General features: G+C 42.1%; 1 protein-coding gene across 1 annotated transcript; it reads right to left on the reverse strand.

The window, feature by feature from the left end:
• Nucleotides 1-15,077: 15,077 nt before the first annotated feature.
• On the reverse strand, nucleotides 15,078-47,122 carry E2F7 (E2F transcription factor 7). Its single transcript, XM_082636343.1, has 13 exons — nucleotides 46,889-47,122; nucleotides 46,128-46,211; nucleotides 38,095-38,370; nucleotides 36,603-36,771; nucleotides 31,480-31,770; nucleotides 30,080-30,238; nucleotides 28,488-28,622; nucleotides 25,616-25,801; nucleotides 25,047-25,119; nucleotides 22,195-22,696; nucleotides 20,829-21,084; nucleotides 18,804-19,225; nucleotides 15,078-16,682 (listed from the first exon to the last, which is right to left on the reverse strand). Exons 2-13 carry the CDS (start codon nucleotides 46,209-46,211, stop codon nucleotides 16,512-16,514), a joined length of 2,724 nt encoding a protein of 907 aa, XP_082492469.1. The 5' UTR covers nucleotides 46,889-47,122; the 3' UTR covers nucleotides 15,078-16,511.
• Between the last annotated feature and the right edge of the window lie 24,967 nt (nucleotides 47,123-72,089).

Below are 72,089 nucleotides of genomic sequence, written 5' to 3' on the forward strand. Positions count from 1 at the left end.
AAAGTTTAAACTTGGGTTAGTTTAACTCTGCTCACACAGGGACTGAGAACATTCCATTTGTGTATAGAGAAGAGCCTGCTAGAGCTTTACTACTGAAATTCTCATCATACTTTTACATGTTGGAAAAAGAGCACCATTTGATGAATTAATGAGCTAAGATAGTAATTCCTGTCACATTCTGAACCTAATATGAGCAAGAGGCAGTGTACCATAATAGTGTAAAAGTCAGAATCTAAATCTGCCATTTGTTGGCTCTGTGACTTAGGCAAGTCATTTAACTGCTATGGGTCTCAGCTTTCCGATCTGAAAAATAAAAATAAAAATTAAAAAAAACAGATTTGCCTAAGAATGACTGGTGAATGGTTTCCTGTCAAAGTTTCCTATTCCTTCCTCCCTTTTGGCAATAGTCCTTTCTAAAAAAAAACAAGTTACCTTGCACTCAACCGAATCTTATAAAGTTACTCTGTCCAGTGTTGTAAAAACCTTCAAAAAATAGAGTTGAGTATTAAAAGAAATAATATTTTGAAGATTAAAAGAAATAATAAATGTGAAGCACTTAGCACAGTACCTGGCATATAATAGATGCTTAATAATATCATGATTTTTAAAAATAAGGCAAACTGAACCCTTATTAGCACAGTGTTTGGGTATTGTGTTCAGAGTTGCTCAAACATTCTGGGTTTCCTTTTCCTGCACTTATCTATTGAGATGTGATTTGCTTTACTATTAGCATAAGTCATAAGCATCCTGCTCTGTTTTTCAGGAAAAGGAGGTAATTTTTGGACTGCAGCCATGTTCTCATTAGAGAAAATGAGGGCAGTTAATGGTTAGTGTTCAAAAACAAGGAAGCTCTCTTAGTTGCTTAGCAACTGAAGCTGGGGGATGGCCAGAGACTGTGTAAGCAGCGGGGAAGAGAAAAGCAGAGAGGAGTGTAAAAAATGAATTTAATGTCCAGGTCATTCCCAGGTGGGTGAAAAGAGATTTACATAGCTCTGGTAGTTATAACTACAGGTTATTTGTTACATGACTGGAAACTTTAATGAAATATTTTAAAATTTAGCAGCAGTAAGTCGCAGTGGACATTTTATTGTTCTAATGCTATATGTACACTGTTTATTTAACATGTTGATTGAAAATGAAATATGGGAATGATTTAGAAGTCATTTAGATTTGGAAATCCGTCCTTCTGCACAGACACTACTGCCACCATGTGGACAATGCTGGGAGCCTACTGGGAGATGAAGGGTGAAGGATGGGCATGAGAGAGGGTCCATCTCTGGGAATATGGTAATGGTCTGTACCCCTTAGAATAATTTTGAAAAATTCAAGTACACTTTTAAGTTTGTATGTAAAATTTTAAACTATAAGTTTGAATGGTTGTAAGGAATAGATTTTCCTGTGGTTGTGGAAATCGACATTTTAAAATAAAACTGCTGTAACACTCCTTTAAATGTATACAATGGAAGCTAAATGCCAAAGGGATTTGATGTACACCATCAGCCATTGTAATATTACATGAGCAAGAAATTTTAAATGAATAATTTTCACACAATTGTTTTTCTCCTTAAACTTGTATTTGAATTTTACTTCTCTAAAAGACTTATATTGTAATGTTTTATGCATATATATCTTATATATAAGATACAATGTTATATATATAAAATGCTATATATATAAAGTTTTATATATGTTTCTCTGTAAAAAGAAAAGTATGTAAATTAGAATTTAAATTACAAAATATTTCTGTGACTGTAGGTTTTAGTTATCTATATTTTTTACATGTACAATTGATTAAAAACAAATATAAATGTTGATCAACAATTATAAAAAATTAAAAAGTAGTGTTTTATTTGGAAATTTACATCTTAGTGAGGAATATAGGGATTTAAAAAAATTAGTTCAATTATCTATGATGAATATTCCTTATTGCTAGCATGAGAGATGGGTCAGCATCCATATTCTCTGTTTTTATCATTTTTTCTAGTTTTAAGCCTCAAGAAACTTTCATTCACAGCAGTAAGTAATGGGACTGGAAGAATTTTTATTAGGCAATGTAACTCAATTTTTTGAAAGATTTCTAAGTTACTTGCTAAATATAACCTAGTACTCTTTCAAGATATATTTTTTAATGATCAGTGGGCAACTGTCTAAGTTTGGTTCAATGCTATTAAGAGCAAAAGAATTGGAAGCTACCTGACCCACAAAAGGATTAGAAACCCAGTCATTAGAATCATTTACTTTCTCAGCACAGATACCAGTATTTAAAATTGTCCCTGTGATGGATGTCCCATAGATACCTGTATCCCAAACAGTGCACCATTATAACCTTTCGTTGTGTGGGAATTAAGCTCTTTTTTTTTTTTTTTTTGGCCACACCATTGAGTTCTAACCACTGGACCTCCAGGGAACTCCCCAAGCTCTTCCCCTTTTAAAAAAAATTTTATTTATTTTTATTTATTTATTATTTTTGGCTGTGTTGCTGCCCGCAGGCTTCTTTGCTGTCCGCGGGCTTTCTCTAGTTGTGGCAAGCAGGGGCTACTCTTCGTTGCGGTGCACGGGCTTCTCATTGCGGTGGCTTCTCGTTGCGGAGCATGGGCTCTAGAGCACGTGTGGGTTCAATGGTTGTGGCTCGTGGGCTCTAGAGCACAGGATCAGTAGTTTTGGCGCATGGGCTTAGTTGTTCCGTGGCATGTGGGATCTTCCCGGACCAGGGCTCAAACCCATGTCCCCTGCATTGGTAGGCAGATTCTTAACCACTGCGCCACCAGGGGAGCCCCCCCAAGCTCTTCTTTTGTAATGGGAAAAAGGGGAGACGGGAACAGAGTACTATAACAATACAACACAAAACAACACGACACAGCATCACAGTTATACCAGCATAACAGCTGGCCAGAGATTACCAGGGCTATCAAGTTTATCAGTTTTAGAAATTACCAAGATTATCAAATTTGGAAACAAATAAAAACGGAATTTGAAGATACAAGGGAAATGTATTCCCTTTAAATTATTTATACATGTCCCTTGCAAAGTCTTTGCACATCCCAGGTTGAAATCACTGGTTTATCCCAAAAGCCAGTCTATGATGAAGCTTTCCATAAGTCTGATGCCAAATAGGGCCATGGTGGTAGGGGCAGAGGGGGGCATTGTTAAGTTGTCAAAGTGTTAAATTTGCTGACTTTAAATAACTCTTCCTTATTTTGCTGTAATGTCTTCTGCATTGAAAAAAAAAAATATGGTGCTAAGAGATGTCAGTATTGATTTTGAAAGCCCGTGCCATGTTGGTCTCTCACTTATACTGCTTTGTAATGTGTGCCAGTTAGAATAGCCTGAATAGGCTGAGGTAGTAAACAAGCCCAAATCTCAGTGATTTGAGAACAAGTTTTATTTCTGCTCACGCTCTGTGTTCATTGCAGGTCGGCTGTGTCTCTGATCCTTGCTTAAGACCATGACAGAGCAGCCCCTCTCTCGGACAGCTGGATCGTGGCACAGAAAATCATGAGCATTCTCTTAAAACTCCTGCTCCCAGGGATACGCATCACTTCCATCTACATTTCTTTGGAAAAAGTAAGTTCATGGGCTTCCCTGGTGGCGCAGTGGTTGGGAGTCCGCCTGCCGATGCAAGGGACACGGGTTCGTGTCCTGGTCTGGGAGGATCCCGCATGCCGTGGAGCGGCTGGGCCCGTGAGCCATGGCCACTGAGCCTGCGCATCTGGAGCCTGTGCTCCGCAACGGGAGAGGCCACAACAGTGAGAGGCCCGCGTACCGCAAAAAAAAAAAAAAAAGTAAGTTCATGGCCTCTGCTGAGTTCAACACGGTGAGGAAGTACAGACGTGGTCCAGGAAGAGGCAGCAGATGTTCTGACAGATAGTACAAGCCCCCCACAGCCATAAAAACCCCAACTCTAGGAACCATTGATTTACCGTCAACAGATGGTAATCATTTTCTAAAATTATTACATTAACATAGTTATTTTAATTCTAGAATTATAAAATATTTCCAACTTACAGAAAAGTATATAGATTAATATCACAAAGACGTGAGTACTTATATCCCCAAATTACCAGCTGTTAACGTTTGCCATATTCCCTCAGATCCCTTTGTCACAAAGAGAAATAAAACATTTTAGGTGCAGATGAAGCACCTCCAGTAATCCCACCTCATTCCCCTTCTAAACCCCTAACTTTTTAGAATTAACCCTATTCTGATGTTAGTATATTTTCTTTGTGCCTATTCTTTTATATATTTGTTACAAAGTGCTTTAAAAATACACATGATGTAAAATGTATATATCTTTCTACAACTTTTTCCACTCAATATTATATGTTTTAGTTGTATCCGTGTTGATGCATATAGATCTGGTTGTTCATTTAAAGTATTCAGTAGTAGCATGAGATAATGTATAGATCACACTTTATCCATGTTGTTGGAACTTTAGTTCATTTATAGCTTTGTGCTGTTACAAACAATGGAATGATAAACACCTATATAGGTATCTCTGTGTATAAGACAAGAGTTTCTCTAAGATTTATGCCCTCTAATTGATTGAAACACTTCACCAGAATGGCCTTGCAGGGTCGAAAAGCTAATTGCTTTTGCATACCAAGTTGAAGCTTTATAAATGGTGGCTCCAAAGGGGCAGACTCAACAAAAAATGACACTGTGGCCCAGTCTTCCTGAAACTATCTTGGCAGAGAGAATCAGAGACAGCTTCACAAGACTCTCCTGGGCCTCTGAGTTGTGCTCAAAGCAGATGAAAGATCATCATCCTAGAAAACTAGGTTTTCCTAGGGGCTGTGAGTGGTGTGGTGAACATGGGATTGAGAACCAGCAGATTTGGAGATGCCTCGGGGTTGGATGAAAATGGCCCAGCAGGGAATGCCGGGGGTGGGAGTGGACTTAGTATCAAAAAGGTAATAAGGACCAAAGATTGGAAGGAAACATGTACAGCTGAGCTGATGTCAATTTGAACAGATAAGGACTGAGAACCCATATATCCTTCCTGATGCCATGGGCTGTAGTGAGATTGCAATTGCTGTTTCCTGCTCTTCCCATTCTACTAGAACCCAGTTTTGTTCAGGTGTCAACCCTTCCCCTACAGAGCCCATATGTTTCAGTTCCAAATATAGGAGTAAATGGAGTAAAGGTAATCCTACATCCCTTGCCAGTAATAGGTCTAAAAATGGACTTGTAATACAATTTGAGCCAATAAGAACTGAGGAGAGATTTTTCTGGGGGAACTCTGAGAAAGTCTTTTCTTACTCCTTTGGAAGAACTTCCAACACGTTGTTTTTCTCTTCCTTTGAACTTGGCTTGAGTGGAAATGTAATTGCTGGAGCCTGTGGATAACACTGGCATGTGGAGTAAGGCAGAACCAAAGGAACTGAAGTGAAACTGAGCTTGAATCATGGTCCTACCTCTGTGCTTTTACTGATGTAAGCAAACCAGGCCCTTTATTGTTTAAGCCTGTTTGAATTATGTTTTTAAATACTTGTCTCTACAAGTACTGCTTCTAGAGAGTGGCAGGAAGTGTATGTTGAGGAATGGGGAGTGTGCTGAATTGAGTGATATTATTCCAAATTGACTGAGATTAATTTCTGCCATAAGGTAGAATGAGAGATTAAAATAGAAATTAATTTTTTATTGGAGTATAGTTGATTTACAACATTGTGTTAATTTTTGCTGTACAACAAAGTGATTCAGTTATATGTGTATACACATTCTTTTCCATTGTGGTTTATCTCAGGATATTGAATATATTTCCTTGTGCTATACAGTAGGATCTTGTTGTTTATCCATCCCATATATAATAGTTTGCATCTGCTAACCCCAAACTCCCAGTCCATCCCTCTCACACTCCCCCACCCTTGGCAACCACAAGTCTACTCTGTGTCTGTGAGTCTGTTTCTATTTTGTAGATAAGTTCATTTGTATCGTATTTTAGATTCCACATATAAGTGATATCATATGGTATTTGTCTTTTCTTTTTGACTTACTTCACTTAGTGTGATAATCTCTAGTTCCATCCATGTTGCTGCAAATGGCATTATTTCATTTTTTTTAATGGCTGAGTTGCATTCCATTGTATATATATATCACATCTTTATGCATTCATCTGTTGATGGACATTTAGGTTGTTTCCAGGTCTTGGCTATTGTGAATAGTGCTGCTATGAACATAGGGATGCATGTATCTTTTTGAATTATAGTTTTGTCTAGATATATGCCCAGGAGTGGGATTGCTGGATCATATGGTAATTCTATTTTTAGTTTTTCGAGGAACCGCCATACTGTTTTCCATAGTGGCTGCACCAACTTACATTCCCACCAACAGTGTAGGAGAGTTCCCTTTTCTCCACACCCTCTCCAGCATTTGCTATTTGTAGACTTTTTAATGATGGCCACTCTGACCATTGTGAAGTGATACGTCGTTGTTTTGACTTGCGTTTCTCTAATAATTAGTGATGTTGAGCATCTTTTCATATGCCTGTTTGGCCATCTGTATGTCTACTTTGGAGAAATGTCTGTTTAGGTCTTCTGCCCATTTTTTGACTGGGTTGTTTGTTTTTTGCTGTTGCATTGTATGAGCTGTTTGTGTATTTTGGAAATTAAGCCTTTGTCAGTTGCATCATTTGCAAATATTTTCTCCCATTCCATAGATTGTCTCTGTTTTGTTTATGGTTTCCTTTGCTGTGCAAAATATTTTAAGTTTCATTAGGTCCCATTTGTTTATTTTTGTTTTTATTTCTATTGCCTTGGGAGACTGACCTAAGAAAACGTTGGTACAATTTATGTCAGGGAATGTTTTGCCTATGATCTCTTCTAGGAGTTTTATGGTGTGATGTCTTATGTTTAAGTCTTTAAGCCTTCAAATAGATATTAATTTTAATCACAGAATATATACAAGCAGTCTTGCTTTGCACAATTCTGATATGCACGCATGTCAGTTACCATGGTTTAGTTACATAAACATGGTTCAAATTCCAGTTACTCTGATGTGATATATTAACTGTGTGTAACTGGATAAAAGTATCAACTTCGCTGTTTCAGTCCACAAATCACTACATAAATAACAGATCCCGTTGTGGCCAATGACCAATCATGTCAGTTCTTTCAAAGTCTGTTGTTCATGCACAAAGTCTGTTCATGCAGACAGAAAGGCATGTAGTCATGTTGCCTCTGGGTTTCCCAGTGATGCAAACACATGATATTTTAATAAAATCAATACTGGAAAGAAAGAATTGGCCAAAAAAGATGAAAGTGAAGCAAAGAAAGAAAAAAAAGATAATGCTGGAGGTTAAATTTGAACTGAATATAAATGTAGTTAGAAAGAAAAAATTGACAGTGAGGATGTAGACCCTGCCACCATTTGAGAGACTATAGATATACAGTTAGAAGAACTTAATGAAGGTGCATTTATCAATGTAAGCGAGGAAAGCGATTGGGATGAAAAGTATATAGATGCCCCCAGAGAGAGTGATGCCTGCAAAAACGCCACATTAAATGACCTCATAGAGATATTTCATGAAATTGAAAGTGCAAAGGATAAAATTTGGAAGCTGACTCAAACTTAGGAAGGAGTATAATAATCCGTCAAGACATAGAAAAGATGATCAGTACTCACTGTAATTTATAGGATAAGTTAGGCACTGTTCAAGCTATTCTTTTTTTTAAAATATAAATTTATTTATTTATTTTTGGCTGTGTTGGGTCTTCATTGCTGTGAGTGGGCTTTCTCTAGTTGCGGCCAGTGGGCACTACTCTTTGTTGCGGCGTGCAGGCTTCTCATTGCGGTGCCTTCTCTTGTTGTGGAACACGGACTTGAGACACACGGGCTCAGTAGTTGTGGCACACAGACTTAGTTGCTCCGTGGCATGTGGGATCTTCCCGGACCAGGGCTCGAACCCATGTCCCCTGATTCTTAACCACTGTGCCACCAGGGAAATCCCCAAGCTATTCTTGATAAGTTTTTTTTAATACAGAAATAAAACACTTTAATTCTCAATGTTTCTAATGTTTTAAATTACATACTAAATCAATATTAGTTTTACTACTTTTTCCTTTCCCTAAATATTTATAGTCACAGTAAGAAAGTTTTTAACGTTTTGATTACAATGTTTAAAGATCACAGAACAGTTGTAATCATGCTCCATGCCTTTGCACCAGCCATTCCTTCTGCCTCTCCTCCCACCTCTATTTCTCTACCTGGCAATCTCATATGCATTTCTCAAAACCCAGGTCAGGTGTTAAGATTGCTTTGCACAGTTTCAGCTTGCTGTGTAAAGAGAGGACTGCCTGGGAAATAAAGTCACAACTTTCTGCATACCCAAGTTTGTGAGTCTATAAAATTCATACATCCTGAAAATTGGATAGATTTGTATGGATGTCTCCTTCAACATCGTGTTAGAAGATTTTGCCTTCACTTGATAACTGGCACGGCATAGGACAAGGGTGCTAGACTAGGTTATTGGGAGGCTTGTGTTCTGGTCCAGCTTTGTGGTTAAGTAGCAGTGTAATCCAGGCCAAGTCGCTTAAGCCCCTTCCATTTCCCCTCTGTAAAATACAGTGAATATGAATTTTCAAGGTACTTTTGAACTCTACATTTCTATAATTCTCTACCATTATCAAAGAGAGATAAACGAAGGGAGAGAAAAATGCACCCCCCCAAGACTATTGCCATTTTCATAGTAACAATAAATGTTTATGGAGTGAATAAATGATTAGCATGATTTTGGTGGGGTAGGTAGAGCTATGCAAATACTGATGCTGGTAAGAAGCTGCTGTTTACTGTACTCGCTGTTTTCATGTTAACCTTGCATATTAAGCTATAGCTACCTTGATAACTTAGGGTACCCTATTATGTATTCTTCAGCTTGGTTGACTATTTATTCACATACTCATTGGGCACAGTGCTAGGCACTAGATGAGAAAAACTCAAGTCCTGCTTTGGAGGATCTCCCACCGTGGTGGGGAAAACAATTCATTCTTCCCAAGGTGGGGGCATTTAAACTGGATTTTGGAAAATGCATATGAGATAGCCCAATAGAGAAAGAGAAATGGGGTTGGAAGGAGGGCATTTTAGGAAGAGAGGATGGCTGATGCAAAGGCATGGATGCAGAAAAGAATATGAAGAGCACGGAGAGTGGAGAGATCGACAGAGGATGGGTGGTGGGAGGATTTAGAAAACACTCTAGGTATTTCTAGTAGGAAGGTTTTAACGGAGAGAATTAGGTGCTTACAAAATTGTTGGAAGGGAGGGAAACGAAGTAGGGGGTTGTTGTGCAGTGTTTACATCATGTCACCACGGCTGCTACGCAGAGGTTGGGGGATGCTCTTTCCTCACAATGGTTGGGAACAGTGTGAAACCACTGCCAATATCACAGCTGGTACATAGTCTTTGACTGGACAGTAGAATAAAGTATGGCTGGTACAAAACTCAGCCTGATGCCATCTGTTACTATAGTGTAAGAGGAAGAACAACTTCAGCTTCCTTTCTCTCTACCAAATCCTGCGTGAGTGTATTTAACTGACAGGATCACATCTAGAACCTGGTAGCAAGGGGATCTGGGAAATGTAGTTCCCAGCCTCCCAGACCCTGTGATAAAGAACTCAGAAAGGGATTGGGAATGAATGCTGAGGGTCAATGGACAATATCTAGCATAGCTGGGAAGCCAAGTTGGGACCAGACTGTGAGGGGACTGGAAAGGCATGCTAAAAGTATCAGAAAATGCTGCATGGGATGCCACTGAAAGTTAAAAGCAGGATTTTCACCATTCAATCGGTTTTATAAGCATTGATGGCATAGTAGATGCCATTCTTCTAAACGAAGAAAACCCCAAGCTCTATACCACAATGATTTATTAAATAAATAATACATGTATAACCATGCAATGAAAAAGTCCTCTAAAGGTTTTTAAAAAATTATGTACAGTTAACCCTTAACACGGGTTTGAACTGTGCAGATCCACTTTTGCACTTTTTTTTTTCAAAAATAATTACTAGAGGGCTTCCCTGGTGGCGCAGTGGTTGAGAGTCCGCCTGCCGATGCAGGGGACATGGGTTCGTGCCCCGGTCCGGGAAGATCCCACATGCGGTGGAGCGGCTGGTCCCGTGAGCCATGGCCGCTGAGCCTGCGCGTCCGGAGCCTGTGCTCCGCAACGGGAGAGGCCACAGCAGTGAGAGGCCCGTGTACGGCAAAAAATATAAATAAATAAATAAATACATACTAGAGTACTACTACACGATCTTGGGTTGGTTGAATCTGTCGATGCGGAGCCAGGATGTGGAAGAACATCACATCTGGGGGGTAAGGGGCAGACTGTAAGTTATACATGGGTTTTCAACTGCATGGAGTGTCAGCGTGCCTAATGCCCACGTCATTCAAGCGTTAACTGTATTTGTGCTAACTCATCACCCATTTTTTAATTGGGCGCACATTTTGTGGCAGGCATTGTGAATACAGATAAAAAGCACCCATGGTCTCTGACATTAAGAAGCTAATGTCCTTTTTCTTTTCGGTAAAGACTAAGAAAGTTTTAGAGGGTTATTTGGTAGATTAATTCATTGATTCTCAGAGTGACTTCTGCTGAACCTTGTAAGATGAACATCTTGTAAGATGCTAAGAAAAAAAATGGTCCCGCTATCAAACTAGGTTTAAAGAATTTGTATTTTATTTCCTCTTGCAAATTTCAACCTCAAATAAATCCTGTAGTAAAAAATTAACTATTTAATTTTGTTTTACCAAAATTACCCACTGTTGACTCCTAATACCTATCAGCAGTTGAGTTCTTCAGAGCACAGTTGGGGAAAAACCTGCTGCATGTATAGAAGAGCCAATCAAACTGAAGGCTACCACTATGCTATTTACAAAAAAGGGTTTAGATATGAGAGAATGAAAAGAAGAAAACGATTGTAGCTTCAGGTATGATTTCTTCATTTCAGAAGCATTTGCAGGACAGAAAGGACATTGAACTAATCAAACCAATCTTAATACTAAAAACATGAATAGCTATCAAAAATTAATTTCTTAAGGATGAGATATTAAGTGCCATAACAATCATCTAGGAAGATGCAAACCTTGGACAGTGGAAGGTTATAACTCTTTTAACAGGATGTTAAATGGTGAGCTTGGCCGCAGCAGCAAATTATAGTTGCATTCCAAAAAATTGATCAAGGAGGTTTTGCAGACCAGTTACACACTATGGAACCCCTTTACCCACAAGGCCTTGAAAGAGCCTCGAAAGGGTTGAGCAAATGGAAACAGAAATGGATTTTGTGGAGAGTTATGCTGTGGTTCTTCATCTGTGGCTCTAGGGAGGCCTCCCTAGAGCCACTAAGGGGAGCTGTGGGGTGTTGCTTGCCTCACCTCTTGCCTGCAGTTGAGACGTGTTCTCTTGTATGACTGGCCTGGGGGATCTGGGTGGGATCGCAGCTTTGGCAGAGAGGGGGCAGGCTGCGTGAGTTTGGCTGGGCCTTCTCTCCAAGCATCAGGGCAAAGAGCCTTGGATGTGGGCTAAGACGGCAGATAGAGCCAGCCTGGAGCTCTTCTAAATCCTGCCCAGTAGGCTATCTGAGTGGATGCAGGAAAACCAGAGACTGGGGGAGAATATCAGCTGGAGGACAATGAATTGCCTGCAGCACAGAAAGTTCCGGCAAGTGTTCCCAAGCTGAGGCTTCTGAGGAACTGTCCACACAGAACAGCTCCAACCTCTGCCAGTCCCACTGTATGAGAAGCCTGCTTACGGCAGTGCCTGTTAAACCATTGATATGCTGCGGCCTTTACCTGTCCCACTGCCCCTGCTTTGACCTTGCTGGGCACAGAAATCTAGGTCAGCTCACTGGGAGAGGAGAGATGCCCAGCAGAGAAAAGACAAAGGACCATCATCGGTGACCAGGCTACAGCGAGCCCCATGGCAGAAGTTTTAAATGCTCATTCTGCATCGTGAACCGAGACTGTCTTAACTTAAAATGACTACAGAACTTCTATTATTTACAGTAACAAGGAGGTCACAGCACCTGACCTCATGTTCCTACAAGGGTTAGTGCATTACCCCCACTGACCAGGCTTAAAGGGACACTGGGAGACAAAACCAACTTGCTTCCACGATTACCCCATGAGTTCTGCTTGTTCAATGTACCCTTTTTACACTGTTAAAGACAACCAAGACGGGCATGTGTGAGAAGATATTGGTAGATGCCTGCAATACAGCAGGGCCTTGTTATAACGTAACATGCCACTAAATATAGGCTGGTAAAATCCTAATCCTGTCGTGTGTGTAGAAGCAAATCTATCCTGGGTTATTTTAGACACATCTGTAAGATGAAGGCTAAAGACTGGGACAAGAAGTGATGTGTTGAGGCTAACTGAAGGCTGGCTGAGGGGCGAGACCTGTTGCAGCAGGTCCTACGGTCCCTCCATTCACCATTCTGGGGGCTTCGAGTCCCAAGTACCAGGCTTGACGCTGGGGTTTCAAAGCTGTTTCCCCAGCACCTGACAATTTAGCAGGGGAGACTGACAACAACGCAACCGCTAACGGACTCCGGAGATCATACGAGCTAAGGAAAGTCAGAGTAGGTCAGCGTGGAGGTTCATTTACAAGTGAGGGTTAACAATAGAATCTGGCTTTGAACTACAGGTGGGCACTTGCTAGACTGAGAAGCATTTAACCTTGCAGGTAACCTGAGAAATCAGGAGGTAGTCTCACCTGTGATTCTTACATTGGTGAAGCTTCAGAGTCATCGGGAAGCTCCAAACCCCCAGTGATTCTATCTCTGGTAGAAATCAAAAGCTCAACAGTATAGTCCCTCAGCCCTCCCAAGCTCCCACGTGATTCTGATACAGTAAGTTTTGGCGTTTGGGAACCCCTGGAAGGGCTCAGCAAAAGGATCTGACTTGGGTTTATGAAGGTCTGGTTGGCTGTTCTGCAACGGTGAATGGTTCTACTGAAATCGGTACCCACAGAAAGCCCAACAAACACAAGCAACAACTCTTGTTAAAATGAATTAACTTTTAATGCTATTTTATAAAGTTTAATACTTTGCTACAGGGAAAAATTATATAGATAATATAGCCATTAGAGGAAAGAGCAGAGGTAAGTGATACAAAAAAAGCAGTAAGCAGCAATAAAATTAATACCTACACAAAACGAGCAGTGCAATACGATAAAGCAGAAAGCAGCTTTACACTGGGGAAAAGTTATTTAAATACAGAAAGAGCACCTTACAAAAAGGAACTGAGAAATGTAAACTTGGTAGGTAGATTCAAGTATAAAAGTTATACCCCCAACTCTTGTACCAGAATGAAAGGGTTTCACAAACCCTGGACAGTGTAGGGCACACACACACCTCCCTCAGTGCTGACTCAAAACTGCATTTCCTTAGCAGGATCACTGCCAATCTTTTTTTTTTTTCTTTTACGAAATTATACAATCATCGACTCACGATTGCCACGGCTTCTTCACCACCCGATACCCACGTCTACCTCAGCTGCTCTACTACCATCAGTTGCTCTGTAACAAACAGATTCATATTCCCGACAGAAACAACCACTGCATCATTATTTCTACACATCACAAAGACACGTGAAGAAGTGGGTACTGAATACAAAAGGAACCTGCTCTTGGTTTTCTATTGCTAAGTATGGTCACAGAATAATAATCTCATTTATGGGTTTGTTTCTTAACACCCCTCAAGAACTGTGAATCCTCTGAGGTTTATGTGGTCATATCATGAACAGAAAAAAAAAAAAAAAAAAGGATAGCAGAGAAGTTAAAGTGGCGGGCATCCAAGAAAAGTAAGGGGAAAATCAGTCTGTGTTTTCATCTAAATATAGACCTCTCAAGTGACAATATTTTGTGAAAGGTCTGAAGCATGATATATTTAAAATGCATGTATCCTGTGCAGATTTATATGCCATGTGTCTTATAATCTACTTGAAAAAGGCATATTTTTGTTTCGATATCATATTAGTTCAGGGTAATCGTTACCATGCAATTAGATTAGCGGATGATGAGAATCACATTTTTTATCAGTTTATCTCTAGAGAAGACTGTGAACAAGGGGGGGAAAATACCATCTTGTAAACTTTAAAAGTTTAGTGTTGATAAAAATTTTATATAATAGCAAATTTATTTAATCTTGCTACCTACCTCAAGTTTTCAAAAATCTTGTGGGGGTGATAAGGCTAATATTATCCTGTAGTTAATATAAAGCTACTTTATTCAGACTCCCAGAGTCTCTTAAATTAATATTTTTATTCTTTCATATAACATTTTCTTGGGTCCAAAAAATAAAAATAAAATCCTACACCAAGATTCCACATCTAAGAAGTATAAAAAAGGAGAGAGGAATAAGGAAAGGAAGCAATGAAGGAAAGGAGGGAAAAATGAAGGGAGGGAGGGAGGAGGGAGGAAGGAAGGGAGGAGGGAGGGAGGAAGGAAGGGAGGAGGGTGGGAGGAAGGGAGGGAGGGAGGGAGGAGGGAGGAAGGAAGGGAGGAGGGAGGAAGGAAGGGAGGAGGGAAGGAGGGAAGGAGGGAGGGAGGGAGAAGGGAAGGAGGGAGGGAGGAAGGAAGGGAGGAGGGAAGGAGGGAAGGAGGGAGGGAGGGAGAAGGGAAGGAGGGAGGGAGGAAGGAAGGGAGGAGGGAAGGAGGGAAGGAGGGAGGGAGGAAGGAAGGGAGGAGGGAAGGAAGGAAGGAGGGATGGAGGGAGGGAGAAGGGAAGGAGGGAGGGAGGAAGGAAGGGAGGAGGGAGGGAGGGAGGAGGGAGGGAGGAAGGAAGGGAGGAGGGAAGGAAGGAAGGAGGGATGGAGGGAGGGAGAAGGGAAGGAGGGAAGGAGGGAGGGAGGAAGGGAGGGAAGGAGGGAGGGAAGGAGGGAGGAGGGAGGAAGGGAGGAAGGAGGGAGGGAGGAAGGGAGGGAAGGAGGGAGGGAAGGAGGGAGGAGGGAGGGAGGAGGGAGGGAGGAAGGAGGGAGGGAGGGAGGAAGGAGGGAGGGAGGGAGGGAGGGAGGGGGGAAGGAGGGAGGGAGGGAAGGAGGGAGGGAGGAAGGGAGGAAGGAAGGGAGGGAGGGAGGAGGGAGGGGGGAAGGAGGGAGGGAGGGGGGAAGGAAGGGAGGGAGGGAGGGAGGAAGGAGGGAGGAAGCCATCTACTCTGAAGAGACAATGAGGTAAATAATACATCTAGGCATACAAAGATCTAGTTTGGCTACTTAATGAAACCCTAAAGGAATATGGTTTAACAAAGGGACACTGGTAAGTTTCCACAATTATATTTATGCTAGAACAACGATCCCCTCCCTGCACTCTCTGTTCTTATTTTGCAGTTCTATGAAAAATAACTCCGATTTGAATATTCTTGGATTCTGAACATCAATGTATCTGTTTTCCCTCTTATTCTTCCCAACATGAAGAAAAAAATGTAAAAGAAAAAAAAGAAAGTATCACCTATTGTCCTACATCAATTTCTACACTGTCACTCTTCAGAATTCTACTAAAAGGTATCACTAGGTTCCAATTTTCCATATAATTCCTCTCTACCATCCTGATTTATTCAATAAACAGCAATTGCTAGAAGACATCCCACACCTGACGTTCTACAGTTAACATTTAAATTAAAAGAAACACAAGGGCATGTAGTGAAGGAAACGGAACATAGTAGGATTTTTTTTTTTTTTTTTTTTTTTTAACAAATGAACAGTAAAACCTCACTGTTCACACAGTTATTGAGAAGCAGCTATCTGGCTGCTAGAGTTCATCTTAATTCTCAGGCCCAGCTCAGGTTAGCACAGTTCATTATAGCAAGGTGTGTCTTCACAGTTATTTTGGTCTTGACATTCCGTCATGTATATACACTTATCCACATTATTACTAGGTTGTAAAGTAAGTGCAGGGCAAATTATAGGAAAAAAGTACAAACATTCAAGTCGTCATACCCTGAAAAACATGTGTTTTGATGTCGTTGTAAACTTTTTGCACTAAATCCCACTTCAGGAAAAAAATAAATAATACCATAGGATTCAAACTGAAGTTGGCTTCCTGATGAAGCCGAAGGAAGCAGTAGCTTTTTCAAACTGCAGAAAGGAAGTTTCTCTCACCACAGATCTACTCGGGGTGAGTGGGAATACACGTCAAGAACGCTCAACCCAGTTAAGTGCTAGACGGCCCCCCCCTCACTTTAGAAAAACCACAAGGCTCCAGGAGGCTGTTCAGATCTCCTTCCAGCAACAAGATGATTCTTGAATGAAAACCACAACAGTCAGTTGGTACTTCCACTGTGACACCACGCATAGTCTGGACTCTAACTGGTAAGAAATGCACAATTAGGAACAATTACTTTCAGGAAAATAGATGCTTCCTGAAGATGGATAGTTAACATTAGAACCAGGGGATGCAGGAGAGAGGAAGGATGCATGCTGAAGACCGGATGGTTTGCATTCTAGTTTCCATTCACCATGAGGACATGACCTGTAACACAGGGAAATTCAGGCACCTCCATCCCACCCCTGCTGGGCAAAGCGTCAGGTTAGTCAGCCCCGCCGCTGGGGATTTCGAGCCTCCTCTGTGCTGAGCTGGTGTTTCGTGACTGATTCCTTTCTCTTCTCCTAAGGACAGGGTCCCCGAGGCTGCCAGGCGTCTTGAAAAACGTCTCTCGATGTGTGCGTCGGATGCTCTTGGGGGTCACTGGAACTGGTGACTAAAATAGAGAGGAAAAAAAAAAAGAGTACATAAAAACAGAAGTGAAGTCAAATTGTACCCAGTCTCTGAACTGGAAGCCCCCTCTTTTTTTTTCTTTTTTTAATTGAAGTAGAGTTGATTTACAATGTTGTGCCAATCTCTGCTGTACAGCAAAGTGACTCAGTTATACACATACAGACGTTCGTTTTTTATATTCTTTTCCATTATGGTTTATCGCAGGATATTGAATATAATTCCCTGTGCTGTACAGTAGGACCTTGTTGTTTATCCATCCTACATATAATAGTTTACATCCGCTGATCCCACACTCCCAGTCCTGCCCTGCCCCTTGGCAACCACCAGTCTGTGAGTCTGTTTCTGTTTTGTAGATAGGTTCATTTGTGCCATATTTTAGATTCCACATATAAGTGATATCATATGGTATTTGTCTTTCTCTTTCTGACTTACTTCACTTAGTATGATCATCTCTAGTTGCATCCACGTTGCTGTAAATGGCATTATTTCATTCTTTTTTATGGTTGAGTAATATTCCACTGTATATATATACCACATCTTCTTATCCACTCATCTGTCAATGGACATTTAGGTTGTTGCCAGGTCTTGGCTATTGTGAATAGTGCTGCTATGAACATAGGGGTGCACGTATCTTTCTGAATTATAGTTTTGTCTGGATATATGCCCAGGAGTGGGATTGCAGGATCATATGGTAATTCTATTTTTAGTTTTCTGAGGAATCTCCACACTGTCTTCCATAGTGGCTGCACCAACTTACATTCCCACTAACAGTGTAGGAGCCCCCTCTTGACCTGTGTCGCTGTGATCCCCACGCAGGTGTTCCATCCTCTTTGCTTTTCTGTCACACTCTTCCAATGTATCTCCTTCACAACACTTACCACAGTTGGAAATTAGCTGATTTATTCTGTGTGCAGAAAGGCAGCCTAGCGAAGAGGTCTCAAGTGTGGCACTGGCACCTGCAGCCAGGGTTTGGGCTCTGCCATAATTAGCTGTGTGACCTCGGGCAAATTACTTAAGCAGTCTGTCCCTCAGTGTCTTCATCCATAAACGGGGATGATAAAAGTACCAACTTAGCAGGGTTGCGACAATTAAAGGAGATGATATTAATAAAGCACTTTAGATCATGCCAGGCAAGTAGTATGTGCCTGTGTCTTTGCTCTTTTTGTTTACTTGCTAATATTTATCCTCTCACGTTAAATATTTATCCCTTTAATGTGCCCTAAAAGGGCAGGGGCCATTATCCTGTTTACTGTTATATCTTTACTGCCTAGGTCAGTGCCTGGCACATAACTGGTGATCAAGAAGCATATGCTATATTATAATCGCCTTGTTTAAAAACTAACATGTATATTTAAATGTCTAACAAACTTTTGAGGCCCTGAATTACTTATCTAAAATACTTTTGGTCACAACGTAACTCTTTCTCTGGGAGAGAAATAATTACTCTGAACAATGCCTAATGCATAACAGGAATTCAACAAATGCTCACTGACTGAACTACAGATGGAGTTGGGGGTGGCAAATAAAGTACTGATTAATTTATATCGATTACAGACATTTATCTATGTACATCTGTATCTATTTTGAATATGTATATATACACACATCAAGGAAACAATGGATATATTAACATATAGCCATTGCCCCCTAAACAATTCATTTTATGAAATGATAGACGCTAGAAACCTTTGAGCTAGTATGAAGACTTTCATTTCCCTTGATTGTTTCTATAGCTGCACAATTAAAATTCAGGATGGTCTCCGTTATTGACCTAATGAAATGAGAGCTTGGAGAAATCATCTGAATATTCAGCCTGCATCAAAAATCCCCATGAACTATGCTTTAAGTGGTTCCTTCTGATTCTAAGAAACAGATTGACACCTAAAACGAGTTTTGCCTTTAAAGCACAGGATCTCCCACCTTCTGTCTCCATGCTTTATGAAATAAGCAGATACCTCTGGGTCTACAACGGAAGCCAGGTAGAATCTGATGTAGAACCCCTGTCCTACGGTTGTTTGACTGAAATCTGATTCAACGCAGGCAAATGCTATCACGGAGTGATGCTCCTTCTTCTGCGGAGCTGAAACGAACCTTCAGGACTCACCTGTTGTAATTTTACCACAGAGGCTGGATGTCCTCCATAAACGGGGGACTCGGGCTGGATGACGCTGTGTGATCTGGACATCACCGGACTCAGGTTAAGTGAGTGCGGACCCTGGAGCTGAGCATCTGTGGAGGGGAGTGTCGAGGATTTTGGATTAACCAGGGCAGCAGGGCCGATGAGAAGATGAGCTGTTGATCCAAGGCCAGGCAAGCCAAGATTCACAGGTCCCGTGCTTGGGAGAGCACTGGAAGCAGAGGACACCGGCCCGGGCACCGTGGGTGAATAGAGAACAGGAAACGGGCCCAGCGTCGGCGATGACAAGACCATGCACGGAACGCTGAGCGGTGGCAGCTGGCCTGAAGGGGGGCCCACAGCATGGGGGGCCTGACTGCCAGACAAGAGCACACGGAAACCATTTAATCCTGGAACAGGAGCAGAACAAGGAGAAAGTCAGGGCAATGTGAAGACACCATCCAAGCTCCCGCCCCTCGGGGCCCCTTCAAACGGGAGCCCACTGTCAATCAACCCTCACGCCGCAGCCTGGCCACCCCCTCTGTGCTCTCCCAGCCCCGCACCGCCTCCTTGCCACAGTGGCCACCGCTGAATTCCCACAGTTTCCTATGTGACAGTTTGGTGGACGCTTGAGTCTCCTGAGAGACTTTATTAACATGAGCTCCACTGAATCCAAATTGAGGAGGAAAGTGAACTTGGTTGGGAACAATGATAGCTTCCTTTTTACAAACTTCTAACAGAAATTTGTATTTCCCTCAATTAAGACCACGGGCAACAAATCACAACAGAATGAACGGTACCTTGACTTTATCACTAGTAAAAAGCACAGATGTATTCATGTAATGTTACCGCAATGGCAGATGTCTTAAGAGTCTAACGGTCCCCACAACTTTGAAGTTATGAGAGGCCTGCACTTGCTGTCAGATCTTTTTATTACTATAATTTAAAATAATTCCTTTTCTAACTGGATTTCACTATAATTGGCTTCCTCTGTAATCCTATGTATTTAATTCTCTGCATTTGTAAACATCCTGAGGAGGAATCCACAGCCTTCACCAGTGTCCAAGGGCCTCACCAGAGGCCCAGAAAAAGCTACTGATCCCTATGCTGGGCTGTCATTTTCATTCTGAAGAAGCCGGGTCTGTTTTTTTATTTATTAAGGTATCAGCAACACTGAGTAGCGTGCTTAGACGAAGCCCTCACAAAATATTTGCTAAAGGAATAAAGAATGTTTTCTAGATAAATGAGAAATAACAGACACCTACCTAACCTGTGATGGGAACAAGGAATTGAAGAAAATCACTTTGTCTCTTTGCAAGAGAGCAGCTTCATGTACACGATGCATATTTTAAAAATTAGGTACCTGTTATATTTCAGCTTTATTTCAAGAGTAAGAGCATTTATTGAGTCTTACTAAGCGTCAGGCACTATTATTCTAAGTGCTTTAGATGTATTATCTTATTAAATTTAATCCAATTTTCACAGCACCCCCATGAAGCAGGTGCTCTTATTATTACTGTTTGACCAACGAGGAGGGCTGAATACTTAAGTTCACGCAGATAGTAAGTGGTTTTACTGTCCAGCCCTCTCACTCCAGCCCTGCACTCGACCACAAACACATGTCAGCACTTCTGAATATTTAAGAGATCAGCATGTGAGCTGCACATGGTGGCCAGGACGTTCATATTGCTAAACTGAACCACTGCCAGATTCAGCTGAATTATAAAAACAGAATCATCTTTTGAATACGTTGTGCTTTTTACCAAGTAAAAGTGAATGCATTAAAAATAAGTTACCTGCCCTAACTGTTTTCTCCTTATCCGTGAGGTTGGTGAAAGTGAAAGCAGCCTCTGCCTTCATTTCGTCGATGGAGAAAGCAAGGGGCTAGGAGTGAAATGACTCAGAGGCAGCTCATCTATGCACCAGCTTGGTCGGGTGACATGAACAAAAATTTAAACGTCAAATTTATGACCCGAGTACCCCCAAGGGACTCGAAGACATGACACCCCTTACCTGCTGGCGACTGCACATAAAGATACTGCAGCAAAGAGGGCTCTTTGGTGCTTTCATTTTCTTTCGAAGGCTTTTCTATCTCTGTATTTCTAGAAGGATTTCCCCACTCAGAAGAAATGAAGCAGTCTGCTGTAGCCTTTCCCGAAACCTCTTTTGCAGCAGAAAGTTGTCCATTCATGTGAATGTCTTCATGGGGTGCAGGTCCCCTTTTATCCACGGTCTTGGAAGAGGCAATGTCTGTGGAATCTGAGGGTTTCTAAGCACAACCCAACCAGGAACCAGAAAAGCAAGTCAAAATCCCAGCAGTAAATTATAACAGCTCTCTCCAAATAGCTAACATATAAACAAAAAGGTCAGACACAGCTGTGCGCCACCCTGATTTGTGTACGTCAGTTGTTTCTGTCATATTTATAGGAATGGCCTGAAGATCACTGTCACGTCATGGGCTTCTGTAGGCTTACAATTTCTTAAGCACAGAAACGATGGAGATTTTAATAATGGGAAACTGGGTATGGTGTTTAGACTGTGAAATAAATTTCTGAGCTGGAACACATAAAGGGTGTTGATGCTGCAGGCTTTTAGGGCTTGATAAGAATTGCAGGGCTGACCCAAAGCTGTCTTGGTTATCTAAGACACGTATATATAGGTATACCAGTCAGTCTTTCCCTTCTGTTTTGCAACCCCAGGCTATATACAGAATTAGAAAAATTCATTCTGGCAGGAGGAAGGCATGGAGGAGGAAGGGTCTTAATTAATGGACTGATTTCCATGAGGTGTGCCTCACTCATCCTCTACAAATGGCTGCAGGGAGAGTGCTTCTGCTTTCTGAGCGTTTGACCAGTCATATCTCATTAACCTCTGAAAGGCTACTGTGGACAGCTCAGAATTTTGTTCTTTTCATTTTGTGGCTAGGGAAACGGGCTCTCTGAGCAGTGACACGAGCACTGACATAGACACTGAGGGCCAAACGGAACCTACGTTCCTGACTGGACCTCAGGTGCACCCTGGATTAAGATGATTATTTCATCAACGTGTTAAAAAAAAAAAAAAAAGAGCAAAAAAGACCGGGAAAGAATATACAAACATGTTGACAGTGATTGCCTCTATGTGGTGGGATTATGGGTAGGTTTTTTTCCCTTTATACTTTTTAGCGTTTTATGCAAAGTGGGATTTTTATAAAAATCACTTTTGTTACAGTACTGCTTCATGGCAAGATTATTTGGGGCAGCCAGTCCTGGGCTTAATTATACAAGTGACACATGCACTGCTTCCTATTCCAGACTCAGTCGCTTATCTGTGTGTCTCTATTGGGAAGGAACTACGGGTCGACGGGCCATCAGCTAGCACGTCCACCGGAACCCCTTACCTTGGGCATGACGAGGGAGAGGGGGCCGTCTTCGTAGTCCCTGCTTTGTCTCTTCGTGGCCGGCTCTTCCTCCTCCTGGGGCTTCCTCTCCTCCCCTAGGCGCTTCTGAACTGAGGGCGTGGCTGACCGCTCTGCTGTGCCTTCCGAGCCCCTGCTGTCCCTCTCTGACCCTGACCCCGACCCTGGGGACGGCGGCTCTTGCAGGCTCCCACACAGCATGAACAGCGAGGGGGAGGGCACGTACACCAGGGGCCGGCCGGCCAGCAGAGCTGGCTTCAGGCTCTCCGCGTCTAAGGCGGCAGAGGCGAGGGAGACACCTCCTTGTCCATTCAGACCATTCTGGGCAGAGAAGGCCTGCAAGTCCGTTGGAGCCACGGAGAGTACTGGGTGGGCCAAGGCATTAACACAGTATTCTGAGTCAACAGAGAGGCCGGGGAAAGGAGCAGCGGCCTCCAGGCTGCTTGAAGGAGGTATCGCTCTCTGATTGGCAAAAGCTTCTGCCCTGGAATAAAGGAAACAGAGTGGGGCCCATCCAGTTACCACATTCTACCATCTCCCGACTCTGCTTTCCTAAAGAGAGATGTACCAAAGCAGGAGTGAGAGAATACCGCTCAGGATGCTGTTCAAGTGCACTCTCTGAGCCCGTGAGCCGACTCCAGAGGCAGATGACCTATCACCTGGATGGATGGCTAGGGGTGGGGTACGGGGATCTCAGGTGAGGGCTAATAGAGGCTCCTCCCCTGCCTCTCCCACAGCCAGTAGCCATCAGCTACCCAGCACGTACCCCTTCCCAGGCACACAGATGCTTCAATGACTAGCATAATAGGGTAATAATTTCACATGATTCTTGTAACACTAGCTACTCTCATCCATCCCCCCTGCCCCCAGTTACTAGGGAGGAAAACTGAAGCTCAGAGGCTAATCCACCCACTGAAGGTCACCCAGTGGGGCCTCACAGTCAGTCACTGTGAGAGATCCTGGGTAGATAACAGAGTCTAGGCCAGACATTGATTTAAAGGACACACCTAGTTTGTCTCAAATCCACTGTGAGATAAATGAAGTGGGTAGTGAGTGAGGAAATAAATTTATCTACAAAATTATTTTGTCATTCTTGTCCCATTCTGCTCCATATTACTACAGAATTTTTAGGCAGCACACATTCAAAATTAAGTCCCCTCAATCTAGGAGATTATAAACGATGTCTGGGCCTTTTATAGAGAAAAATTTCCAAATACTAGAAAGCATGTTTAGATTTTTAGTATTATTATTATTATTATTATTTTTTTTTTTTTTGCGGTACGCAGGCATCTCACTGTTGTGGCCTCTCCCGTTGCAGAGCACAGGCTCCGGACGCGCAGGCTCAGTGGCCATGGCTCACGGGCCCAGCTGCTCCGCGGCATGTGGGATCTTCCCGGACCAGGGCACGAACCCGTGTCCCCTGCATCGGCAGGCGGACTCTCAACCACTGCGCCACCAGGGAAACCCTTTTAGTATTATTTTGCAAGTAGATGAGGAAGACTCTTTTGAGACTCCTTTAAGGACTAGTAAATAGAGAACAGGGATTTCCCTAAACCTCTGTGAGGGAATCACTGAGAGCCATTTTGCCCCCATTCTCGGCCCCTGTGGTGCTGGGAATAAGCGGAGTGCACGGGGCTGCAGAGGTGAGTCAAGCTTTCCAGCCACAGCCTGCGGGAACGAGTGCTCCATGAAACACTCAGCTCCATGAGACAACGTGCCCACGTGGATGGTCGCGCCCACTGCGCTGCCTCTGGCCAGTCACCTTCAACCTCCCCATCTCCACCAGTAAGAGCACCGTCACCTGAGACCCAGGTGTTCTCTGTGATTCCTCTTTTCTACTTCAGTGACTCTTGCTGACTCACTGTCTTATACTGATTTCCATTTCTTTCCATCCCCAGCGGACATGGCTCAGACCAGCACCACAGCAGACCAGAATGACTAGGAAGGCTCTATTCTGTGATCTAACCTGAAGCCCTTCTCTATTCCAACCCCACCTGCTTAAAGCAGCCAGCATGGTCTTCTCCAGTGAACCTACAAACACTCTTTACCATCCATCTAATCAATCCAAACTCTTCAACTTGGCTTTCAAAGCTTTCTGCCAGCTCGACCTACTTACCTCCAATATCCCAAGCTCTTCTTATAAATACTTCCTTTCAGGATCCTATTTGGACAAGTGGTTAGGGCCAGACTAACCAGTTTATTTCCCCTCCACCCCCTGATCCTGGCTCAACAATCTCTTTCTTCCCATGTCTGGCATAAACCCCTCCTGTCTTCGCTTTAGCATTTCCTCTGCTTCCTCTTATTTCCTTGAAAATCAGACCCCAGATCTGACTCAGCTCTGTTGCTTAATAGCATTGTGACCTTGGGCAAGTTACTTAACCTCTCTGGGTTTCAGTTTCCTCTCTGTAAAATGAGGATAATAGTACCAACCTCAAAAGGTTGTTTTTGTGATATTAGATAATACACATAAAACTTCAGGAATAGTACCTGGTAGTTCATAAACAACGTTAGCTACGATGATGACGAAGTGATTCATGGGACTATGATGTGTCATTTCTCAGTGTCACATTAGTAGTGACTTGTCTTTTCTCATTGTATGTGTCTTTTTATTTATTTTTTCCTTGTAAGCTTTCATGGCCTAGGGGAATAAATTTTTCATACTTTTGTGTCCCTGATGCCATATCCTTGGGCACAAGGGGGAAACTTACAAAATTCTTAATAAACAAATGGTTGACTTTTGAGCAGGACTGTTAAATTTTACCTTTTAATGGGTGGCATTTAAATTTAGTCAAAGTTAAGACTAGGAAATAGAAAAAAATATACTTGGAGCTTACTGTGAATTGTCTTCTATTTTCTGTCTGTAGACAGCTGCCAGACTTCCAATTTCTAAGGAGTAGCCACCTGATCCTAAAAAGGAAAATGAAGGTCTAGTGAATATAGCAAGGGACTTATACACAACAATTATATACAGCAGGATTCATTATTCACAGCTCAGGGATTAGAAGACTATCTCAAATCCATTCTGGTTTTGATTCAAATAGAGAAATGTCCAGAAGCTAGCTGTTCATGGTGAATGCAGGTCTCATCAAAGATTAGTAAGAAAACAAAACAAAGCAAGTATTGCTTTAAGTCTGATGAATTGTCGAGATGCATCAAACAGGCCAACCATGGCAAACCAAATGATCTTCAATATTTAAGGCCGACTAGAATCAATTTCAGGCATGGGGCTATGTTTATAACCTTGAAGTCACCAACTCTTTTACCCCCCCAAATAATTTCACTTGAGGTAAGTGAAAAAAACAGGCAGAGCCTAGAGTCAGCTCACTTTAAAATGACAGTGCATGGGTCGGGCTACAATTACATGGTGACTGATGGATTCCATGGATTAAGTAAAGGCAGATACCTTGTTTTTCTCTGTAAGGGCTGCTGGGTTCTGAGTTCACTTTCCTCTGGATCCTCTCAGAAGCCTGATCTGAGTTAAAAGAGCCATGTCGAGCAAGCTTCTGTTTTGCACAGAATTGAATGTGGCCATATGTTTCTCTTTTCAATTCTGGTAGGACAGATGCAGAAACATCCACTAGTTCTTCATCTAAATAAATAAGAGAATTGGTAGTGTTGTTATACAGCTATAATTCAGGATAATTTTAGCCTTTTTAAGATATGGCTTTGAGGACCTATCATTGTAATGGAGCTACCCTATAAATTAAAAACTAAGACAATCAAAGGAATTTTATGAGCCTTGTGTCAAACCCCAATTTCTTTCAATGTATTGTACTAGTCCTTTTTAAAAGTTAGTGGATGACTTTAAAGTAAGACTGGATCCATATATATTCTAAAATTATCTAAACTGCAACAAAAGTAGAACAGGATGTTCTATAACCCAAATTAGAATGGACCTGATATTTTAGATGCTTTCTTTGGGCAGAGATATCCAAGAAAAACCCAACCATAGTCAGGCCAACATGCATATTTAGAGATTTTAACTTTAATTGAGATCAGCCTCTTACGCCACAGCCCTAGGGCAATGAGTATAAGAACCTCTGTTTTCTATGATTATGCTTTATTATTTCTTTCTTAGCTCAGTTACTAAGTGACCAAAGGAATAAGGTCAGCAGAAACTTCACGGCTGAAATGCCGCAGTACAGTGAGGATAATAGAAAGCTGGGCCTTGGAGGCACATTTTATGCTTAAATAAGCCTGTGTGAAATCAGGACAGAAATTTCTATACAGAACCAGGCCTATATTCTACAAAGAAATGACCCCTGTTGTTCAGATAGTCATTCCTACCCTGCTCATGTGTGCTACTTTTTTGTAAGTTCAAAGCATGTACATTTAAATTATAAGACTGATTTAATAAACCCAAAGGGCCAGCTAGACTTACATTTTCTAAAACACACAAATATTGAAAATCACCTTATAGTTTTCTTTTTCTTATAACAAAAACCCAACGGATGTTCTGTTTAGAAAATCCGAAGTTAAAAAAAAAATCAGAAGTTATAGAATCAAAAAGAAGAAAATGGGTCAAGATAGTAATGGATCATATCTACCCTCCTTCCTGAAACGAATACAGTATTGGACAAAATCTATAAAACAATGGCTCTCAAGACATTGGACATCAGGACAGCGATCCCTTGGAGATCACTGGGAAGAACTTAACCCGTATCCTCTCTGAATTCCTCCCGAGCCAGTACTGCCATGTGTACTGCTTAAGAGTTATCTAATTTCCAAATGTGTGCTAATTATACACCCTCAATAGAAGCTCATTAACCAACTGAAGTGCATGAAGCACTGATCTGGGTACTAGGGCGTAATCAAAGGTGAATAAAAACTGCGTCTGCCCTCCAAATGGTACAGCAGGGACAAAGCATAATATCATCACCAAGTACAATAGCATGATGCTAAACTGCAGTAGTTTAGATGAGACACTCTGCTCTGGGTGATCAGGGAAAACTTCATGCAAGAGCTGATGTTTGAGTGAGATCTTGAAGGTTGAGTAGAATATTTTTATGTTGAAAGGGGGAAGAGAGCGTCACAGGTGAAAAGACTGGGAGAAGCCAGAAGCAGAGAAGTGGAAAGTGGCAAAGCTGTACACTTGATGCTGGCAGGGGCTGTATCACATACGTCTTTGAATCCCTCACGGCATTAGAACAGGCAGACCTCGGAGATACTGCAGGTTTGGTTCTAGACCACTGCAATAAAGCGAGTCACATGGATTTTTTGGTTCCCCAGTACATATAAAAGTTAGGTTTACACTATATTGTAGTGTGCAATAGCATCATATCTAAACAAACAATGTACATACCTTAGTTAAAAGAATACTTTATTGCTAAAAATGCTAAGCATCACCCAACGCAGGGTTGCCACAAACGTTCAATTTGGGGAAAACACAGTATCTGCGCGGTGCGATAAAATGAAGTATGGTTGCATAGTCCACATGCAGTAAGTACTTGCTGGGTTGAATTAATTAGACTTGGTTTTAAGTGGTTTCATCTAGTTCCTAAGTGAATAATGTGTTACAAGTGAGGTGGAGAGCTCTATCTTTTATAAGCCTGGGTTAAGTGCAGGAATTTATACTACTAAGACTAAAATTAGAAAGGTAACTTAAAAATAACTTTAATGGCTTTTTTCCAGGCCACACATAAAGTAGCTGGTGCAGAAGGATCCAGTCCCCAGTTGTGCAAATATTACTTTTGAAGTAAGTAGAAGATAATAACCTCTTTTGCTCTAATTTAGTAAAATTGTGACATTAGCAACCTCTTAAAGAAATTACAAAAAAGGTGTTCATTACATCCATACTATATTTAGAAGCCACCTTACCACATATTAGTTTTGGGATAGTAATTGATATAATTTTTACATTATCTGGCATTTCAAAGAAAAACAATGTTTTATTCTGCTAATGCAGAAACAACCAGAGTTCATAAGAAGTGTCCTTTAAAAAATTTTAAAAACGTTTCTTTTATGAAGTGTCATTTTTAATCCTCAGTCCCAAACTTCCAGGAACTTTGGAATAAAATAAAAAATGCAAAAGAGCTGTGATTTAATAGTTCCAGAAACCGCCAGGTTCTAAGTTATCTGTGTGTAAGCCAACCAGCATAACCATTTGTAGACTAAGGCTCATTGTTCCGAGACTGATGTCACTAGTCTAATTTTGAATGTGATGTGGGTGAGGGGAAATGAAGGTGAGGATCAACCTCACTGTGTAGTAGGTGTATGATTTGGAAAGGGAACTGGGAATTATACATACAATGGTCCCTAGCAAAACCACACCTTACCGGTGGAACTGAAATCCACAGGCCCGATCCACTTGAAGGCAGGTTTCCGGCCTCGCTCTTCGGTTACGTGCACTTTCTTTATCAGTGCCAAGCTGGTCAGAACATTGGCTATGTCATAGAGGCGGCGTACCTTTGCTAGAAGATATAAAGACAATTGCGGTCACGCCATACATTGGTCAGCAACACCATTACGTTTTAGTTTATGTGACAGGTCACTTTCTAGCCACCATATATAAGCCTCTAGCAGAGAGCAGTGGGGTAGCATGAAAAGACCAGTGGCTCCGGTGTGAAATCACCCAGGATTTATGTATCTGATGACACTACTAAGGGAAGGTCACTGTGTTCTCCCATTTCCACAACTTCACACCTCGTACAAGAGGAAGGCCAGGATCGCTGTGATTGCAAACGTACCAAGAGAGGGAAATGGGCTGTAATGAAAGGCTTAGGAAATGTAATTCTGATCTGTGGCTCGTCAAAAGCTTGCCTGGAGTTTCTTCCAGCAGGAGGTGGTGGCACCTGCTCCATCAGGCAGCTAGGCTGTGAAAATGACAGGGATTCCCCAGAGCTTCCTGAGAGGCTGCACTGCCGGGCACACAGACAGTCTAGGGCTCAAGGTTACGAGGTACGACTGTGCTGAAGACAGGCAGCGCCTCACCTTTAATCCCAGGGTTCTGGCCACCCAGCGGGGGAGGGGTGGGATGGGCATTCCCTAAGTCTGAAGAGGTTTTGGGAGAGACATTTGAAAGTACAGGGATTGGAGGAGAAATTCAGAGGGGTGGTAACACATTAAACAGGCAGGATGATGCCCACAAAGTAAGTTCTATTCAAGAAATCAACTTATAGGTCAGAAATCTACTTAGGGCTAGGATCAAGCAAAGGGCTTTGATTACCACCAGAAACATCAAGCATTCACCCCAGATGCCATAGTCTTCCGAAACCTGATAGAGCTGGATTTTATCTAGTCATTTCTCCCACAGGGTGGCTATACTTCTAGCTGGAAAGAAGCAAAAAAAAGCTAGAGAATGTTCAGCTCATGGTTTCTCAGGGCTGGAATGAGCTACCAGGAGCCAGGGGCCTTTGGCTCAGGACCCAGGCTTGATGGAAAAGGAAGATGCACGGGGTGTGAAACTTGGAAACACTTTCCTCGTCCAGCAGCCATGTCCCACCACCCCTATACCCTACCCTGCTCATTCCTCTGGTTCTTACCTGTAGACAACTTTCATGTCCACCCATCAGAAGAGTAGGCAGGGGGCAAGGAAAGAAGGGAAAGAAAACTCAGACATGCCGTCTTGGATGCAGCGACACTAAAGAGAAACGCAAAGCCTCTCACATCCTCCCTGACCTGCATTTGTGGGATGCCATTCTGCTTCCACCATCCGCTCTGCCGAGGAAAAGGCATTGGACAGAAGTTTCACAGGAATTCTAGTATGTGACCAGCTTACCTCTCACAGCACCAAGAACCTTTACGAAGGCAGGAGGGAGTGCATGTCTCAAATAAAAAATAATTGTTTAAATCTCTGAGGCAGCAAACATCAGCATATGACATCCCACTCTTTCTGTGCTAATAAGTGGATTTAGGTGAAGATGCTTACTTTTAAATTTACTATGATCCGGCGTATCTTGGCTTTCTTCTATCAGTATTTTGGCAGCCACATCAAGAGTAACAATCTTGGTTTTGGAGACCAGGAACAGCATGACAAATTTCTGGCTCATAATTCTCAGAGACTTATCTTTTCTACTGTTTGCAGATGCTACAAAGGGAATAAAACAAAAGCGTCAAAACGTAATTTACCACAAGAGAGTCTGTACCTCTAGTTTGCCAGACCTATCTAACTGTATCAGCAGATGGAAACATCACTCTTGTTACAGTGATCAGGGGAAGCCTGTTGGACACACATCATAAAAAGATGGTTCACAAAGAAATAAGACAGATTTTCTTGTGGGTCATAAAATTACAGTAGGTATAAATTCTGAAATGCTTTATATTCATACTTCATTGAATAGAAGCCATGAAGTAGTTTTCCTGAAGCAACTTTGGAAAAGATCAAAGTAGAGGGATTAAAGGATAGAGTTAGGGACCAGGAACTATTTTCAGAACATCAACTCTTCCTTCAATGGCAAGGCCTCCACTTTTATTTCTCTGAGCCCACAATAGCTAGACTATACCCTCCACATAGTAGGCACCCACCTCTTCCACTGCTTTTCAGAAATAAGTGAAGAAATAAACAATAAGTAAATAGGAGACACTGATTAGATGTGTGTTGCCGTAGACGGCAGGCAAACCATCGCCGACAGATGGCTGTCTCCTCCAGTTATGAGGATGAGAACTGGCTCATAGGGTGGCATTGAAAGGCATGAGGTAGTGAATGGAATGAAAGCCAGGCCCACCCTTCCATTCCTATTGCTTATAAATGCAAGTGAAACGTTAGGGAAACTTGCACTTTATTATCTTAGTGAGGAGCAGCAGGGTGAGAATGAATATCAATGGTTAGAGGAGGGACAGCATACATATGAGCTGGGAGGGGAACACAACAATGGAATATAAGTAAACAAACCAATCTGCCTCACATAGAGGTTGTCTGTCTTTCTAATCAGTATTTTCTGCGAATGGGGTTCTTTTCTACGTCATCTACTCCAGCATATAGTTAAACAAATAGGATCCTTTGAAGAGAGAAATTCTTTCCAAGTAAATTTTCCTTAAAGGCTCACAAGCAGGAATCAGCATGGGGCTGTCAATCTGAAACGGGAGCGCCGTTCGAGATGTAAGGTCCAAACACACCAAATACCGAGTGAAACTGCCACTAGACAGTTTTTCAGTGAGGTCGAGTGGGCAGCCCAGTCGGGAAGCCATCTGTCTCCCTGTCTTCAGGAGAGAGAATAAGAGGACATCTCCCTCCAGGGTGGTCCATTTGGCTCCTCCCATCTTAGCAGTGACTCTCTTCAGAAGACACCATCGCCCTCTCCCTGCCATTAGTGGGTACCGTGGACTCACAAGAGGGATAGTCCGGTTCAGAGAAATCCAGTAACTGTGGATCCTGGGAATCTGGACAACCATCTCTTTTGCGTTCCCCAAATTTATAATCCATCAGGTCGAGCTCTTTCTGTTGGAGGTGTGCCATCTGCTCTTCGTATTTCTGCTCCTCTCCTAGCCTCTGGAGGTTCCTCAGGGTTTTCGGCAGGCTGTGCCGTCCGTGCCAGCCGTACTGATTCTTGGCCACCCGGCTGACCAGATGCAGAGACTCCAGCACATTCACAATGTCGTAGATGCGTCTCCTTTCAACGCCTGTTTGAAAAAGAGAAACCAGCCATCATCATGCCGACCAACATTTTTGAGTATAAATTCCTTGAAGGCTTGGACCTTGTCTGTGGACTATTTTGTGTGATACTCTGCCCAGCAAATATAATTGCTCAACAAATTCATACTATATGAATGCAAGCAAAAGAAAATTTTTTCTTCTTGGAATCCAACTCTCGATAAGATCTAGGATCAATATCCACCTTGAGATGGATGACAGTTCCATCTGTATTACATAAATAGTAGAGCAACTTTTCTTTGGACCTGTTAGGCAAACCACATGAACATTTCAGTGCATTAAAACTGGTGGGCTTGAGGGCTTCCCTGGTGGCGCAGTGGTTGAGAGTCTGCCTGCTAATGCAGGGGACACGGGTTCGAGCCCTGCTCTGGGAGGATCCCACATGCCGCGGAGCGACTAGGCCCGTGAGCCACAACTACTGAGCCTGCGCGTCTGGAGCCTGTGCTCCGCAACAAGAGAGGCCGCGATAGTGAGAGGCCTGCGCACCGCGATGAAGAGTGGCCCCTGCTTGCCACAACTAGAGAAAGCCCTCGCACAGAAACGAAGACCCAACACAGCAAAAATAAATAAATTAATTAATAAACTCCTACCCCCAACATAAAAAAAAAGAGGTATAAATTCTATGCACAATAAATAAGTTACAAGGATATATTGAAAAAAAAAAACAAAAAAAACTGGTGGGCTTGAGCAACACACGTCATAGTAATAAATGCTTGATGAATGTTGGATGGTTGATTTTGACTTGTATTCCTAGTTATACAGACTATAGAACTGTGTCCAGTTAACTGTTAACTCATTATTGGACCATATTCTCCTTTCCTGGAGTTTGAATGATGTGAAAAAATTACTTGTTAATTCTCTTAATGGCCAGTAAGGAAAACAGATGGTAAATATTTTGTTTCCCATTTGGCACTGGCAACTCAGGAGTCAAGGGCTTGGGCACCCTTCTCAAGTTGCTGGAGGAAGCTAGTGCCAGGGCTGGAACAACATACAGGTCGCCCTCTGATCATCACACCTGTGGAAAACTCTCCCTGTGCTCCCATTCACTGTATCCTGCCGAAGAGCCCATTCATAAAGCACAGAAACCCTAGCACAGGCTGACCATCCAGTTCATCAATCCCCTACTCACTTTCCCAACACTCCCTAAATAGCCAGGATTACGAGCAGTCTATTGAATTTGCTAAAAATATTTACGCTGGTTAAGTGCGGGGGCTTCAGGGTCAGACTGCATGAACTGGAATCCCTGTGTTATCCCTTACTAGTCGGGCGAGCCTGGGAAGTTACTTAATCTCTCTGTGCCTTAGTATTTATCTCATAAAATGATGAGGATTAAATGCGATCATAAACTTAAAGGGTTTCTGATAGGTGTTAGTTTATCTCCTCTTTGTATGTTATTTGATAAATATCAGTACTTCCTGCGTGGCACTGGAGATACCTAACCTTCCTGCTAGCATACGAGGTGACAGTGGAAACAGATGTGTAAATCCTCCATCGTGACTCATCCTGTTATGCACTAGGCCCCGTAGGCTTCGGGGACTCAACTGGCCCCTTGTGCTCTCGCCTAAGTATCCGTAACCAAAGCCTCCAGGCATCTCCCAGAAGACTGGCCCAGCTACAAAAATGCCTTCTTTCTCTTCACTTGCCAAGTGCTGTTCTATAATCAGGGCAGACTTGGTGCACGTAGCTCTCGGCCTTTCAAAGATTTAACACAAGAAATAAACTAGGTTACGATGAAAACTGTGGAGCTGAGAGGAAATTCTACCCCATGCATGAAGAGGCATTTCGCAGTCAATCAGAACATTTCGGCTCATGACCCTGAAAGACTCTTCACTCTCAAAAGCTCAGGCTTTGGTGCCAGATGCCTGCTGGAAGGTGTTGGCCAGAGCAGTCAGCAGCCCCTTGTCCAGATCTGCCTGGCTCCTTATTCCAGTCTGTTTTCATATATTAACACATCTTGTTGAGAGTGGAACGTTATAAACCTTCCCATTAGAAATGTCATGTGAATGCAACTGAGACAGCCCAGGGCCAGCCATATGTCTGGCTGTTTTGTTATTCTGTATTAGACACAAGCTGCTAAGTCTCCATCTAGTGGCTAGACATCTCAAGAAATAAAGGAAGATTTGGACAACTAAGAGAGGAAGAAGATGCTTGATATGCACCAGAAGTGTTCAGAAGGTTGTGCTGGCAAAAGCCCATAGGCAGCTACTTGCCTGAATAATCACTCGCCTTTGCAATCTGGACTAACTGTCCACTGGCTGGGTGCGCCTAAACTTCCCACGTCACAGGTCTCAAGTCCTGCAGGTAACTCTGGGGCTTGCTCTGCCAGGAAAGTCTTGCCTGGCACTGAGCCTTCTTTTTCTTTTGTATTCAAGGCAATCCGATTAATCGTAGGCATGGCAGTAGTTATGCCCTTGAGGATTTACCAATTGTTACCATGCTTCCCTTATGCCCCATAGAGCTTATCAAGAGCATCTCAGCCCAATAAATAGTTTCCCAGGCTGTGTAACTTTCCATTTACTAAAGTCACTCCCAGTTCTTTAACCTCTTACCTATAATATCAGTATCGAATCTACATGAGACCAGAAACTGGGAATGAATGCAATTTGAATGCTTTGCACATCCTTGGTTAAAATATGGTCTTAGAGCTTGTGACCTGGGATAGAGCAGGAGTTTAGACTCAATCCCAAGAGATGGTTACCCCGAAACAGCTTCTAGGAAGGGACTCCATTTTTACGATCTCACGTGAAGAGAGATGGCAAGTTCATCTGGCAGGTCTTGGAAATTGTGTCAGCAGGAAGCTGTTGCAAAAATCTTTGGCATTCTGCTCCAGGCGGTTATAACATGGGGATTTACAGCCCATATGAGAGTAGGATCCCAGTCTTCTGTCCTCCCTGGGACCTGTAAGGTAGCTTTCCAACATCTAATCTTTTGTCTTCTGCACTGATGTCAGTGCAAGGACTCTCGATGAGGCCTGGGTATATGGAGGAAGGTGGCTTCATGAACCCCAATGAGAAAGACATCGTATGATCTGTTGTTTTACCCTCATCTTCTTCTTCTTCTTTTTTTTTAAATTTATTTTTCGCCGTGTTGGGTCTTTGTTGTTGCGCGCAGGCTTTCTCTAGCTGCGGCGAGTGGGGGCTACTCTTCGTGGCGGTGCACAGGCTTCTCACTGCAGTGGCTTCTCTTGTTGCGGAGCACGGGCTGTAGGCGCGCGGGCTGCAGTAGTCGTGGCACGAGGGCTCATAGTTGTGGCTCGTGGCTCTAGAGCGCAGGCTCAGTAGTTGTGGTGCACAGGCTTAGTTGCTCCGTGGCATGTGGGATCTTCCCGGACCAGGGCTCGAACCCGTGTCCCCTGCATTGGCAGGTGGATTCTTAACCACTGCGCCACCAGGGAAGTCCCTACCCTCATCTTCTTAAGACTGGTTTCCAGGACGCAGTTCCTCAGCTATGTCTACACGAAGCCTCTGTCCAGCTGGCTCACTTTCCCCTTCTTGTTTCATTGCTACCAATGCCAGAATACTGTGTTCTACTTCTGGGTTCTCAAAGGGCTCCCCGTCAAAGCCCTCGGCTTCCTCCTAGCTGTAGAGGATCACAGGATGGCTTGAGGATGGTGGAGGGGGTGGGGGGAGTACCTCTAATGAGAGCTGAGTAGAAACTCTTCCACGTAGCAATAAGAGTAAGCCAGGCTCTGAGTTGGGCATGTTACTGACATTATCCCCAACTTTTCTAAGTTTCTGCAAGGTAGGTGCTATGGTCCCTGTGCTGTAGTTGAGAAAAGAATAATTAACTTTTTAAAGCTCTCACAGTCTATAAATTAGAGAGCTGGGCTTCAAATCTATCTCTGTCTTACTCAAAGTGCAGACCATGGTCTTCCCATCACAACACACTGGTTCCTCATTACCTCAATTTCCAGCAAATAAAATCTTTTTAGCCATCAGTTTGAATAATTCAGAGTAATCATCATCTACTGGGTCACATTCTTTGGGCTACTGGAAGATATAGAACTAATAAACAAATTAAAAATATACTCTATCATAAAGCCTACTGGGCTGATTTCTTCGAGCCTTTTTTCCCCCTGTATGCAAACCCTCCTAATCTTTTAAGGGGACACTCTGACATCTTCAAATCATGTGATTTCTACTTATTTACTTGTCAACAGTATGTTCGTACTGAAACCAACTGCAATCCACGTCCACTAGGAGTCTCTATTCTGAATCAGCGGTCTGCATATTTATAGTCCAGACACCACTGCACATTACACACACCCACGCCGTGTGAACGCGTGTATTCCTCTTTGTTATAAGGCTTAGCTGTTTGAGTTATATCCAGATGTGCCTTTACTAGTTGGGCAGACTTGCTGTGAAGGTCACAGTACAGGGCTTCAAACATAATGCTCTTGCTTTCAAATCGTGCTTTATAACAAAAATAACACCAGTTCTGAACTCTTTGAAGCATTTTAAAAAATAAACAGAAGGATATTTCTAAATATCTTTTGAGTCTGTCTGAAATAACATGGAATTAAGATATTAGATATTAATTTGTAATGTGAGTCTTCTGTGAACATATTTTTTAAGGTTAAGAAAACCAAATATTTGTTTGACCCCCAGGCCTAAAAGGCTCCCTGGAATTCTATGCATAATGATGATGACAGAAGAAAAGCTCTACCTGCTCCTGTCCTCACTCTTTTGAGGGTCAGCTCTTTACTTAGTAAAGGAGGTGATCTGAAGCCTTTGGCTTGGCCGAGGAATCAACTTCTCACCGTAACTGGAGACAGGCCTCCAGGTGATCCCACGATACATACCGAGACTGACAGCAACTTCATCTAGGGAGATGGTAGTTTTCTCAGTTGACAGTGGATAACTTGGATAGCGAGCTAGAAACTTCTGGCACAGGAGTCCTAAACTTTTCTGTTTTCTGCTTGGCCTTTGCTTTTCAAATTCGTCCACAGCACTGTCCCCAACAACATCAAGCTACAGAGGGCAGACAGAGGGGGGTGGAAATGTCACAGTTAACATCTTAACAGAGAAATTGCAATGGGTGGTATTGGCGAGTGGAGGGGAACATGCAAATCCATACCATCCTAGATTCTGGTTAAAATACATTTCCTAATCTAATTTTCTTAACATTTTACCTATTGCTTTCTCTGAACTGAACTTTTCCTCCTTTGTGATTTGAGGCTGAGTCTACTGTCTAAAATAAAAAATGAGGGCTTCCCTGGTGGGGCAGTGGTTGAGAGTCCGCCTGCCAAAGCAGGGGACGCGGGTTCGTGCCCCGGTCTGGGAAGATGCCACGTGCCGCAGAGCGGCTGGGCCCGTGAGCCATGGCCGCTGAGCCTGCGCGTCCGGAGCCTGTGCTCCGCAACGAGAGAGGCCACAACAGTGAGAGGCCCACGTACCGCAAATAAAAAAAAAAAAAAAAAAAAAGAACAGTGCAGTCATTTATAGGTTGCTACAGCCTTGATTTATACTAGCGTGCTTGTTGGACTGAGATCAGCAACACCAGGAGCATGTCAAGAGACAGAAAACCTCAGGCCTCACCTCAGACCGGGTGTATCAGAATCTGTCTCTTCCTAAGATCCTGTGTAATTCCTATAATGTGAAAATCTGAGATGTACTTGCCTGCATTGTGTCACCAAACTCTTTATTTTTCACAGTTTACCAAGGGTTGATGGAACTGAACAGGGGGAGCTAAATCTTATTCTTCCTTATTCTTTCTTATTGTAAGTGCATTAAACTAGTGTCCTTGTCTTATCAACTCACATTTGAAAAAGGCTCAATTCAAGCCCCAAGAAAAACTTTTTTTAAAAGTATAGATATGCTGCTTATTCAGTAGCTCTGGTTCCCTACAGGACAGGTAACTTAAAGATGATTTAACTTTAAAGCCCCAAACCAACGAACTGAACATACATGAGAATGATAAAATTCCCCAAGTCAAAAACACATAGATTAATATTACCCTTAAAATCAAAGCAAAAATTATAATTCAGGGCAGCATTAAAAAAATCCAAATTTCTTCATTAAATCAAAATTATTAAATATCATTGCTTAAAAAATTAATCATTTAAAAATGTGTACTGGTGAAGACAGTATCATACAGAAGAAAAGAAAGCATTCATTATGAAAAATGAGATATAGAATAAGAGTTCCACTTCAGCTGTAAATAAATAAAAAGATTAAGTGGAGTACTGCTTTTGACTCAATAGTAACCAAAAAATTGAGAATTCTGTGACTTTTTAATAATCAGGTAAACATTTACAAATTCTATGAAAGGTCTTCGGAGCACAGCCTGTTTACCTGCAGACAGTCTGTAAACGCGTCGTCCTTGTTCTCAATGGGCCTGAACAGTCCTTTTTTCTTCTCTCGGTCTCTGATGTCTGGGCTGGCAGCACTAATGAGCATCTTCAGGTTAGCGGTGGGTGTCCATGGTTCTGCCTGCTGTCTGTCGACAAGCTTAACTGGAGTGATGGGATTTCTTTCTGGAGTGAAGATTTTTTGTTTCGATAAGTCAATTGGTTCATTTTTTATTGGCGTCTTTGGGGCCATCCTTGAGCGATCAACAAATATATTTTCCTATTTTAAAAAAGAGACCTTTTAGCGAAAATGAGAGAGGGCAGGTAGCAGCTAAGAGTACACTTTATTCCCATTATTCACTGAGTCATGAAAATACAAACAGACCTATATGTTCAGGGCTGAAAAGTATCAGGATAGGACCAATGAAAATAAACAGAAGGATCCATGGGAACCAAAGAGTGGCTGCTACTCCTTTTAAGCATATTTTTCACGGCACCTCTGTGAAAGAAGTCATGAGTGTTATGCGTCACTGGTGGATGCCTGTAATAGGCGGGGATGATAATCAGAGCAACTGTGGGTTGAGCCCATATTGCTTCTAAGTGACATATGTTTTAAACACTATTTACGAGTCTGCACCAACCAGAAGAGCAATTATGCTTTTGTTGAACGTCCACCAGTGCTAACAGAGCAACTACCAGGACAGATTAATGGAAGGGCATCCAACAAAATGCCACATTTCAAGCCACCCAGCTATCTAGGGTCACTCCCCCAGAGCAGCGCGTCTCAAACTACCCCCGGGGAAGGACCAGGGTTTTTCACAGACTGAAAACTCCCGGAAACTCTGACACATGGTCTTACTTCGCAGGACTCACATGCAACTCCCATCACATCACTCTCCCCTTGAGTTTGCCACTCAACTTCACCTACAGCTTGTTCGACAAGAAGAGACCACTGACCACAGGCTTAGATGTCACAGGGGCAAGATCAACGGAATTACTGTAGAGGTTTCTAAGTGCTAAACTCTCAAGTTCTGTTCTTAATGTTTTGCAGCTTGGTAATCGTTTGTGGCCTAGCACCTTCCCCCAGACTCTTTGAGTAGACTGTCTTAGATAATTAAAAGAAAAGATGAATGATGGGTCCCTTAATCCATTAAGAAAAAGGACTAAGTACACACAACTCGCGTTTGGAATTACTAAGTTACCGAAACAAATTTCTTTCCCCTAAAATAAGTTTTTGTCATTCAAACCCAGAAAGATTCTGCTCTTCCCATAGCTGAACTCACCTCCAGGTAATAGTGTCTTTACAAAATTAGGAAGGTGGACGAATGACATGTTTGTCACTCCCTTTCCTGTACACAATATCACTCTATAGATTATTGCATGCTTGGATGTTGGCTGAACAGTGGTTTAAAAAAAAAAGTGTTTTCTTATAAACGAGCAACATATCAAGAAGGAAAAAGAATTGTTTGGGATGGACTTCCCTGGTGGCGCAGTGGTTAAGAATCTGCCTGCTGATGCAGGGGACACGGGTTTGAGCCCTGGTCCGGGAAGATCCCACATGCTGCGGAGCAACTAAGCCCGTGTGCCACAACTACTGAGCCTTCGCTCTAGAGCCTGCGATCCACAACTACTGAGCCCGTGTGCCACAACTACTGAAGCCTGTGCGCCTAGAGCCTGTGCTCCACAACAAGAGAAGCCACTGAAATGGGAAGCCCGTGCACCACAATGAAGAGTAGCCCCTGCTTGCTGCAACTAGAGAAAGCCCGCGCACCAGCAACGAAGACCCAACGCAGCCAAAAATAAATAAATAAAAAAAATGGTTTGGGAGAAACTGGAGTTTGTGGTAACAGGCCAACTCTTGTTCTCTGGATCAGCAGAAGCTGCCAGCTAGCCTTGGTGAGGTTCTGTCCTAGGGTAGCAGGAAAGGTGTGGAGATGGGGGTGACGATTTCTCATGCCACTGCCGCAGTCAGCGTCCAGCCTGAGGCAGTGCATCTATTCACACCTCTTAACAAATCCCTACTAGTATACAACTCTGATGAAGTCTTCCACAAGGGAACGTACTGAGTGCATATTACGTGCTACACATGATACCTGTTTCATGCACTTTACACCTATTAACTCCTCATCCAATCCTGCAACCGAGGTAGTATTTTTCTAGCCTACAGATGAAGAAACTGAGGCACACAGAGGGTGCCTTGCCCAAGGTCACATACAACCTCATTCAGTATAAAAGTCATTGGTAAGGCAGGAAATAGCTGACAGCAGAAGTTTCCAAAATTCTGCATCTAGAAGTAAGCTTGTCCTGGGTGTGAATTGGGAGGGAGTTATCTTTTTCGCAGCTCCAACAAAAGGTATCCAGCAGGCCACGGATCTCCACTAGCCTCTATGGAGAGGCAGCATGGGAAGCAGTTCTGCACGCGGGCTGGTAGGGCCAGCTTACCAGCCTCTGCTACTTATCAGCAGGGTGAGAGCAGGCAATTCCCTTCTCACTTGAATTCTCTCAACTGAAAATGAAGTTCATAAAAACACTGATCTCCAGAGTTATGAGAATAGTTCCTGGCATATAGTGATCACTCAATAAAACTAAGCTATTCTCTCTCCCCCCGCTCCACTTCCTGTTCTTTATTACCATCCATCCTGGCCCTCAGAGCTAATATAACATAGCACACTGTACTGCTATTTAACTTCCTGGGCGTGTGTCTTGTCTCACTGACGAGACCGTGCTCTTCTGGAGGTCAGGGAGCTAGTTCCACACGTCCCATTCCTCACAGTTTTTGGCACAATGCCTTCCCCTTCGCAGGTGCTCAAGGAACACAGGGCCTTGATTATCTAGTTATTTCAAAAGGTATCCCAACGGTGGAGGGCGTGTCCCAGGCTTGTTGAGGTGCAGAGATTCATCCTTCTTCTCCACGGCCCTCATGGCACCTGTCCTCCCAGGAACACTGAGCTCCTACTTTTTCGCTACCAAGGAGCAATTCAGATGAATTATTTCCTCCAGCACTTTGACATAGTTTCACTACAGTTTAAGTAATACTTAAAGTAGGAGGGGAGTTACGTCACGTGGTAGGTTACGATCGTTATCACACCTCTACTCAACAGAAAAAAATGCCAAGCAAATTGTTTTCTGAGGTTTCAGGTGAGCAGAAAGTCAGCTGCAGTCTAATCACACCCTGCCCCATCCGTCTGTCTATCCTGCAATACTGACACTGTAGAAGGCAAAGGAAAGGGGATTGGAATGAGAGTTCAGAAGTACAGCGGTTTTTGACTCCACCCTATGTCTTTCTGATACTGCACAAATTGTTCATTTTGTCTGGGCCCAAGTTTCCAGATCTTTGAAATAAGGGGTTCAGACCAAATTATGTATCTCCAAGGCTTTCCAGCAAGGCTACCCAGCCATGTGGTGGACACTGGGATGCACCTGGCTCACTTCTGGGATGAAGGACTCATTTCCCCAGCTGCTGGAGTAATGCCAAGAGTAAGCCTCTTCACGCTTTGGCCGAAGAGGGTTGACTCATCCGGGATCACACGCCTTCCCGAGAGGCCGGTACTGTCCTCAGTGGCTGGGAGAGGCAGCACTGACGTTTAACAGCTTGGCCCCCTTACCCGGACTCAGGACTACTCCAAGGGGTCGTCCCAGAACTCCCTGTGGGGTAAACCCAACTTCCACCGAGACTGTTCTGCAGCTCTGCTTTTCCGTCTGTCTAATTCTGCTGCCTTCCCTTCCCTTAAATGTGCACCCATCCCCAGGGCACTCCCTAATAAAGCACCTGCACACTAACCTCCATGTCAGATCTGCTTGCCAGGAAGTCAAGCTGCAACACCCTGGAAATCACCTCTTCAATTAGAGAGGGCCTGGAGAGAGTCCCCAGGATACAGGCTCTCCAGTTCTCATGTGCAAATGGAGGTGATGCACCTTGGCTTACCTGCCATGCAGTTGCTGTGAGGATCAGATCAGATAATGAGAGTGAAAGCAGTTTGTAGTCTGTGAAGTGCTGTGCAAATGTTCATCACCATCATCATCATCATTATTTATTATACCAGCATTATGACTGAGCTGTAAGCTGACATGGAAAGGAGCTGGTAATTAGAAGATCTTGGTTCTAGTCTTGCTTCTGTCTCAGATACAGCTTTGATCATGTTACCACAAACAGTACATAGTCATCAGCCTTTTCAAGGCCCTTGGTGACATTTTGCCAACGTCTTTTCCGGTCCCATCTCATGCACGTTCCACATTTTGCCCAAACAGTCCACTTGTTCTTCTTCAAACCTGTCCTGAATTTTATCACACCTGAGCCGTTGCTCACACCATCACGTTGACTCTAACGCCATGGGCTGAGCTTGGCCCACTGAAACCCGACCTACTGTTTAAGACTCATTGCAAATATGACAGGCACGTCAGGAGGCGTCTCCTTCTAGCTATTGACTAAAAACTCTCCTTCCCTTCAGAGCACACTTTCCAGAATGAGTAAGCCACGGAGGGCTTTCCCCTGCCTGTCTCCCAGGGGGTTCCTCGAACCACCAGTCCGCTCTGATCCACTGCTCTCACTTAGGTCATCTATCAGTTGACAAGTCAATGGCAAAATATTGCATTTGACCTCACTGCAATGGTTAAGACTGTTGACTATTTGCTTTATAAAACTCTCCGTCCGGGCTTCCCTGGTGGCGCAGTGGTTGAGAGTCCGCCTGCCGATGCAAGGGACACAGGTTCATGCCCCGGTCCGGGAAGATCCCACATGCTGCGGAGCGGCTGGGCCCGTGAGCCATGGCTGCTGAGCCTGTGCTCTGCAACGGGAGAGGCCACAAGAGTGAGAGGCCCGCGAACCGCAAAAAAACAAAAACAAAAAACAAAAAAAACTCTGTCCTTCTGAGCTACCACTTTTTTCTCTCTTGGTTCTCTTCTGACTGTTCCGTCTCAGCCTCCTTCACTGGCTCCTCTTTTTCCACTCTTAGAAACTCAGCCGTCCACACCTCCCTGTTTGCTATCTCCAGGGCAGCTCACCCACTCATGTACAAGGCTTTAAAACCAACCTGTATGTTGTTAAGTCCCAGGTTTGTATCTGGCTAGGACTTTCCGTGAGTTCCCAGATCAGGCAACCAACTGCCTCTTGCACATATTTATTTACCTGTAATCACACGGGTACAAATATATGCTTCAAGTTGAACTCACCTTTTTTAACCACTCCCAAAAGATGAATGACCTTCAAAGAAAACCCATGCCCACTAAGTCTAGGCGTGTCCCCAAATTTACCATGCTGACTTACTTCTTTACTAGTTTCCTTCCTCTCTACTTGCCTAAGTCTTAGCACTCATCCCTTCAAGCCCTAGCTCAAGTGCTATCTTGAGCCCTCCCAACAGCTCAATCCTTGTTGTCCACCGCTTCATCCCAAACCATCCTTTTTCTACTTTTGTCATTCCTAAATGCACTGTAGACAACTGAAGAGAAGAGTCTTGCTTATAATCTCACAACTTGGGCACAGTAAGATTGGGTAATGGCGTTGAAAACTCCTTTATGTTTTAAAGAAAAGTTTCTCCGTGAGTGGTAAGAAGATGCATGCCTACCTATAGATCTTGAGCAATGAAGATCAGACAGTCAAGAAAGATAAGTCCTCTAAATGCTGATTGACCCATAGGATACTGTTCCAGGCACCCACCAGAGGGTTTCAAGAAGTACCACTAGGGCTTCCCTGGTGGCGCAGTGGTTGAGAGTCCGCCTGCCGATGCAGGGGACACGGGTTCGTGCCCCGGTCCGGGAAGATCCCACATGCCGTGGAGCGGCTGGGCCCGTGAGCCATGGCCGCTGAGCCTGCGTGTCCAGAGCCTGTGCTCCGCAACGGGAGAGGCCACAACAGTGAGAGGCCTGCGTACCGCAAAAAAAAAAAAAAAAAAAAAAAAAAAGAAGTACCACTAGCTTCTGGCCACTCTGGAAACTTTGAACATTTCTTGAATGTCCACAGCACATATACTCATATAGATTCTTCTGCCTATAATGACCGTCTTACTCCTTCTTGTTTCCTTATAGTTGAAGTCCTCAGCCCACCTATTACCTCTGTGAAGCTTTCCAACTTTCTCTAGACTCCCCATGAGTTTCTTTCTTAATCTTCTGTTCTGCTGGGGCACTTGGTTCCCACTCCTATAGCTCTTACCAAATCACAGTCTAGTTGGTGAGTTTTACATCTCAGTCCCTGAAAGTGTCTCAGGTAACCGAGGGCCAGGCCTGCATCATATTCATCTTTGGGCTGTCAGTTCAAATGAGTAAGGTGTGAACAGTATGGGTTGCTGGGTGCTTTACAGACACCCAAAGAGGAGAGGCTACTTATTCATTTCAATTTATGGAAGAAAAAAATAGGCTTAGGGAAGCTAGGAGACTTATTCAACCGCTGTACCCCCAGCCCCTGAAACATAAATATTTGTTGAAAGACTTAATAAATATTTATTTGAGGTTATGAAGCTAACAAATGGTAAAGCGGGAAATCAAATCCAGATCTCTCTGACTCCAAATCCCATGTTCTCGGCAGCCCTAGAAATCCTCCTTCCTTTACTTCACAGCAATGTGAAAAGAGAGACAAAAGCCCAGCCTGGCATCTCGCAGGAGCACTCTGTTCTCTTCCTTTGCCGTCTCTTTGACAGGTGAAATAAGCCCTGCTCGTGTATTCTATTTCAAACATTTTAACCACTTTCCCAAATCTCTATGGCGTCATTTGAGGTTTTCTCTTCACCCAGTAAAATATGAAAGCTCAGCTGGGCACAGCACTTACTGGGCTAACTAGAGTAGGAGAAGTACCCTTGTTGAAGGCATGATAAAAAGTCACCGACCCAGAAGGAAAGAGGTGGACACTTTGACTTTATATAAATGTATACACATTCTTTCAAGGCTGTCCCATCCAAACTACGAAGGAAAACAAAAAGTTTTGTTCTGAAACTCCCAAAGCCAAAACTCTGAATATATACTTTAAAGTCTGGGCATTGCCACTCTCAGATGGCATAGCGAATTCTTTAAAAATGCTCTTTAAAAGAATAATGTTTTGGTATACTTCTTTTCCTAACAAAAATAAATCAAATGCTGGGGGGAAAAAAACCCCTACGCGAAAAAGCATACAGTTTCACACCTACCCAAAATTAACGGTTGTCAAGTATTCTTCAAAGGCCCATATAACAGGTGCTTTGCAACCAGGCAATTTCATTGTGGGTGCTAAGCCTAAAATTAAGCCCAGGAACCAGAGAAGTTCAATGCCTATGGAAGTTGCTATGCTCAGATTGATATTTAAACTTTCTAAACCTGGGTTTGTCATATCTACTTGCCTCTGCCCAAAAATGCTTAGATGTTCGCTACTAACAAGCTATTATACCTTTTTGGTAGGGCACCGGCTGGTGAGGGCATTGTGCTGACATGGGTCCTGTTTAGACACTGCTATGGCTGGTTCACTTCGTAATGTTTCTTGAAGACGCTACTACTGTCTTACAAATCACAAGGCATGCAAAAACCACAAGGGAAAGCTCAGTGCAAAACCAGCAGTAACACTGTAAAATAGTCAAAGAGTCCTTGGTGAGCTCAGTCACTTTATCTCCCTATATGGGAGACACCCGTCATGCTCTTGGGAGAATGAAACCATCTCTAGGAGCTGGTCCATCAGGATGAAGAACATTTCACTGCACTTTAATAATCTAGCATTTAGAGTAACAAAGTCTATTTTCCTGGGAACTGAGGCTTAATACTCCTGCCCAGCATTAGCTAATTCTACTCTTGATAACTACAATTATTACAAACTTTTGATTGCAGTGTCTAGCATATCTTTGATTCATATAAGTCAGTTTCAACATTACATCTAACCACTGCACAATGACTGAGAAATTCAACAATAATGGTTGGATGCCTCCTCCATTAAAAAAAAAAAAAAAGAGAAAAGCATAGTCCTAAAATGTTCATCAAGGTTATTATGTTCATAAGACAAATACAAGTGGCATGTTGGAATCCTGAAGTGAATTAGACATCACCATCCTAAATATGATAGAACTTAAGGTATTTAAGTTCACTTACCTTTTGTGCATTTTCCCCATCTTCAATTGCAAAATCTAGTCTGGGGTTGATCAGGTCTTTTAGTGTTAAACAATTTACCTCCATCTGTAATGCACAGTTACATTAGAAAATGACTTTAAATTGGATACTCTTTCCTTCAACAAAAATATCTATTACTTGCTCATGAACATGAACTTCCGCTCCCTAAACTCATCCTGGGAATTTTCAGGATTGTGGCCACTCCAACTCTCCGAAACGCACACGAACGAGCACAAACACTTAAGTGTGCTTAGTAATTACTGAAATTGGGAAGAAAAAAAAACCCGACAAAAATAATACTTTTTAATGAAAAGCAACAGGACAAAATTAAGTTTCAAGTCAGGAGAGTGTCGGGCAAATCTGTCAGAAAGCACAGGGTCTCCTATAGGTCAGTTAATTTTGGCGCAAAGAACGGGGAGGAATTCGGCTTCGAGGGGTTTTGAATCAGGGGGGAAGGAAACCTGATCGCTAGACCAAACCCACTCAGCGCTCAGCGCAGCCCTTTCCCAGGCCTCTGAGCAGACCCCAAATATAAACCTTTCCAATGAAACCCCCAGATCGTGAGGAAGGGCAAGTTCCCTACTGCCCGGCCGGAGGGAGAGCTGGAGCCCAGACACCCCTCGCACGCCTGGCCCTGAGGCAGCCGTGGAGGGGAGGGGTGGCAGGCTGGCAGCCGGGGCGGGAGGGTCCCCCGAGCCCCAATTCCCGCCTCCCCGCCAGCGCCGGGGCCTCACGCTACTTACTCCCCCTTTGCGAAGGAGCCTTCCTGCCTCTACCGGGACCTCCACGACCCCACAGCAGCGCGGGATCAGCTGGGCGAGTCGATCAGCAGCCGGGCGGCGACATCGGGCGGGGAAAGCGAGGCGCGCAGTTCCCCGCTCCGAGTGCCCTGCGCTAGCGGGGACCGCGCGGCATCCGGGCAGCGCCAGCGCTCCGACACGCCGAGCGCGACTCCAGCCCCGGATCGCAGTCCCCGCTAAAACACCTCCTCTGGCGCCTTGAGACCGAATTTGAGAATCCACCAATCAGCGACGGCCGGCGAGGCTGCCCCGGCCAATCGCGCGGCGGCACGGCCCGGGCTCGCCGCCCCTCGGAGTCTTGGCGCTCCTGGGCGCGCGTTTCGACCTCACCCGCCCAATTGTTGCCGCCTCGCCCCCTCCCCCTTCCGGGTACCTGGAAACCTCGGGCCCGGGAGCCAATTCTTGACGGGGACGCGGGCCCGGGCGGCCGCGGGAAGCCAAGGTGGGGGCGGCGCGGGACGGCGGGAGGAGGAGGAGGACTCTTTTGTTATGCGTAAAAGACCCGCCCGTCCAGAGGCTTGCGGCGCGGGGAGACCGCGGGCACAGCCTGGGGAGGGGAGAGCAGATGGAGTTTGGAAAAACGATATACACGCTCTGGATGCTGCCCGCCACCCCTCCCCCCAGCAACCTGCGCGGAAGCGAAGTTGTCCAGGCTTGCTGAGGCAAACTTCTTAACACGAACGCTGGTGTGACACGTGAACCATGGTTACCACTCTGTGCTGCGAGCAGATGGCACGCCAGTTAGCTCTGGAAACTCGACTGCCAGCAGGACCAGCTGTTTTTTCTTTGCAAGTCCAGAAAAGTTTACTGGTGTTGTTACCTTTTCAGAACATCGCCCATAATTTGCCTTATTAAATAACTCTCTGCAGTGTGGACTAGCATTCTGGGAAAGTCGAGAACATTTCCTCAACATTGCTGATTTGTATGAAATGTTTCACTTCCCTCAACCTTAGTTTCTTACTTAAAATAGGAATGTTGATAGAGACAGCCGTGTGTGTGTGTGTGTGTGTGTGTGTGTGTGTGAATAGACGTTAAGAACAGCTTTAAACTTACAGAAACGTCGTGACGATAGCACGGGCAGTTCCCGCATGTCTGGCTCCCAGCTTCACCTATTCGTGAACGTCTTTACTGTGTAGTGCGTTTGGCAAATGAACCGATCTTTCTAGATTATTCTTAACTAAAGTCATTATTCAGGTGTCCGCAATTTTTATCCAATGTTCTGTTTTCTGTGCCAGGATACAACATTACATTCAGTCTCCATGTCTCCATAGGCTCCTCTTGGCTGTGACAATTCCTCACACTCTCCTCAGTTTTGATGACCTCGACAATGTTGAGGAGTACTGGTAAGTTATTTTGTAGGATGTTCCACTATTAGAATTTGCCAGCCTTCTTTAAAGCATGTCTGCAGACATTTCCCTACAAACTGTATCCTTTCTAGCAAGGATATCATTCTCCTTACTATCCTTTCTGTACCAAGTGCTTCACTTTCCACCCCTCACCTCCCGAATTTATATATTAAATATATAAACGTACTTAAACAAACTTTCTGCAGAATTCAGAATGCTCAGTCAAGTGCTTCACTTTGTACTCTATTTAGTTTGCTGATAAATATAGCCTAAAAATCACTGCTAGATCATACATTAAAAAGCCAAAAAAAAAAAGCATGGTAAATATTAAACTTAAAGAAAAATAACAATAGTTATAAAAATCTGACACTTTTATAATAGAAATGATATTTTAAACTGAAATCTGTCTTGTAAGTAGAAGCATAAGGAGACAACTATAAAGAATAAAATTGCAATTTATTAAATTTTGCACTTGTGTAGAAGCAGAAAATTAGATGAAGATTTTTTTTTTTCCCAACTGTATTAATTTCCTCTGGCTATTGTAACTGATTACCACAGACTGGTTGGTAAGCCAGAAATTTATTCTCTCACAATTCTGGAGGCCAGAAGTCTGAAATCAAGATGTTGGCAGGGCCACACTCCCTCTGGTGCGCTGGAAGAGAATCTTTTCCTCATCTCTTCCAGCTTCTGGTGGCTGTAAGCAGTCCTGACGAATGTATGGCTGTCTCACTCAGATCTCTGCCTTGGTGGTCACATTGCCTCCTCTTGGTGGGTCTTAAATCTCTCCTGTGTGCCACTTAAAAGGATACCTGTCATTGCATCTAGGTCCCATCTGTACAACCTAGAATGATCTCATCTCAAGAGCCTTAATTACGTCTGTAAAGACCTTTCCAAATAAGATAGCATTTACCGGTTCCAAGGATTAGGACATGGATATGCCTTTTTTGGGGACCCCCATTCAGCCTTCTAGATCACCATTTCAATGATTAAAGTCTATTCATTTCTCTAATATTTCAAAATAATATTGGTTGTTTCTTTGAAGTTAGACGGTTTTATGTTACAGACCTTTTCCTAGCATTTTCAGAGTATTTTCTCCATCTATTTCAATTAAAATGTAGCCTCTATCTATTCAGAACACGAAAAACAATATGGAGCCTCAAACACCTGTAATTTCATTGATTGCTTAAAGCAAGAGTGATCTTAGATTTGGAAGAAAACTAGAAAATGCATGTTTGTTGGGCAAATTCAGAGACAGTACTCCATTTATATTGTACCACTTATTTATATTGATGTTTTCAAGTCCCAGAATTGTAAATAATCTGTCAGTTTCTCAGTTTAAGCTGATGGTGGCTGGGAGCTCAGCTCAGGCATCGAGAAAATGTGCCTTCTCCATGTGACTTGATCTTCCTCACAGCATGGTGATTCAAGTTGGTTGGACTTACATGGTGGCTCAGGGCTCCAAAAAGAGTCTCCTAGCCCACAAAGTGGAAATTTTACTTTGTGCACTTTTGTGATGTAACCTCAGAACTAAGATAGCATCAATTCTGCTGTACTTTTTGAAACAAAGCAGTCAAAGATCCATTCATATTTAAGAGGTGAGGACATATACCCTACTTCTCAATGGGAGAAGTGACAAAGAATTTGGGGCCATATTTTAAAATTGCCACACCACGTTTCATGCTATTTGAAGTATTTTACAGTTCTACCTCGATAATCTTTGCCTGAAAGATCATTGACTTCGGAACAGTATAATATTACCTACGTGGCCACAGTCCCTAGGGTTCTGTATTGTGCTAAGCCCGTGGTTCTCGATCCTGTCCGTGCTTTAAAATCACCTGGAGAGATTTTTTTAAAATACCTATACCTGAATGGCACACTCAGAGATTTCTAATGTACTTCATCTGGAATTGGACTTGGGTATTAAGTTTTTTTCAATTCCTAGTGTCTTGTTCCTTTGCACATGCTAATTGTATGGTTATTCATCTATTCCTTTGGATGCTTCTGACTCGGTGGTTTCAGAAATGGATCCTCAGGTCCCATCAGTGAGGACAGGAAGAGTTGGGCAGGTGTATTGCTCTCTGGAATCGATGCAGAGGTTTCAAAGGGCTGAGTCTTCCTGGTTTATGGCTATATCATCACTGGTCTTTGGAAGGAGATGAGGTTGTCAATGAGAAATCTGATGGGCAGGTGGAGGTTAACAGAAGAATGAATAGCAAGAGCTGTGATCAGAATATACACAGATGACTGACATTCCTCTGTATACAAGACGTACTGCATGCCTTCTCAAACTTGCAAATAGTCTTTTGCCCTTTTGGGGTTCTGAATCTCAAGATTTATCACACTTTACAGAAAGAATAAATGTAGTGAAATGCAATCCATGTCATTTAGTCTGAGTTGTCCAGTTAATGTATCAGCTTCCTCTGATATTTTCCTTTCTTTCTACACTGCAAGCACAGTCATCTTGGTGTAACATCTGTTCGCAAGAGTTCAGTCACAGAAGGGAATTAGAAACTGATTTTTCACCACATGGATAACAGAAGGACCTTGACTTCACATCCTGGCAATTCTGAGGTCTCTGAGTGGATCCGTTTAATGGTTCTTGTTAAACTGAGGGCTGCCATTTAAAATGGCCTTTGTCTTCAGCTATTCCTGGGTTTGGGAATGTGATATATTTGCTTCTCTAACTGCTTGCAGGTTCAGAGAAGGCAGAAAATTTATTCTTGGCTGACCATAAGCAATGTCAGAAGGAGAATGAGTTCATGATTGGTTCCTACTCATGGCCTTAGCAACAATTAAAAAAAAGATATTAATACCAAAGGGCAGATATGGCTCCCATCTCAAATGACATCCAGATGTCCAGCTGTTCAAAGAGAGCTGCTTAAGCTGTGGTTACATGTCCCATAGGGAACAGAGGGAATTCATTCTTTATCTTTACAGATGCCTTGTCATCCTGGGCACTATTGAGCAAGGTCAGTTTCCTTAATGATTGTGGGATTTGCGTCCTCACTTAATGAAAAGGTGGCATATTTTGTGTGCATGTTTGCGTGTGTGTACTTATGTGTGCATGTTATAGGCAAGGATGCAGGGAGTGGATTGTGCTGTAACATTTCAGACCACAACAGATAGGATGGATTTTGAGCTGGGCTGGGTGTTTCTGGGAATAATGTGATAATGCAGAGTGTATAGTGGGACACCCCTTTACATGATGCTACATTTATGCTGCAGGTTTGGGCGTGGTTGTTTGGAGAGACCTCAATGTTTGGAGGGTAAAAATGGAGATTGACCACTGCCCTGGAACCGAGATTCTGGATAAAATGGGGGGCAGGCGTCCCGTTAATCTCCAGAGCCTTATCTAGAAGGGAAGGAATTCACTTTGAGTAGTGGAGAGACATAGGTTCTAGATCAAGCTTGGCCGTGGAACAAAAGGTATTGCCTACCTAGGCCTCAGTTTTTTTCTTTAAAATGGTTTGTCTGATTTGGAGGACCTTTGAAGAACCTTCCATTTCTGTCATTCTAAGTGTTTATTGGACACTTAGGATATCCTCTTAAAACTATTTGCTGCGGGCGCCTAATCACGTAGTGTGGATGTGTAAGAATGTTTGCTGAAGTCAGTTTTTAATTTCCATATTTGGTGAAACTGGACACATCTCTACTAATCATGTTACATTATGTACATACATACATTAATAATGAGAATGTTAAAAAACATCAGGCCGAAGACTGACATTTGTCATCTTTATTTTTCTAAGCTTAGAGTTAAATGGCTGCAGGTAACTTTTTATACCTTCCTAAGAGCATTATTTTAATAGCATTTTTTCATTATAATGCTTTGTAGGACCAAATGAAAATGTTTTCACTGTTAAGTGGAAAGAAGAGTTTGGGGTTAGGGGCTCAGGGACTGGAAACATAACTTTAAATACTTCAAATATTATCTTTTCCTAACCTAGAGCCATCTTATCATATACAGGGGCCTTCAGCCTTGGAAAAACTGGACAAGTAGCGTATTGAGCCCAAATGGAGATACATTAGCCCACAAGTTCACTAAACAGTTGGGGGAAGTGTTGATATGCAAAGGTTAAGGTATTGTCTCCAAGAAGTCCCTCTTAAAATTCAGACTGTTCCTGAAAAGAGTAGTCACTTAAGCAACATCATCCACGTAGCATGTTAAGACATTTATCCTCAGACCACACCTGGGGGTGAAAATTGGGTTAACCTTAAAGTACAAAACATTGTTTCTCTGTAATCCCTTCTATACAACACTGGACCTTCTAGCCTTGTTCAGAGACTCACTCCTGCCTCTCCCGTGAAGTCTGGGCGCCCCCAGTCACACCTTCAACCTCCCTGATACCCACGGCCTCCACTGCGATATGTTGGTTTCTTTCTGCCCCTACTGGGGACGCATGCCATCAGATGTCTCCACGTAGCCTGGCTACCCCTGCCGAGGAAGCTGTTGTCACTCAGAAAGTCAGGGATGCTCTGTGATGCCCCCGTGTCCTCTGCCAAGGGCGCCAGCTGCTGCTGCCGCCGCCATCAGGTGAAGCCAGATCTGGATCTTCGCTGGTGCTGCTGCCAGAGAGTATGGGAGATGGCCTTGGCCCCCATCTGCACCGTCCTCTCACCCCCCAGCAAAGTCTTATCGGGTCAGTTCCTTTCTGTGCTGAAATAGGCAGTCAGAGAACAATCCCTCTTGGTGGTTGTTTTTCGCTTATTATCCTTCTTCCTAAGCGTTCAGGCTGGGGACCACATCTGGGTGGTAGGCACTGTGTTATACTCATAATTCCTCCCCACCCCCATGGTTGAGACGTTGTAATTGGACCAAATTTTGGTCTCCTTGGTTGAATTATTTCCCCAAATGCTCCTCTCTCCTCCTCTAGTTGCAAACTAAGAGGACCAATTCGTGGATGTGTATTAATGTCCTCGTTATACTTAGATAAGTTTATCAACGTGTCTGTAGACAATAGGACCTACAAGGAGAGAGAGCTCAGGGCAGGCATAGTTGAGTGGGGCAGATGGAAGTGGAATCAGGTAACACTGGGGGCAGGAGGAAAGCTTGAATGGAGGTGGCTATGTTCCTAGTGGGGTAGGACGAGAAAGAATCTCCTGAGAAAAGGAGAAAGATTCAGAAAGGAGTGTGAGAAAATGGAGGCTTGCTTGACCAACTTAATGGAATTGTTTGGGATCCCTGGATTATTATTCTTGTCAAAGATTTAAGATATGAATAAAATCTGAGGTGGATAAAATCTCTAGATACAGCATGCCTATCCAATAAACTGCCATGTCCATGATGGTACAACAGAGACTTGTTCTTATAGTTGGCTGCACCTACTATAAAGAATGATACCATCTAGCACAGGGACCTGTAAGGCCTTGCAAATTAGGACATAGTCTTTTGGTCTACATTTTAATAATTACTTTAATTAAGTTCTCTTTCTCTCCTCTCCACATGTTGTCTGTTATAAAAGTCCCATTAAAAGTGATTGTGTTTTGTGCAAAGGAGTGCCGAAACATTATTCCTTTTGTTTAATGTTATTTTTTAAAGTTGTAAGTCCTTATTTGTAAGACAGCCTAGTTTCCTTTATTTTATCTTATGCTTTATGTAGTTTAAGTAAAGTGAGAATATTTTCTTTTTTTTTTTTAAGTTTTTTTGGTTTTGTTTTTGGTTTTTTAATTTTGATGTGGACCATTTTTAAAGTCTTTATTGAATTGGTTACAATACTGCTTCTGGGTTTTTTTTTGCGGTATGCGGGCCTCTCACTGTTGTGGCCTCTCCTGTTGCGGAGCACAGGCTTCGGACGCGCAGGCTCAGCGGCCATGGCTCACGGGCCCAGCTGCTCCGCGGCATGTGGGATCTTCCCAGACCAGGGCACGAACCCGTGTCCCCTGCATTGGCAGGCGGACTCTCACCCACTGTGCCACCAGGGAAGCCCCTGCTTCTGTTTTATGTTTTGGTTTTTTGGCCCCAAGGCATGTGGGATCTTAGCTTCCTGACCAGGGATGGAACCCACACCCCAGGCATTGGAAGGTGAAGTCTTAACCACTGGACTGCCAGTGAAGTCCCAAGAATATTTTCTTATTCCTTATGTGTTTTGCTTTTTGCAAATAATGTCTAATATTTTGTTGCATTTATTTCTCCCCTCTTAGGCCTTACACCTCTTTAGTAAACTGGTCTAGTATCCTTTGTGAGTGTGTATGTGTCTAATTCCTCTTTGTTTCAGTTTTCAACATGCTTTTAGCTGATGATGTTAAATTCTGCCTATCCTTTTGACTCAAGGAAGACTTCTTCCTGTTTCCAACACCCAGTTTACTGGATTTCTTATTGTTTAATTATGTTCCCATGTGGCCACTTTTATTATTTTCTTCAGCTTGCTGAAATTTACTCTGGAATTGGTTTTTCCATTTTACTGATTTCTTGTCTCATGGTTAAATATTTTATTGATGTTTGCAATTACAGCGACATGATGCTAGAGTATCCTCAGGGTACTTTGTGTTTGCTCTTTTCCTAAACCTTTTGTAATCTTGTCATTTTTAAAAAACAATTACAGATTTCAAGAAGTTTCCACCTTAGTCAGTGTCAGCCTAAACCAGGCGAAGTTGCTAGTTGGAAAACAATACAGTTATGTAAATGGATTCCTTTTTTTTTCAGTGACTCTTCTAAACTAGTTAAAAATTACAAACTCAGCTGAGGCATAACTGAGAACATATTATAAAGAGAGGAAAGCAGACAATATTGCCAGAGAGGAATACCACATGTTGTAACGATAGGACTAAAATTTTAAAAGGAAAAGCAAGAGATGGATTAAAATTTGTACAATAGTAAGAAATTAATTTTGCTCTCACCATTATCTAATAATTCTCTTGTTAAATATGCAGTTAGACGTAAGAGAGGTTAACCCTCCATGCAGTCTGTGAGTCAAGCTTCACTGACTTTCATGGCTATAAAACTGACATCTTGATCGTTTTCCTATTTAAAGTGGTAGCCTGCCATTTTTGTTTGTTTTAGAACAATCACAGTTGGCTGTTTGAAAGAACCCAAAGCAATCTTGTCTCTCAGGCTCATGGCAGTTTCATGGTTAATATTAATGACGGCACTGTGGATGAATATATTTTAATAGTATTAAATCTCAGTGAAAAGTTGTTATGGGCTGGGTAGCTCAGAAAGCATTCATAAGACCTTCAGTTAGTTTTGTTTACTTTTTACACATCAATTATTTATTTTTAAAATAAATTTATTTATTTATTTAATTTATTTTTGGCTGCGTTGGGTCTTCGTTGCTGTGTGCGGGCTTTCTCTAGTTGTGGCGAGCGGGGGCTACTCTTTGTTGTGGTGCGTGGGCTTCTAACTGCGATGGCTTCTATTGTTGCAGAGCACAGGCTCTAGGCACGCGGGCTTCAGTAGTTGTGGCTCGCAGGCTCAATAGTTGTGGCACGCAGGCCCTAGAGCGCAGGCTCAGTAGTTGTGGCTCACAACTGTGAGCCTGTGGCATGTGGGATCTTCCCGGACCAGGGCTCGAACCCGTGTCCCCTGCATTGGCAGGCGGGTTCTTAACCACTGCGCCATCAGGGAAGTCCCTACACATCAATTATTAATACCTGTAATGAAACAATAATGCTGTTCTGCATTGGCAGAGCCCTTTTCACTACAGAGGACACCAAGGACTTTATGAGCTGCTCGGAGCCAGTTTCTGCTCTCAATGCATATATAGTTTTCTGACGTGAGCCAACCAGAAGCATAGATAGCATTTATGCCTGAATTTCCGACAAGGAGCCTTTGGCACTACCTTAAAGACATACCCAGAATCCAAACACAGCTCCCGGCCTCCACCACCACCTCCTAATTCCAAGCCACCTTCACCTCCTCCCTGGATTGTTTTTTTTGTTTGTTTGTTTGTTTTTCCTGGATTGTTTTAATAGATCTCTCTATTTGTTGTCCCTCTGTAATTATCCCTAAGCACCAGCTACAGTGGTCCAACTTAAAAGGTCATGTTCTCATTCTCCAGACACTTCCTTGGCTCCCCAACTAATTCAAAGTAAAAGCCAAAGTCCTTACAATGGCCAACAAGGTCTTAAGGATTTGACCTCTTTTTACACCTCTGATCTTATCATCTTCAGCTTTTCCCCTTGTTTGCTTGGCTTTGGCCACAGTCTGCTCCTTGCTGATCCCTGGACACACTTACTCTGTTGCCTGAGGGCTGTGTATTGACTGTTCCCTCTGCCTGGAATGCTCTTTGTCCAGAGAGCTGCTTACCTCTCTCCTTCACTTCTTTCAGGAGCATTAATTTGGGTGCTGATCGCTTCTGTAGCAAAGAAACCTTAAATTTACAGTGCGTTTAATAAAGCAGAAGTTTACTTCTCACTCCTATAAACAGCTGATAATGGTGTACCTGGATGGCAGGTGGCTTTCCTGTAAGTGGCAACTCTGGGACCCAGGCTCCTTCTCTTTGTAACTCTGCAGTCTCTTTGGCCAGGCCCCCAGGGCCTCTGTTTCTTGTTAGTGGAAGGGAAATCAGACAGTGGACATGGCATACGTCACTTGTACTCACATCCTCTTGAGAGAACAACTAGTCACAGGGCCACGCTGGATTCAAGGGGGAGCTGTGATCATAGTCACTGGCTCTGTAGCATGTCCTAGTAAAAATTTAACACTATGAACAAGGAGTAAGGACTCCTGGGGCAGCTCGTCATTTCTGTCACAGACTGCCTTCTGGCCACCAAATATCTGTGTGACCTCCTCCCTAAAGGAAACAACCCAAAGTACCACCCAGGTGCCTCATCCATGACAAAGTCCAGGCACTCTGGGTAATGTGTTCCTTTGGTCCAGAGACCTATGAATTCAAAAACAAAGTGCCTGCCACCTCTCCCTTCCACCCCCAACAAACCTCATATAAGAAATATGGACCAGGAACAGGATAACCACAACAGAAACTTGTATTTGTGAAAGGGCAGATCTTTGGCGGTAACTGGTCCATAACAATGAGGAATCCGACTGGGCAGGTGCTGTGAAGACTCCCTGCCCTGGACATGGTGCAGATTCTTCCTTAGACCACGCTCCTGCTCAGTGGGCGGAAGTTGCTTGTTCACTGTTCTCTGTGGTCCTTGGCTCTGGCCTCTGGGATGTTCTTTCTTGTCCATTATCCTTTCTGGTGATACCTAAGATGAGCATTAAGGAATATGACCTCCTTGGAGCTTGCACAGTTTTTACAGTCTGCTTCCTGCTGGTAGATACTGAGGTCCTTGGGAGGATGTTTTACAGTCACAGGCTTTGTAAGGCCCAGACCACTATTCTTCAGAAACATTATTCCCTTGATTTCTAGTTAGTTCCATGTGCAGTAACCATATCCCAAGTTCTTTCTTAGAAGTGATTCTTTTTTTTTTTTTTTTTTTTTTTTTTGCGGTATGCGGGCCTCTCACTGTTGTGGCCTCCCCCGTTGCGGAGCACAGGCTCCGGATGCGCAGGCCCAGCGGCCATGGCTCACGGGCCCAGCCGCTCCGCGGCATATGGGATCCTCCCAGACCGGGGCACGAACCCGTATCCCCTGCATCGGCAGGCGGACTCTCAACCACTGCGCCACCAGGGAGGCCCTAGAAGTGATTCTTACACCTGCTCTATTTCTTTCCTTTCTTGCCCCTATACTTCCCTTAATTTAATGGGGCTTACTGGAGGCCCCTTGAAGCAATAGGCTTGATGAGAAGAGACTAAGTTCCCATGATCTGTGTTTCAGCTTTGCACACCTCTGCTTAACAAAAGCAACTTAATGGGTGCTTTTGCTCAAAACACTTCAGGTCTTATCTCCTACTGCTTGGTGTCTAGAAGCAGTCAACTTTCTAAGCCTGCAAGGCCTCAAACGCACCTTAATTCCTAGATTTTCTTTATTCTGTTCCATTTCTGTTTGCAAGCTAGCCAGTTCTTTCCTGAGCACATTTCTTTCTTGAACTCTTTGTTCAGTGCAGAGAGGAGCATTCAGCATCTTTTTTGGACAGAATTTTACCCCCTCAAATTCATATGTTGAAGCCCTAACCCTCAATGTGACTGTTTTTGGAGATAGGGCCTTTACGGAGGTAATTAAGGTTAAACAATGTAATAATGGTGGGACGCTAATCCAATAGGACTGGTGTCCTTATAAGAAGAGGAAGAGACAGCAGGAGTACATATGCACAGAAAAAAGGCCATATGAAGACACAGCAAGAAGGCAGCCATCTGAAAGCCCAGGAGAGAGGGCTAACCAGAAACCAACCCTGCTGGCACCTTGATGTTGGACTTCCAGCCTCCAGAACTGTGAGAAAATAAACTTCTGCTGTGTAAGCCACCCAGTCTGTGGTATTTTATTATGGCAGCCCTAGTAGACTACTACAGCGTCTTTGGGCATTCTAGATCTTTCCAACTCCTTATTCCAATGCTACAGGATCACTAGGTACTTGTTTTGTCTTACAAGTGTGCACACATAATAGTCTAACAGTACATGGGTCTCTGACTTCCAGCTTCTAATGTCTATTTTGTGCCATCTTCTACCTGATTGCTAAGTCAATGCTCTATAGTTTAGTTTTTTGGGTTTTTTTTAAGACACCACTTCAAGGAATCAGTTTCTGTAACAAATGGACCTCAAAACTTTGGAAGATTAACATAAAAGAAGTTTATTTTTCTCCCATATAACACTAAAAATTGTTATATCCTGTTAGTGGGTGGCTGTCTTCCACATGGAGATTCAGGGACCCACCTCCTTTCATCTTGGCTCCAGCATATTCTAAACCTGCAGTGTCCAATGTGGTGCCACCTGTGGCTACTAATAAGTACTTGAAAAGTGGCCATCAGTACTGGAAATATGCTGTAAGTGCAAAACACATAACTAGATTTTGAAAAAAGAATATAAAGTATTCATGAATCCTTTATATTGAATGTATACTGGAATATATTTTGGAGATATTGGGCTCAAACATGCCTTATTGAAATGAATTTAACCCATTTCTGCTAGCAATAATCACATCTTGGATGAACTTCCTCGGCTACAGTACTGCCACTACACAAAGCTATAATATATATATATATTTTACACCAAGTAATAATACATATATTAGTGTGGCTGCTAGAACACTTAAAATTACATGTATGGCTCACATTGTATTTCTCTTGGACAGCCCCGTTCTAAAGCCTCAGCGTCTTCTGCCTCAGTTGGCAGAAAGGGAAAGAGACAGTGGAGGAGCCACTTCAGATTCATAAAAACCCCAGCTTAGAGGTAAGAGAAAGCGCATCTGCTCAAATTCCATTGTGAGAATTAGTTACATGGCTATGTCCCGATGTGAGAGGGCTTGGGAAATGTCCTCCTGGCTCAGAGGCCACCTCGTAGCGACAGTTCTACTCTAAGAAGGGGAGTGCAAATGCTTGTGGACAGCTGGCCCTCTCCGACACAAGGTCTGTGCTCCAGCATCATCTCCTTGGTGAAGTCTTCCCTGACTACTGCAGCCACCTGCAGGCCACCCCTAGCATTCCCTGTCTCCTTCCTTGTTTTGTTTTTCTTTAGAACATTCCACGATTTGACACATCATATGTTTTGTGTATTTGTTCATTTTCTTTCTCACTATATGTAAACTCCTTGAAATAATTTTTTAACAATTTCTTTATTGTGGTAAAATATACACAACATAAAATTTACTATCTTAACCATTTTTATGTATGACATTCAGTGGTATTAAAAACACTCATATTTTTATGCAGCCATCAGCACCATCCATATCCAGAACTCTTTTCGTCTTGCAAAACTGAAACTCTATACCCATTAGACAATAGCTTCCCATTTCCCTCTTCCTTCATCTCCTAGCAACCACCATTCTACTTTCTGTCCCTGTGATTTTGACTACTGTAAGTATCTCATATAACTAGAATGAAACAGTATTTGTCTTTTTGTGAGTGGCATATTTCACTTAGCATAATGTCCTCAAGATTAATCCATGCTGTAGCCTATGTCGAAATTTCCTTCTTTTTAAAGGCTGAATAATATTCCATTATATGTATATATCACCTTTTGCTTATTCAGTCATCTGTCTATGGACACTTGGATGACTTCTGCATTTTAGCTATTGTGAATAATGCTTCTATGAATATGGGTATACATATATCCCTGATATCCCAAATATCCCACAGAGACCCTGATTTCAATTCAATTGAATATGTACTCAAAAGTGGAATTGCTGGATCACATGGTAGTTCTATTTTGAACTTTTTGGGAAATGTCCATACTGTTTTTCACAGTGACTACAGCATTTTACATTCCAAACAATGCACGGGATTCCAATTTCCCAACATCCTTGCCAACGTTTGTTGTCTTCTGTTTTTTTTGTTTTGTTTTGCTTTATAGTAGCCATCTTAATGGGTGTGAGGAAGAATCTCATTGTGGTTTTGATTTGCATTTGCCTCATGCTTAGTGATATTGAGCATTTTTTCATGTGCTTATCGGCTATTTGTATGGCTTTGGAGAAATGTTTAATAATGTCTGAAGGCATTGATTTTCATCTGTGGACTCAGTGCTTCGTTACTCATGCCTGGAACTGTGCTGCCATGTACCAGACACTCAAGGATTATATGCTGACCGAATAAACAATTGAACCATACTGACCTGTTAAGCCACAGATAAAGCATTGAGGAAGGAAATTAGGTACTTAGTTCAGAATGCATTTGTACAGTCAAGATAAATGATATATTCTATCAGTTTGTAAATATCAGCAAACCAGAGTTAGACATAGTGGCGATGTCACCTTAACATCACAGATTTTTAAACTTGAGCAGAAATTTGCTACCCTGGTGTTTTGTTTGCTCTGCACAGTATTGATTTTTTTGAGAATTTTAATTAATTAATTAATTTTTTTATTAGTGGCTAAAAATATCTGGATACTTTTACAATTTTTTTTAAATCGAGATTTTATTTTTCCTTCTCCTGTTTATTTTTTAAGTCTTACTCTACTTATACTCTTTCAGTGGTGTTATTTAACTTGTATCATATCAGCATACCAGTAATAATAATTATAATGATGATAATAAATAATTTATGGGGTTAAAAAGAAGACAAACCTAATTCTAGACAACAAATATATGTAGGCCAAGAGGGAGGATATCAGAGTTAAGTTTCTAAACTCCTTGTATTGTTTGGAGGGGGTTAAAATATTAACTATAGACTGTTAGTTATTATGAATGCAAGATATTGGGTTGGCCAAAAAGATCGTTTGGGTTTTTCCGTAATGTCTTATGGAAAAACCTGAATGAACTTTTTGGCTAACCCAATATTATTTAAAAGATAATCAGTAAAGAGTAGGCACAGAGTCTGTACTCTTCAGCCAGTAGAAGGAAAAAATCAAATAAGAAAGCAAACCACAATTCCACTCCTAGGTATATACCCAAAATAGTTGAAAGCAGGGACTTGAGCAGATATTTGCGTACCCATTTTTACTGCACAGTTATTCAGAATATAGAAAAGATGGAAACAACTCAACTGTTCATCAGCAGGTGAATGGATAAGCCAATTATGGTATGTACATACAATAGAATATTATTCGAACATAAAAAGGAATGAAGTTACAATACATGCTACAACATGGATGAATTTTGACAATTTTATGCTACATGAAATAAGCCAGACACAAAAGGACAAAGACTGCATGAGTGTACTTATGTGAAATATCAAGAATAGGCAAATTCATAGAGACAGCTGTAGATTAAAGTTACCAGGGGCTGGGGGACAGGAAGAATAAGGGAATTATTGTTTAATTGTTACGGAGTTTGTTTGGGGTGATGAAAAAGTTTTGGAAATAGTGGTGATGGTCGCACAACATTGTGAATGTAACCAATGCCACTAAATTGTACACTTAAAAATGATTAAAATGACAAATTTATGTTATTTGTATTTCACCGTAAAAATTATTTTTTAAATGAGAGCAAACCCACAATTTGCTCAAAGAGAGAATAAAAAAGCATAAAAAAGTACAGTAAAGAGAAAGAGCAAGATGATAGGAACAAGTTCAGGTAACAGTATCTGCAAATCATCTGAACTTATCAGCCAAAAGACAGAGGTTGTTAGATATAAAAATGCAAAATCCATTTGCATGTTTATAAGAAACACACCTGAAACATAGGGACTAAGAAAGGTTGAAAGTGAAGGAAAAGTAAAAGAATTAAAAGAATTTTAAAAAGACATACCAGGAAAATACTAACCAAAAGAAAGTTCAAGTTTCTGTAGTTATATTAAAGTAGACTTTTAGACAAAACATATTGTTATGGATAAGAGAGTCATAAAAATGATAAAAGGTTTATTTCAACAGGAAGTTCTAGTAATTCTAAATTTACAGAGCTCAATAAAATATCTAAAATACAATGTAAAATTTATAAAGCCTCAAAATATATAGAACAAAATTGATAGAACTATATGAGAAGTGGACAAATGAAATATTCGAATGGAATATTTCAACACATGACTGTCAATTATTGATGGTCATGTAGACCAAATATATAACGAATATATGGAAGATGAATCACACATTTAACAGCTGTGAGTTAATAGATATGTATAGAACCATGTTTCTAGAACCACTGATTAAAGAATGCATAGTATACTGGAGAATATGAGGAACATTAAAACAAACAAACAAACAAACAAACAAACAAACCTGACCATGTGCTAAGCCATAAAACAAGCCTTAACAGATTTCAAAGATTAGGTATCATGTAATTCATATTTTCTGTCAGTAATGCAATCTGGTATACAATCAAAATAACCAAGATATTAAAAAATGCAAAACCCCATACTTTTGAACATTTAAAAATGTATTTTTAAATAACTCTAAGTCAAAAAGGAATAATAATGAAGATTAAAATATACTTAGAGCTCAATGATAATGAAAATACTAAGGATAAAACTTGAGGGATGGGCAACAAAGGTATTTAGAGGGAAATTTATAGTAATAAATGTTTTTTAAAGAAAAAGAATGTAGGTTGAAAATCAAGGAGGAAGACATACAGTTACAAAAAAATGGAATAAAGAAAAAGAAAGCCAAAGAAAACAAAATATAAAAATAAAAGCAGAGATTAATATAAACAAAAATAAAGATACAACGGAGAGGATAAACAAAGCACTAAATTTCACATCTAAGTATATATCCTACAGAAGTTCTTACACGTTTGTATCAGACAAAAAAGATATAAAGGACAGAAATACATTAGTAAAATTGAGATAAATGAAAATGGACATAAGTGAAAGTCACAAATAATCAAAATGGATACAAAAAGAAACAAAATCTGAATAGCATTATATCTTTTGAATAATTTGAATTTATAATTAAAAGCCTTCCCACAGGGAAAACTCTAGTCTCAGATGGACTTACTAGTGAATTCTACCAAAAATTTAAGAAAGAATAATACCAGTCATACATAAAAGCTTGAAGAAATAAAAGAGAAAGGAACCCTTCCCAAGTCATTTTATGAGACCAGAAATTCTCTGATAACAAAGATATTAAAAGATAAGACCATTATTCCTTAGGAACACAGAAAAGTTCTTAACAAAATACTAGCAACTCAAATTCATCATCTATAAATAGGATAACACACATGACCAAATTAGATTTATCCCAGACATGCAAGATTGGTTTAGTATTCAACAATCAATTAATGTAATTCAAATGTAATTAAAGAATAATAAAAGGGAAAAAACATTATTATCTTCATAGGTACAGTAAAAGTACTTTTAAAAATTCAGCACTACTTAATGATTTAAAAGATCCTTGGGAGACTAGATATAGGACGCTTCTTCAACCTGATAAAGGGAGTTTGAAGACCCTGCAACTAATACCATATTTAATAGTGAAATACTGGATACTTTTCCTGTAAGATTGGGAACACGCAAGAGTATGTACTTTCACTACTTTTATTCAAGATTTTTCCTGGAGATTATAGCTGTTGCAACAGGCAAGAAACCAAATAACAGGTGTATAGATTGGAAAGAAAGAACTAAAACTTTCTATTTGTAGAAGATGATAGTATACGTAAAAAACCTCAATGAAGCTGCAAAAAAACTACTAGAATTAGTAGTGAATTTAGCCAGATGATGCAAGTTCAATATACAAAATTTTATTGAATTTTTTTAATACTAACAACAAATAATTGGGAAATCAAATTAAAAGAAACACATAGTATTTTATAGCATAAAAATAAAATACCTAAAAATAAATTTAACAAAATATATTGAATATCTGCATATAGAACATTACCATACATTGCTGAGGAAAATTAAAAATCTAAACAAATGGGGATGCACATAATTAGATTAATGGATTGGAGGAATCAATGCCATTAAAATTTCAAAATTCCCCCAGTTGTTTAATTGATTCAATGTAGTCCCAGTCAAAATTCCTGTAGCCTTTCTTTTATAGATATTGGCAAATTTATATGGAAATACAGAAGATCTAGACTAGCCAATGTAATCTGAAAAATAAGAATCAAGTTAGAAGTTATGCTATCTAATTTCAAGATGTCATAAAGTTATAGGACTTAAGATAATGAATTTTAGCCTAAGAGTAGACAGATGAATGGAATAGAATAGTGAGTCCAGAAAAAAAAAATATATATATATATACACACATTAATTGATTTCTGATAGGATTTCAAGGTCATTCGGTGGATTAAATGGTAATGTTTTCAACAAAGGATGTTGAGATAATTGGATATCCACATGGAATAAAATGACTCTCAGCACATACTTCACACTTTACACAAAGACTATCTTGAAATGGATCATAGACCTAAATGTAAAAGCCAAAACTATAAAACTTAAGAGGAAGGTATGAGACAATCTCTGTGACTTTGGAGTAGGCAGTAGTTTTTGAGATAGTACAAACTGTAAAATCTTTAAAAAGGATAGATTAGATTTCATTGAAATGAAAACCTTTTATTCTTGGAAAGTCACCATTAAGGAAGTGAAAAGCATGACATAGACTGGGAGAAATTATTCTCAATACATATATACGAAAAAGGTACTTTTATCGTTGTTCTGGATTATTTTTTGGCATCCAGGATGCATAAAGCTCTGTGACAACTCAAAAATAGGAAGACAAACAACCCAATAATAAATGAGCAAAAGATTTGAACAGATACATGGCAAAAAAGTTATACAAATGGTCAATAAACACATAAAAAGATGCTCAGCATTATTATTTATCAGAATAATACAAACAAAAACTATAGTGATATACTGCTACTGACCCCGTAGCATGCTTAAAAAATGAAAAAGGTTAACAATATCAAGTGTTGGCAAAGATGTGGAGCATCTGTAACTTATACATTGCTGGAAGGAGTATAAAATGGTACACACACTTTGGAAAACAGTTATATAGTTTAAGTTAAACATGCAGTTATATTATCTAGCAATTCCATGTGTGGGTATTTACCTAAGATAAGTGAAATTATGTGTCAGCACAAAGCCTTAATCATGAGCTCATAGCAACTTTATTCATAATAGCACCAAACTGGAAACAACTCAAAAGTCCATCAAGAAGTGAGTGAATAAACAAACTGTAGTATAGCCATATGACAGAATATTGCTCCGTGATAAAGAAAAAGGAACACAACAACATGGAAGAATCTCAAAACATTATTAAGCAGCAAAGAAGCCAAAGAATAGTACATTTTGTGTGATTCTGTTTACTTGATATTCTAGAAAATGCAAAATGTAACCTACTGGGATAGAAAGCAGGTAAGCGGTTTCCTAGGGCTGGGAGTGAGATGGGGTTGACCACAAAGAGCCACAGTAACATTTTTGGGTGAGGAGATGTTCTGTATCTGGATTATGGTGGTAGTTACACATGGTGGTAGTTATAACTTGTCAAAATTCTTCTACCGGCATACTTAAAATAAAGGTAGTTTATCATATGTAAATTATACTTCAGTAAAGTTGGTTGAAAAGATGGATGGCAAAGAAATCAATAGAATGAGTTTGGGAGTGTTCCTCCCTCTGCTGTATTTTGGAAGAGTTTGAGAAGGATAGGTGTTAGCGCTTCTCTAAATGTTTGATAGAATTCGCCTGTGAAGCCATCTGGTCCTGGGCTTTTGTTTGTTGGAAGATTTTTAATCACAGTTTCAATTTCATTACTTGTGATTGGGCTGTTCATATTTTCTATTTCTTCCTGGTTCAGTCTCGGAAGGTTGTGCATTTCTAAGAATTTGTGTTGACATCTGTTCTTGTTTCAGTGAATGTTGTAGCTCCCAAATTATCTGATGATATTAATTGGAATGTTATAATAGTTCTCTCCAGCCTCTGATTTACCTCTATTTCCTCTGTGGCCATAATGATAAGTAAAAGAATTAAAGTCCTAAATGTCAGCATTTTTGTTTCCCCTTTTCTCCATTCTCCTGCTATTTCAGCCTGTGCCTTGTGATTAATGATGAAGGATCTCCATATCGTCTTAGATAATATACTGACTTGGAATATAGTAATTGTTTCTAGGGTCAAATTATAAGCCAGATATAAAATTCTAGAAAGAATAGAGGATACTAGAAAGCTAAAAAAGCAATTGTGCTATCACTGCGTTATTAATTATTTTTTAGAATTAGTCACGGTTTTTACATGTTTATTTGAGCTGTTCTGGTTCTGATTTTTTCTTTTATTCTCCATCATTTCACAAATTATTTCTTTCTCAAAAGGTCCTGCCAAAATTAATCGAGACTGTTTTCTTCCATTTAAATTTATTTACATTCGTTAAACAGTTAACATTTTTAGTTTTCACATTTCATTGTAATTCTGCCGAGAATTACCAAGTGCCTGCTATTTGTTGTGCACTGATCCTAGAACTGGAAAAGTAAAAGGGATAACTGGACCTGCCCTCACAGTGAGACACAGAAGTAGTTTAATAACACGCAGTTCCCTGTTATAGAAGTACATTTAAAAGGCTTGGAGAACCAGTTGAAAGAACAATTGATTTCTGCTTTTTGAGAAGGTATTAGAGAGAGCAAGTGGCTATCAAAGGTTGAGTTATCTAGGGGTGAAAGAGAAGGAAGGGCCGCCTTCGTAGAGGGGAACCGTGTAAGCAAAGAATCAGGGTGTTTCTTTCTCCCATTGTCGAGGAAAGTTGAATCAAGGAACAAGTTATTCCGACAGACTTTCCATGATTTTTCAAATTGCTTTCTAAGTTTTCCCAAATATTTCATAAATATTTCACAAAATTAACCCCTCCAAACTGGCCGCAGTACAGAGCGAAGGCAAGAGGATTACAGAGTCAGAGGGGTGGGCTTTCAGAGTCCCGCAATAAACCCACGTGAACGTGTCCCTTGTGTCAGTGTCAGTCATCATGTACATCTTCATGGGAAAAAGACAGAACCTTGGATTTTGAACACCTAGACAGTAATCCAAAGCATTGTTGAAATCGTAATAAAAGGAAACATTTTATCATGTGGGGAAGGGAAAGTGCCCACAAGGTGAATGGTAATAGACACAGTATAAGTAACAAACCTGGTGTTGAACTTACTTTTTTTCTTCAGTATCCATGGACCTCTGTCATCCTCCTTCTCATAGAAGAAATTCAGGATCCTTTGTGAAGGAGGGTTTAGATTCAGAATGCTAATATATATTACTATAAGGGTCGTATACTATACTACTTAGTATAAGGGGAGCACAAGACTGGGCAGGCAGTTCCAGACCTGACCATATACCTAATAGGGCAAGCCAAATCCTAACGCAGTGGCTTAGAACCACGACGGTTTATGGTTTCTCAGCGTTGGTTTGAATTCAGGCCGGGCTCAGCTGCACTTTTCCTCTGCTTCTTGAGATCATCTTTAGCGTCATTCATGTGGTCGCTTTCCACATCATTCGGCCTGGACCTCCTTACCTCACAGTGGCCGGACAATCGTTAGGTTTCTCTTTTCATCCAACCTTTGTTTTGTCCCTTCAGGCATCCCCTAAACTGTAAAGGCATCTATTTCACAAGACGTGCTCATTCACTGAGTTCTCTCGCCCCCCTCTGCTTCCCTTCTGCCCTTTGAAGTCCCACCCATCCTATGATCCCATCTCTACTACCACTTTTTTTTTTTTTTGTGGTACGCGGGCCTCTCACTGTTGTGGCCTCTCCCGTTGCGGAGCACAGGCTCCGGACGCGCAGGCTCAGCGGCCATGGCTCACGGGCCCAGCCGCTCCGCGGCATGTGGGATCTTCCCGGACCGGGGCACGAACCCGTGTCCCCTGCATCGGCAGGCGGACTCTCAACCACTGCGCCACCAGGGAAGCCCTCTACTACCACTTTTGTGATGAAACCTGTATGTCATTTTTCTTTTCCACCTGCATTATCCATACCCTCTGATGGCAGTGCACCGGCTCTTTCCGAGCTCTCACAGAATGCTGTCTGTCGTTCTGTCTTGTGGTTCGTTCAGCTGTTTAGTTGATCCGAGAAAAGATTGGTCCTGTCCGTGAGTACTTATTCCATGGACCTACCTTAGTAAGGTCCTGAGGACTCTTCTCTTCAGACATGTGTCCTATTTTAGATGTCTCAACTTTCATGAGAGAATGTCAACTCTCTCCATTTTGACTGACCTATGAAACATGAAATGGAGCACTGTAAAATAATTCATACTCCAGGTTCTTGACAGAGGTTATAACCTAGAAATCTCTGCTGCCCAGTACCTATCAAAAGCTCAGTCGTGAAAAGTAATATATATGGAGAACTGCCTGAAGGATATTCAGTCCATCTGTTCTTTAGACACACTCAATTTTATTCCTGGATTAACCAAACCAAGAGAGAGCTGCAGCCTGAAATACTTTTGATTTAGTTCCCCAGAGAATTGCTTGTATGGAATTGCCCGTGGCATTATGCCATTGGCTTTCATTTTGATGGACATTATGAGGAAAAGCCTGTTCAGTTTTTGCCAGTACATTGGAAAACCTGGATGAAATAAGTGATTTTCTAATAAAAATATAAATTATCGAAATTGACTCAAGTGGAGTTAGGAAAACCCAAATAGACCAATGACCACAGAGGGAGTTGAAAAAGGTTGCCAAAGATTTATTCCCCTCCAGAGCTGAGCCCAGTTTTTTGGGGGTGGTGTATATCTACTGTGTTTATTTGCCTAACTATCATGTTTCTCCCTACATTTTTATTTCTCTTCTTTTTCTTTTATCAGTCAGTACCACTTCTTCCTTTGGGGGGTGGCTCCTCCCCCACCTCAGTTATATGACATTATGATAGTGGGATATTGCACTGATTCCTGGCCACAGAAGTAAACCAATCATGCTGAGCCGTATTAGTATATATCCTTGTATATAAGGATCCAAGGTGGGCACGTGACCCCAGTAGAGTTAATCGAAGTCTTTTCTGGTAATTTTGTGTTCACATCTGTGGGAAAAGTTCTCTTCGTCTTGGTTGCTAAATGGGAGCGATGTAAGCCTATAACTACATGTGGTCGCAACAACTCCCTCCCATACAAATTAAGCCCATCTGCAATGGAAGACAAGAAAGAGAGGGAGGGGAGAGAAAGGGATCAGGAGCAGGGGCGTGGTGACACAGGACAGACAGACACACAGTCAGAAACTCTTTGACTGAGAGATGGAGTCTGAGAGAGACAGGCACACATGCAGACATGAACTCAGACATGGAAATAAAGTAAAAGACAAAGATTCCAGCATTGTCTGAGTCCTTGGTGCTACTCCTGTCCTTCCCATGTGTGAAGCAATACATCTTCCTTCCTTCCTTCCTAGTTTCCCTCCCTTCCTTTCTCCCTCCCTCCCTCCCTCCCTCCCTTCTTCCTCCCTCCCTCCTTCCTCCCTCCCTCCCTTCTTCCTCCCTCCCTCCCTTCCTCCCTCCCTTCCTCCCTCCCTCCCTCCTTCCTCCTTCCCACCCTCTTTCCTCCTTCCCTCCCTCCCTCCCTCCCTCCTTCCCTCCTACCTCCCTCCCTCCCTCCTTCCTCCCTCCCTCCCTCCCTCCCTCCTTCCCTCCCTCCCTTCCTCCCTTCCTCCCTCCCTCCCTCCCTCCTTCCTCCCTCCCTCCCTCCCTCCCTCCTTCCCTCCTCCCTCCCTCCCTTCCTCCCTCCCTCCCTCCCTCCCTCCTTCCCTCCTCCCTCCCTCCTTCCTCCTCCCTCCCTCCTTCCTCCCTCCCTCCTTCCTCCCTCCCTCCCCTCCTCCCTCCCTCCCTTCCTCCCTCCCTCCCTCCTTCCTCCCACCCTCCCTCCCTCCCTTCCTTCTTTCCTCCTCCCTCCCTCTCTCCCTTCCTCCCTCCCCTCCTCCCTCCCTTCCTTCCTTCCTTCCTTCCTTTCTTTCTTTCTTTTGCTAAAGCTAGTTTAATTTAGGAGTCTTTCACTTGCAAGTGAAATAATTCTGATCAAAATGGTTTTATAGGTGAACTTAAAAAATGAATTAAGGCACAGATCATTCCTTTGTTCCTTTTACTCTTCCAAAGCATATGAAAACAGAACCCATAACATTTGTCTACCCATTTTTTAAGGCTAGCATAACTGATATAAAAACTGAAAAATTATAGCACAAAAAGAAAATAATGAATATACATGAACATAGATGCATATATCCTAAATGTGTCCCAGAAAACATCTGTCTCCTAGTCCTCACAAGATGACTCTGTTTGGCCCTGCGCCATTCAGTGCAGAACTCACCCTTTTCCTAGGGTTTCTCAAATCACATTATATCTGCCAGAATACTCAGGGTTTTGCTAGGGTAACAAAAACCCCCAAATCCTTAGTGGTTTAAAACAATGAAAGCTTATTTCTTGCTTATTCAACTGAGGGTCAGCTGGGGATTTCCTCACATAGGGATACAGGCTTTCAGAATATCAACCATTTGGAAAATTATTTAATGACTGCTATCATTAAATTGCAGTCATTATGATTACCCAAGGAAATATGGGGAATTGTATTCTGGGCTCTTAATGTATTGTTACAGAGATGATATATATATAATTTCTACTTAGATATCATTGGCAAAGGCAAGTCACATGTCTGCATTTAACTTTTAAAGGTTAAGAAGAATCCTACCTTCATCATGGAAGTAGAAAGGTCTGGAATATTTGCAAACAGTCCTAATAATTACCAGAGAACTCCTTCCTGGTCACCAATTACTGGCTTCACTCTCCTTTCCACATTCAAAATACAATTGTCCCCTCTCCAAAGGACACTACCCAAAATTTCTGTAGTCTAACAAAACCCAGACTTAAAGTCCAGGATCTCTGGGTGATGTGTGATGGGCTGTTCATGAACAAGGAGGTGATGATGCCTAATAAATAGTCTCTATCAGGCCTGGATATGGCTTCTTTTGATCTGGAGACTTGTGAACTAAAATGTTATCTGCCCCTCACTCAATATGCACACGGGTTGGGTAACGTGAAGAGAGCCCCTTTTCTGGAAGTGGGGATTATCCTTTGATTGAGTCCTGACTTGGGTCCTTGAACATCTGTTATTATTCATTGCACCAAGATTCTACCTCTAAGAGATTCTTCCTTTTCCACTATTCTCTTTGGTCATATCTGAAGTGGGAATCAGGGACTATATCCTTTACTGGGGCAGGCAGCGTTACTGGCCCACTTCCTGTTCAATAGAAGATTGGGACCTGTGGTTGTCATAAGTCTAGAATCATTTTTTGTCCAGGTTGGTGGAATTTTGCAGTACAAATCACTCAAAAACATTCATGACTACTTTCCTATTTGATTTCAGTCAGCTCCGTGTACCAATAGGTGTAACCATAATTCTTTTCTGGACATAATTCCCATTTTGCTATATGTCTTTGTTTTCTCTACCTTGTTCCAGATGATTTCTCACTGTATAAAATAGATTTTCATCT

This window comes from Mesoplodon mirus (genome assembly GCF_964341445.2).
Source record: "Mesoplodon mirus genome assembly, chromosome: 11".
NCBI classification, from domain to species: domain Eukaryota; kingdom Metazoa; phylum Chordata; class Mammalia; order Artiodactyla; family Ziphiidae; genus Mesoplodon; species Mesoplodon mirus.

Bases quoted from the DNA above. Each gene is read 5' to 3' on its own strand.
- E2F7 (XM_082636343.1), bottom strand. From the start codon at position 46,211: ATGGAGGTAAATTGTTTAACACTAAAAGACCTGATCAACCCCAGACTA. The intron at 22,697-25,046 runs GTAAGCTCCAAG...CCTTTATTCCAG, and splicing joins AAAATAGAAGACAATTCACA to GGCAGAAGCTTTTGCCAATC. The intron at 21,085-22,194 runs GTAAGGGGTTCC...GGTTGTGCTTAG, and splicing joins TCTCCCTCGTCATGCCCAAG to AAACCCTCAGATTCCACAGA.